The sequence below is a fragment of the Budorcas taxicolor genome, chromosome 4 (assembly GCF_023091745.1).
Source record: "Budorcas taxicolor isolate Tak-1 chromosome 4, Takin1.1, whole genome shotgun sequence".
Lineage (NCBI taxonomy): Eukaryota > Metazoa > Chordata > Mammalia > Artiodactyla > Bovidae > Budorcas > Budorcas taxicolor.
In genome coordinates this window covers 42193966-42266054 of record NC_068913.1, presented here as the reverse complement: position 1 = coordinate 42266054, position 72089 = coordinate 42193966, and the positions used below count along the sequence as shown (strand labels likewise).

At 37.4% G+C, this 72089-nt stretch overlaps 1 protein-coding gene across 1 annotated transcript; it reads left to right on the top strand.

The window, feature by feature from the left end:
- Positions 1-12559: 12559 nt before the first annotated feature.
- Positions 12560-71329, top strand: LOC128046805 (platelet glycoprotein 4-like). Its single transcript, XM_052639015.1, has 12 exons — positions 12560-12679; positions 34246-34406; positions 42827-42974; positions 43803-43982; positions 45645-45736; positions 47957-48003; positions 57736-57805; positions 60345-60532; positions 61691-61809; positions 62786-62859; positions 70288-70342; positions 71171-71329. The coding sequence occupies exons 1-12, from the start codon at positions 12560-12562 to the stop codon at positions 71327-71329; spliced, it is 1413 nt and encodes a 470-aa protein (XP_052494975.1).
- The last annotated feature ends 760 nt before the right edge of the window (positions 71330-72089 follow it).

The window sequence follows — 72089 nt, the reverse complement described above, 5'->3', positions numbered from 1 at the left end:
GATGTAGGCAGCCAGTACAGTTATTCTCTTCGACAAGAAAGGAAATCAGGAGTATAACTGTGTACTGCCAGTTTGCAAAACCTGTTACTATTAACAGAGCTGTGGTCAGAATGTGGCCATGAGAGCCTCTTACAAAGCTCTTACTATGCGTCTGTCATCTGTGTTTTGGACTTCCCTGGTGGCCCAGACAGTGAAGAATCTGTCTGCAATGTGGAAAAGCCAGGTTTGATCTGGGTTGGCAAGATACCCTTGAAAAGGGAATAGCAACCCACTCCAATATTCTTGCCTGGAGAATTTCACAGCCAGAGGAGCCTGACTAGCTGCAGTCCATGGGGTTGCAAAAGAGTCAGACACAATTGAGCAACTAACACTTACTTTTCACTTATAGTTACTACACTTTATTTTTCCTCTTTCACTTCACAAATGATAAACTCCATGAATGAGGTTCTCTAGAAGTACTTTTTAAAGGATTTTTTTGAAAATATACAAATGGTAGAAGAAAGCTTGTTTATTATTTTTCATATTCTTTGAGAAGGCCTTTCAAAGCATGACACAATACTTAAAAGGAATCACTGTGAAAGTTAATGACATAAAAGTTAAAATTTCTCAATAATTAAAAATAAAAAAAAATTTTTAAATACTCCAAACATTTTTTTAACTGTCAAATTAAGATGACTGGCTATTTCCTTACTAATTAATATGGAAGGGTAAAACCTACAGAGGGGAAAAAAGATGAACAAAATTATTATCACTAATATTTAAAACTGTAAATGCCAATACAGTTAAGAAAATAGGTTCAACTTCACTCAATTAAATACTTAACAATTAAATACATACTTGTTAAAAACAAAGTTCAGTATAAACCAGTGTGAGTTATGTATGGAGATAGGCATTTTCAAACATTGCTTTTATCTGTTTTAACTGAAATCTGGTAAAAACTCTCTATATCAAAAAATGTATATATTTTCAATCCAAAAACTTTACTTTCTGGTGTTTACTAGTGCTCAAGTACATAAACAAAACTGCATAGACACAAATTTTTAGGATTATTTTTGTAATATTAGAGAACTAGAAAAAACAAAAGTTACATTAAACATGATAATGGTCATTCAAAACACATTCTATGTTTATTATGGACTACTTTTCAATAATGGATTAAAAAAAAAAAAGAGTTAACACTATCCATGAGATGAGAATTTCTCCAAGGCACTTCATATTAAAGAAACAAGTTGCAAAAAGTGTGACTCAGTATATACTTCAATCTGTTGTTGTTTAGTCACTAATTTGTGTCTGACATCTTTGTGACCCCATGGGCTGGCTGTCCATGAGACTTTCCAGGCAAGAATACTGGAGTGGGTTGCTATTTCCTCCTTCAAAGGATCCTCCCAACCCAGGAATCAAGGCTGGTCCTCCTTCCACAATTCCTGCATTGTGGGTGAGTTCTTTTACCGCTGGGCCACATACATATATTTGTGTGTGTGTTATAAACTGACAAGTATATGTTTATAACTTTATAATACACACACACAAATATATATAGATACACACACATATATATATATTTAAAATTTATATAATTCCTAGGAGGATGTGGACATAATTAACATCGGTCACTTCTGAAGAACTGATCTGGTGATTAATTTTTTTTTTCAACTATTTTCATTTTTTTTTTTTTACTATTCCATGTCACATTAATATATTCTATAAGATAAACATTTTCCAATATCACGGTTTGTGCTAAGTCCTTCATATTACCACTCTTAATCTTTACAACTATCCTGAGAAAAACCTATTTCCACTACAACTGAGAGAGAAGCAGAGTAGTAATAATAAGTCACACACTGTAGCAAGGGATGAATTCCAAATTTCAACTTACGTCCATTTACTTCCCTAGCACAGGCCTTTCATTTCAAGCATATTTGTGATATGACCTAACATTATAATAACCTCTCATTTCTGGTCATTCTCATTACTTTCAACATATCACTGTAGTTATGATAATCATGTGGGTTTCCATGTATTCAACTGATTACCAGCTACCAGCCTGCTCTGTGCTCTGGGGCTTCAGCAGTGCACTAAGCAGACAAGTTTCCCCTTCCCCTCACAATAGAGCTAACATTCTAACAGACACAGAAATAGGACCAAAGGAAAAAAAAAAATCAATCAAATGTATGTCTGATGAAGATATGTAATCTCCATGAAACAGAGGAGAAAATGGCCAGGGGCAAAAATGAAAAGGGAAGCATTTTGCTGGCTTGTAATCAAGTGCCTGTCAAGTGCTACACACAACTTAATTAGTTCTTATTATGATTCTTTAATTGACTTTCCTCCATTTTTTGATTAAGAAAATAAGTTATTTAACTCCAAATCCCCAGTCAATAAAGCTAGTGGTGGTAACATCAGGAGTCAGTTATGTCTGATCCCAAATTCTGAGTGGTCCTTCAAAAAAAATATAAAAAAGCGTTCCCAAAGCACTGTTCATAAGCTGTCATCGGCATATAGATAATTTTAGTTTTCATTCCACTAAATTTGTCTAGCGCTCTGCAGCGGTCCCCAACCTTTTCGTCCCCTGCCACTCACCTCCTGCTGCTCACCCCATTCCTAACAGGTCCCGCACCTATAGGCGGCCCAAGGGTTGGGGACCCCTGCAGTGGATTCCATGGGGTCGCTGAGGGTCGGACATGACTGAATGACTTCACTTTCACTTTTCACTTTCATGCATGGGAGAAGGAAATGGCAACCCACTCCAGTGTTCTTGCCTAGAGAATCCCAGGGATGGGGGAGCCTGGTGGGCTGCTGTCTATGGGGTCACACAGAGTCGGACACGACTGAAGCGACTTAGTAGCAGCAGCAGCAGTGGATTAACATAAGGTTTATCCTCATATAAAACATACTGTTAGGTAGAAAGTTAGGCATGAGCAACAGAGGGGTAGCCTAGCTGATAAAGTTTCAAGCTAAACACTAAACCCCACCTCCACAGGCCGGGTGAGGCTGAGGAAGAGTTCACAGATATGCTGCAAAATAACCACAAAAACGTTTCCAACTCCACCCAGCCTATGTGCCCCTGTGGCACAGTGGACACAAACCAACCACAGGGACTTCTCCTACCCCACCACATGCTTCCTTAATGCACAGCTGTGTCCTCAAGTATGGGGAAGACATGCACAATAGAGTCTGTTATGTAACTTGCAACTGTCAATCAAAACCATCAATCCACGCCTACCTAGATGAATACACAAAAGCCCTGACTTGAAAAACCCTATCCCTCATCATTTCAGGGCAGTGCCTTTATTGGTTTGCCCACTTCTCCTTTGAGGTGTTCTTTCTGTTTTCTTCAATAAACTTATTTCTGCTATGGGTGAGACCTCAGATTCTTCTTTGCGTCTTTATCAAGAACCAAGGCCCGTGAGGATGGGTCCTCTTAGACTCTCCGTATTATCTGTGGACACATACCCTTCAAAATATTGTACGTACATAATCTTTTTAAAATGTAAACCTCAACATAAACTACTCAGAAATGATATGGTAATTTTCTGCCTTACTGTTTCAGATAAGTATTTTGCTTAAAATATAAATATATGGTTGCAGATTTTACTTAGCTCTGTATTTTCCAGGTCTTGTATGCTAAGCTATTCAAGAACGTTGTTTATGGGACTGAACACTTAAGAGCTGTCTCTGGGAATGGAAATATAACTCTTTGGGCTACTCACAGAAGTATGTGACATTTTTTTTTCCAGAGACAGAGAATTTGGATGGTGTTAGGCTACTGATTGGGCTTCCCAGGTGGCGCTTGCAGTAAAGAACCAGCCTGCCAATGCAAGAGACCTAAGAGATATCAGTTCAGTCCCTGGTTCTGGAAGATCCCCTGGAGAAGGGCCTGGCAGCCCCAGTATTCTTGCCTGGAGAAACCCTTGGACAGAGGAGCCTGATGGGCCAGAGTCCATGGGGTCATAGAGTGGGACACAACACGACTGCAGAGACTTAGCGTGCACAGGCTACTGATTAGTGATCCAAGGAACTTCAGCGTCAATTTAGGCATCTACTTACACGTATTTTTCTGAATTATCTTCCTCTATTAGTGGTCATACTTTCATTATAATTTAACTAAACTTTCAATATATCTAAGATATGCTGTTTTAAAATAGCAGCTGAAATTCTGTGTTAGTGGGCTAATATTGTCACACTGGAGGCTGTGTATGGTGTGTGTATCCGTGAGAATTAAGGCTGAGAAGGAAATGTATCAAAGCAGCTTAAATACAATAAAACAGACATTCTTAATCAAAATAATTGTTAAATTAGCTTCTATTCTACCATCTTACTAATACAACAAAGATACAAGGTCTCAATTTTAAGGAAATTATCTTTTTAAAATATGTAAACTTTCTGTAAGTTATTCTTAAATGAAAAGTATAATGAGCTTACACAGCCCACTTCTAGTTTGTCTTAATTAAGTGGTCTGACATTGGAAAAAACAATCCCAATATAATTTTTTTATAACTTACTTTTACATAAAGGTATCAGTCAAAATACCCTGGAAAAAAGAAAGAAATTCTCCAGAAAAGAAAAGTGCTTTGAGTTCCTTCCCAGCTGTGTTGCAAAGCTAGAAATTGCAAGGAGCCTACACACGGTTTAAATATTATCTAAAGAACTAAATGCATTTCTGCCTATTATTGTTAGGTTGTCTTTCAAAGCTGATTGAGAACCATTTATTCAGCTGGTTTGTCCGTCAGATGAAAGCTTAACCTCTGAAGATTTTTATTTTGCTTGTAGGATTGAGAATTTCTTTGTAAAAAAATGTATTTTTAATAGGGAGGGTCTTTTATTTCTCCCCAGTTCAATGCCTTTTCAAGTTAACTTAAGAAAATACTTTTTATATTAAAATATCATCCTAAAGAGTAATTCTATTTAAATGTTATTTAATAGTTGGTTTTTTATCTAAAAAATCTAGAGAAATAATATTTTTGGTTTTCATAGAAGAATTTTGCTGTGATCATGAAACTTTTGTAAAACTAACAGAAAGTGACAAATGGTGGAAAAAATCCAGTTAGAAAAATAGGTTTTTTCCTTTATGACTGACAGACTCCAATTATTTTCACAAGTGTTAAGCACAACATTTTAGATTAATGCTGTATAGAAAAGTGCACTTTATTTAAACTTCATGAAATGAGTTCTGGAAGCTAAATCATACAGGGAAGTGAGACTCTGCTAATTCTCCCTAATCTGTACTTCTGATCCCCTGGACCTAATTTTGTTGTGTTCAGTTGCTTAGTTGTGTCCAACTCTTTGCAACCCCATGGACTGCAGTATGCCAAGCTTCCCTATCCTTCACCATCTCCTGAAGCTTGCTCAAACTCATGTCCATTAAGTCAGTGATGCCATCCAACCATCTCGTCCTCTCCCTTCAATCTTTCCCAGCATCACGAACCCAGTTATCATCTGGAATAATGACTGTGCAGTAAAACAGAGCATACTAGAGCCCACCCAGCGTTATTTCCTTACGTCTCTCTGGCCTCTGACTTATTTGGAAAAATGGTTTAAAAAAAAAAAAAAAGTGCTGCCGAAGGATCTCAGATGGAGGTCATCACCAGAATAGAAAAACAGACCTTGAAAAACAATGTCAGTAAGAGGACGCAAGTTTCTTTCTTCTCCTTTTTAAATTTTTCTTGCAACAGATCACTCACTGGGACCTGATATATTTTTTTAAGCATATTTAAACTCACACTTTTTTTTCTTTTTTTTTTTTGTAATAAGGACTTCAGTGTAGAGTTTTTCTACAGAATAACATTTGGTCCTAAGAATAACTGTCTATTTAAATATTGGAGCATTTGTTTGAAAAATCCTTCTTAGCCTTTTTAAAAGTAAGTCATAATGATTGTTTTTAAATAAAAAGATTTATGCTTCCCAAATAATAGGAGATTATACTACTATATAAATACTCTTAATGAGTTATAGAACATAAGCAGCAAGCAGGACATGTTGTCTTGACGTTATTAGGCTTTTTTTAAAAATTAGGTTTTGTGTTTTCCAAGTTCTCAACCTTACCTTTTATGTTTAAAAATATTGAAACTTTGTCCAATAGTTAATGTCATTTTGCTTGATGTTTAAAATTGTACGTTTATCTGTAAACATTTATTTGTTAACATTTAAAATGATATAGTATCCATTTTTATTACTGGGGAATTTTCATTGTCTATTAAGCTATTTGTACATGATATTTAATTTAAATTATGAATGAAAATAACCATAATGAAAATAAACATCATTACAGCAGAATTAGTTCCTATTAAACAACTTGCCATACTTATACCAATATGGTTCACAATATGTAATGTTAACTAATTATTATTTTAGAGAGTCTATTAGTTTGTTTAATCTTCTATCATAATTGCACAGATTTTGGTGAACTTGACTTTGTTCACACAGTAATGCAATGTCTATTTTGGATATGCTCTTATTATGCATTTCTTAATGAACAAGGGCACTTTAATTTTTACCGGAGATAGTGAATTATATTAATTCAAATAATGATTCTGATTTAAATAAATTGTATAAATTATACACAATTTGGTAGAATAAAAATAAACCAAAATTTATACTTTTGGATATTTAGGAAGCTAATTACAGACAAAAGCAAATTACTTTCTTGAATGATGACACCAAGTTTAAATAAAGACAAATCATTCTATAGAAAAGTTTTAATTTACTTATAGTAAGTACATTCATATATACTGTAAATAATAAATTCTCTAGAGAAAATTTCAGACAATTTCTGGAATTGTGAAGTAACATACTGAAAGATGTTATTAAAATCTTTGCATGTACTTTTTTCAATTGTTTACTATATAAACCAGTAAATGAAACATTTGTTTTAAATACTCATCCATAAGTTAACCAACAAATACATTTTAAAAAATATTTTATGTAGAAATCCATTGGCACATGGGATAAATTATAAGATAAATTCATTATGGGACAAGCATGCACTCTTGCAATCTGAAACTGTTTTAAAGTTTCATAGCTCACATCCCAGGAAATTTTAACTCTGAGCAATGCCTTTTCTAGGTGGAGTCTCCCAGGGACTGTAGCTCTATTCACACATGGGAATAATTACAGATTCTTTGGGAACTTTCTCTGATTTTCTGAACTACTTATTGGAGACATTTCATGTAGCTCAGCCTTAGTTCCTACCACCATGTTGCCAACATTGTGCAAAGGCATAGCGCTTATATGTTCATTTTAGAAACACTCTGTAGATATGATAGCGAAGAAGAAACAGAAAAATTATGTTCTTTTTTTCAAAGAAAGCCCACATATAGATACATTTTTAATTCTACAAAAGGAATAGAATTTATGATCTATGAACTGACAGGACACAGCTGATCTCCCTATAGATTCAAGAGAAGTATGTGATTAGTGATATCTTAAAACACATTTTTTATTTTCTGTTCTTGATGTTAAGTCTCAATAATTAGTTTTCTTTCCTGCCCCTTTGTTTTCTAAACTTCAGTACTTTAAGCAATCAATAAATTACTAGAGACTACTTGTCTATTAAGATGAAAAAAGAAAGAAAAAAGTTTAATCTAAAATTAGCAAATAAAATTTTAACATGTAAGAAGCTGCAATATTCTGTTATTAACACTCTTGATATGTTTGTATGTATAAATAATAATTTCTATCTTATGAACAAGATAGGAAAAAAAACAAAAAAATTTTTGTTGTTGTTCCAGAATAGTTGTGTAATACACTGCAAACTATTATCCCTCTCAGGACCTCATTTTCCTCATTTGCTTATCTCCAAACCATCTTCAAGTATCTATGTATTTATATCTTCTTTGTCATTTTAATAATATGTAAAATAAAACAATAGGGCTTCCCTGGAAATTCAGACGGTAAAGAATCTGCCTGCAATTTGTGAGACCTGGGTTTGATCCCTGGGTTGGGAAGATTCTCTGGAGAAGAGAATGGCTACCCACTCCAGTAATTTTCCCTGGAGAATTCCATGGGCAGAAAAGCCTGGTGGGCTACAGTCCACAGGGTCACAAAGAGTTGGACAGGACTGAGCAACTAACACACAAAATAAAACATTAACAGAATAGAATATACATTTTGGCTCCTATGTTGAATATCATTCTATTTAGCAACTCTTCTTTCTTCTTTTAATAAGCCATCTTCACAAAACACCAGATATTTTCATCTACTGTAACCTCATTACTGGTAACTATGTCGTAGATACTCTAAGACATGTATCTATAAAATGATTATAAACTTTCCACAGAGGAATTATAGTAAAATTTGTATGTGAAATGATAAATATGGTTTCTAAAAAGAAACTGCATTATTAAGAAAATCAGGTAAGCAAGAAAAATTTTTTACCTGCTACAAATAGCTACATTTGAGAGAAGAGTGGGGACAAACCACATTTTTTTGAAGATGAACATAAGTGAAAGAGCTGTTTAATAGAATGTGCTGAGTAACCTGAACTTTTCTCTTATGTATCCAGTGCATGTCTGACATAATGCCTTGTTCCCGCACTGCTTGAATGAATAAAACTACAATTGACCTTTTGTGGGGGCGGAGGGGGGGAAATTTAAACTTATGGTTCCAATTTTATGCAGATTTTTTTCAATAAAAGCTAAATTACTACCCAAACCACAATGGCTGATTGGTTGAATCCATGCATACAGGACCACAGATAAGAAGGACTGATTGTATAGTTATAAACCTAGATTTTCTACTGTGCACAGGATCCGTGCCTATGACCCCTCTGTGATATTCAAGGGTCAATCAATTCTATTTCAAATTTATAGTATGAACACAAGTTTAAAGTATGACAATGACAGCAATATTTACTCATGGGGATAAGGCACTGAAGCATAATAAATGAACCCAAGTACAGTAATCCTTCCTTTACCCACGGGTGTGAGGGAAACATTCCATCACCTTCAGCTTGTGCATGAAACCATGGATAGCACCAAACTGTAAGTGGTTCCCTGTTATTCAAGATTTTGCTTTGTACAGTTTCAGTTACCCTCAGTTGACCTTATTTAAGTGTGAGTAGCTGAAACCACAGAAAGCAAAGCTGCTGATGTGATAAAGGAGAAATACACTCATGTGAAACTTACATCAAGGTGATAAGAGTGAGTCAGGTAATTCAAAATATAAAAAAGTACATAAACTCAACTTCTTTCTGTCAAAAATACCAGTACATGTATTCAGGAATATTGGGCTTCCCTGGTAGCTCACACAGTAAAGAATCTGCCTGCAATGCAGGAGACCTGGGTTCAGCTTCTGGGTTGGGAAGATCCCCTGGAGAAGGGAGTGGCAACCCACTCCAGCATTCTTGCCTGGAAAATCCCATGGACAGAGGAGCCTGGTGGACTACAGTCCACGGGGTCTCGAGTTGGACACGACTGAGTGACTAACACTATGCAGGAATATCAGAGTAACACTTAAATCTTGGCTTATATATCATCCAGACCAGTATTAGACTAGTAACTAACCATGCAATTCAAAAGAATAAATTACTGACACTTCTCTTTTCTGATGAACTTGACTGTATGGGCTATGTGTACTATCTCACTTCAATATTAAGTTCAGAGCAGACAGAATCTAGCCAGTACCCAGGTCTGCCCATGACTCGACATCTCTGGACTCAGGGTCCTTGGATATCCTAGTAATGAGTTTTTAGGTTTAGAGCAGGAGGCAATGCACAACATGTGCCCCCTGTGTCATCCAGTGGACTTTCTTGGGATGTTTTTTTCCCTTGAGACTCTTCCCTGTAGTCCATGTGCTGCGTGAAGAAAGGAGAATGATTTTAGGAATAATAGATTCTCATCTAGGTGATGGCATAAAATCTGAAAAGGGACAAATATACACACATATATCCATTTTTAGCACTGACATAATTAGAATTTTTAAATCATTTATATGCCATCCGGTAGACCTGCAAAGAACATGGAGGTTGTTTTGGGTTCCCACCACCGCTGTAATCAAAGTCACTTTGCCTGGTCTTCTGTGTAAGAATTTGAGTGAAGAACCAGTTCAGCTGCTTATATTAAAAACTGCAGATATTGTGTTAGCATCTTATGTTACACATAAGGAATTAAGAGTCATAGAGAGATTCAGTGGTGGCAATTCAAGCTCTGGTTTCATTGTCAGACCACCAGTCTCAATCACACAAAATATAAAATCCTTGTATTTTGATGACTATTTTAGGTATAACATGTATTTGAGAAACAGGGAATAGTCTATAAAATCGGTATTCAATAAAATATTATTTAATGACCCCCCCCTGCCGAATATGATCCCACTTGTATCTGTACAGAATATCTGGATGACTTTCTCTACTTAGCAATGACAATGACTGTTTAAGAGATTATGTTCCATGAACATTTTAAGTGGCTCTAAAATTAGACTTCACAAAGGAGATTCTACCTGAGAATATATAGTCATTATTATCAGGTTTACATAACTCGTCCCATTGCATTATGATAACCCTGGCCACAGTCACAGGAAGCAGCATGTTGCTCTTCATCTTTCACCCTAAAGTTAGTAAAAAGCCCACCCTACTTGCTCAGTGACACATAATTTCCACAGGAAAAAATAAGTCACTTGTTTAGGCTTGTGTGTTTTTCATTTACACTTGAAAAAAAAAATGACACTAATGAGCATTTAAGCTTCTTAGCCACCAGGACATCAGTGTGAATCAGCTTGTTCATCCTGATTTACAGTGGAAGTATCCTAAGACAAGAAGCACAAGCTGGAATCAAGATTGCCCGGGGAAATATCAATAACCTCAGATATGCAGATGACACCACCCTATGGCAGAAAGTGAAGAGGAACTCAAAAGCCTCTTGATGAAAGTGAAAGAGGAGAGTGAAAAAGTTGGCTTAAAGCTCAAGATTCAGAAAACTAAGATCATGGCATCCAGTCCCATCACTTCTTGGCAGATAGATGGGGAAACAGTGGAAACAGTGTCAGACTTTATTTTGGGGGGGCTCCAAAATCATTGCAGATGGTGACTGCAGCCATGAAGTTAAAAGACACTCCTTGGAAGGAAAGTTATGACCAACCTAGATAGCATATTCAAAAGCAGAGATATTACTTTGCCAACAAAGGTCCATCTAGTGTTTTTCCAGTGGTCATGAATGATTGCGAGAGTTGGACTGTGAAGAAAGCTGAGCGCCGAAGAATTGATGTTTTTGAACTGTGGTGTTGGAGAAGACTCTTGAGAGTCCCTTGGACTGCAAGGAGATTCAACCAGTTCACCCTAAAGGAGATCAGTCCTGGGTGTTCATTGGAAGGACTGATGCTGAGGCTGAAACTCCAATACTTTGGCTACCTCATGTGAAGAGTTGACTCATTGGAAAAGACCTTGATGCTGGGAGAGATTGGGGGCAGGAGGAGAAGGGGGCAACAGAGGATGAGATGGCTGGATGGCATCACCGACTTGATGGACATGAGTTTGAGTGAACTCCGGGAGTTGGTGATGGGCAGGGAGGCCTGGTGTGCTGTGATTCATGGGGTCGCAGAGTCAGACACGACTAAGCGACTGAACTGAACTGATCCTAAGACAGGTAAAGGGAGATCTTAATAGATAAGAGCAAAAAATTAACACATTTCCATGAAGATTTTTCTGACAGTTTTTCTGTCCACATTTTGTGAAAAGTCTAATTTCCCTTATTTTCTTACCATTATTTTCTTAGCCACATAGGTAATAATTATGAAAAAAAAAATTGATTACTAAAGTGGAAAAAATGAAGAAGTGAAGCCGCTCAGTCGTGTCCGACTATTTGCGACCCCATGGACTGTAGCCTACCAGGCTCCTCTGTCCATGGGATTTTCCAAGCAATAATACTGGAGTGGATTACCATTTCCTTCTCCAGGGGATCTTCCGACCCAGGGATCAAACCCAGGTCTCCCGCATTGTAGACAGACGCTTTACCATCTAAGCCACCAGGGAAGTCAAGATACTGAAATACTGAAGAAGTGAAGTTGCTCAGTCGTGTCCAACTCTTCGTGACCCCATGGACCTCGGCCTACCAGGCTCCTCCACCCATGGGATTTTCCAGGCAAGAGTATTGGAGTGGGTTGCCATTGCCTTCTCCGGACAAAGGGTGAGGTTACCTATAAGTGTCTCAGGCTGACAAAAGAAGGCAAAAGGTGAGAATACAGTAAACATGATTTCCTTAGGTAAGATTTCAGTATCTGAATCATTCAAAAGAAGAAAATTTTAAAAAGTAGAACTTTAAAGAAATGCTCTATGTGACAATATTTATTATTTCTATCACTGGTAGGTAGCTCAAATCAAGAAAAGAGTAAGACCTAAAAAGTTTTCTTTAAAAAAATTATTTATTTATAACTGGCAAAACGATCTGTTTCAGTTGTATGTTTTCCTTGTACTTTGATAATCGTACTGATATTTATGCTTCTGTTTTATGATCTCCTTCCAATGATAGAACCGGACCACTTGGAAAACACCTTCATCAGACCCGAGAGTTTGAAAGAAACAGCTGAATCTTAAGAAGCTGAATCTTAGCTTTTCCCCTAAACAAGAAGAATGGGCTGCGATCGAAACCGTGGGCTCATCACTGGTGCTGTCATTGGTGCAGTCCTGGCTGTGTTTGGTGGTATTCTAGTGCCAGTTGGAGACATGCTTATTGAGAAGACAGTTAAAAAGGTACAAGTGGTATCAAGAACATGTCATTGCTTTTAAGTATGCCCAAAGAATGTATTACATGCTTTTTTTGTATACAAATATACCATTTTTATTGAAAGATTCTTGAACTCTATTGTGCTTTGAAATTTTCAAGTTTCACATACATGATTTCATATGATGTCATAATAACCATTTTCCCCCTATTTCTGTATTGTCCCTCTCCTTCCTTCTCCTCACTGGTAACCACTAGTTTGTTTTCTGTATCTGTGAGTCTTTTTTTCTTTTTTGTTCCCTGGCCCCCTAGTAGTTTGCTGTGTTTTTTTTACACTTCACATAAAAGTGACATCATACAGTGTTTGTCTTTTTCTGTCTTATTTCACTTAGGTTAAGGCCCTCCAAGTCCATCTACATTGAAAATGGCTAAATTGCTTTTTTTATAATTGAGAACTATTCCTTTGTGCATATATACCATGTCTTCTTCATCCATTTATCTGTTGGACACTGAAGATGCTTCCATATCTTGGCAGCTGAAAATAATGCAATTATGAATATTAGGGTGCATGTATGTTCTCAAATTAGTGGGTTTTTCATCTATGTATCCAGGAGTGTAATTTCTGAGTCATATGATAGTTCTATTTTCAGTTTTGTAAGACAACTCCACACTTTTTCTACAGTGACTGAACCAATTTACATTATCAGCAATAATGAATTAGGGTTCCCTTTTCTTACCAACATTATGTTATTTGTTCTTTTTTACTGATTTTGCCAGGTGTGAGGTGATATATCATTGTGGTTTTGACTTGTATTTTCTTGATGATTAATAAGGTTGAGCATGTTATGTGATGTTGGCCATCTGTATTTCCTCTCCAAACAATAAATGCTGGAGAGAATGTGGAGAACAGGGAACCCTCTAGCACTGTTGGTGAGAATGTAAATTGATTCAGCTACTATGGCAAACAGTATGGACATTTCTTTAAAAAACTAGGAATAAAACTACCACACGATCCAGCAATCCCACTACTGGGCATATGTCCTGAGAAAACCATAAATAAAATAGACACATGCACCCTAGTGTTCACTGAAGCACTATTTACAATAGCCAGGACATGGAGACAACCTAGATGCTCACTGACAGATGAATAGATAAAGAAGTTGTGATACATATATACGATGAAATATTACTCAGCCATTTGAGTCAGTACTAGTGAGGTGGATGAATCTAGAGCCTGCTACACGGAGTGAAGTAAGTCAGAAAGAGAAAAACAAATATTGTATATTAACACACATATATAGAATCTAGAAAAATGGTACTGATGAACCTATTTGCAGGGCAGGAACAGAAACTCAGACATAGAGACTGGACTTATGGTCACAGCGGTGGGAGGAGAATATGGGACAAACAGAAGAGCACTGAAATATATATATATTACCATATGCAAAACAGATAGTTAATGTGAAGTCGTGGTATAATGCAGGGAGCTCCACCTGGTGCTCTGCGATAAATAGATGGGTGAAAGGTGGGAGGGAGGTTGAAGAGGGAAGAAACATATGTATATCTGTAGCTGATTCATGTTGATATATGGCAGAAACCAACCCAACACTGTAAAGCAGTTATTCTCCAATTAAAAATAAATTTAAAAAAAAAGACACAAGTACACCAAAGTTCAGTTCACTCAGTCGTGTCCGACTCTTTGTAACCCCATGAACCACAGCAAGCCAGGCCTCAGTATCCATCACCAACTCCCAAACTCATGTCCATTGAGTCGGTGAGGCCATCCAACCATCTCATCCTTTGTCATCCCCTTCTCCTCCTGCCCTCAATCTTTCCCAGCATCAGGCTCTTTTTAAATGAGTCAGCTCTTGGAATCAGGTGGCTAAAATATTGAAGCTTCAGCTTCAGTATCAGTCCTTCAAATGAATATTCAGGACTGATATCCTTTAGCATTGACTGGTTGGATCTCCTTGCAGTCCAAGGGACTCTCAACAGTCTTCTCCAACACCACAGTTCAAAAGCATCAATTCTTCGGTGTTCAGCTTTCTCTATAGTCCAACTCTCATATCCATACATGACCACTGGGAAAACAATAGCCTTGACTAGACAGACCTTTGTTGGCAGAGTAACGTCTCTGCTTTTGAATATGCTGTTTAGGTTGGTCATAACCTTCCTTCCAAGGAGTAAGCATCTTTTAATTTCATGGCTGCAATCACCATCTGCAGTGATTTTGGAGCCCCCAAAAATAAACTCAGCCACTGTTTCCCCATCTATTTCCCATGAAGTGATGGGACCGGATGCCATGATCTTCGTTTTCTGAATGTTGAGCTTTAAGCCAACTTTTTCACTCTCCTCTTTCACTTTCATCAAGAGGCTCTTTAGTTCTTCTTCACTTTCTGCCATAAGGGTGATGTCATCTGCATATCTGAGGTGATTGATATTTCTCCTGGGAATCTTGATTCCAGCTTGTGCTTCTTCCAGCCCAGCATTTCTCATGATGTACTCTGCATATAAGTTAAATAAGCAAGGTGACAATATACAACCTTGATATACTCCTTTTCCTATTTGGAACCAGTCTTTTTTACCATGTCCAGTTCTAACTGTTGCTTCCTGACCTGCATACAGATTTCTCAAGAGGCAGGTCAGGTGGTCTGGTATTCCCATCTCTTTCAGAATTTTCCACAGTTTATTGTGATCTATACAGTCAAAGGCTTTGGCATAGTCAATAAGGCAGAAATAGATGTTTTTCTGGAACTCTCTTGCTTTTTCCATGATCAAGCAGATGCTGGCAATTTGATCTCTGGTTCCTCTGCCTTTTCTAAAACCAGCTTGAACATCTGGAAGTTCACGGTTCACATATTGCTGGAGCCTGGCTTGAAGAATTTTGAGCATTACCTTGCTACCGTGTGAGATGAATGCAATTGTGCGGTAGTTTGAACATTCTTTGGCATTGCCTTTCTTTGGGATTGGAAGAAAAACTGACCTTTTCCAGTCCTGTGGCCACTGCTGAGTTTTCCAAATATGCTGTCATATTGAGTGCAGCACTTTCACAGCATCATCTTTCAGGATTTGAAATAGCTCAACTGGAATTCCAACACCTCCACTAGCTTTGTTCATAGTGGTGTTTCCTAAGGCCCACTTGACTTCACATTCCAGGATGTCTGGCACCAATGTTCACTGCAGCACTATTTACAATAGCCAGGACTTGGAAACAACCTAGATGTCCATTGAGAGATTAATGGATAAAGAAATTATAGTACACATATACCATGGAATATTACATAGCCATATAAAGAAGTGAAACTGGGTCATTTGCAGTAATGTGGATGAATCTAGAGTCTGTCATTCAGAGTGAAGTAAGTCAGAAAGAGAAAAAAAATATGAACACACATACACATATGTATATGGAATCTAGACAAATGGTACTGATGAATCTATTTGCAGGGCAGGAATAAAGATGCAGATGTAGAGGAGACTTGTGGATATAGTGGAGGAAGAAGGCAGGACAAGTTGAGAGAGTAGCATTTATATATATGTGTATATATATATATAAAATCATGTATAAAACAGATAGCTAGTGGGAAGCTGCTGTGTAACACAGGGAACTCAGTATGGTGCTCAATGATAATCTAGAGGGGTGGGATGCAGAGGGCAGCAGGAGGGAGAGAACAGATGTATATATAGCTGATTAACACTGTACAGCAAAAACTAATACAACATTCTGAGACAAGTGTCCTCCAATTTTAAAAAACATCCCATGATAAATAATAATGGAAAAGACTATTTAAAAAGAATGTATATTTAGGTATAACTGAATCACTATGCTCTATATGGAGAAGGAAATGGCAACCCACTTCGTATTCTTGCCTGGAGAATCCCATGGACAGAGGAACCTGGCAGGCTGTAGGCCACGGGGTTGCAGAGAGTCAGACATGAATGAGTGACTCATACATACATGCTCTATATAGGAATTAAGAACATTATAAATCAATCATACATCAGTAAAAATAAATAAATTTTTAAAAATATACTAAGTTATTTTGCCTATTTTTAAAATGGATTGTTCTGGTTTTTTTTTTCTATGTTGAGTTGCATGAGATATCTATATATTTTTGACATTAATCTCTTACCCGTGGTCATACCATTTTTAAACAGTTTCTCCCCTTCAGTAAGCTGTCTTCACGTTAACAATCTTTCCTTTGCTGTACCTAAGCTTTTAAGAAAACTGGGTCTCATTTGTTTATGTTCATTTTTATTCCCTTTGCTCTTGGAGACAGAGCTAAAGGGATTTATGTCACGGAGTGTCCTGTCTACCTTTCCTTCTAAAAGTTTCATGGGTATACAGCTTTAAGTTTAGGTCTTTAATCCATTTTGAGCTTATTTTTGTATATGGTATGAAGGAGTGTTCTAATTTCATTGATTTACAATGAGACTATTCAGCTTTCCCAGCACCACTTGGTGAAGAAACAGTCTTCTTTTCCTGGTGATCAGATGCTAAAGAAATTGCCTGCAAAACAGGCAACCCTGCATTGGTCCCGGGGTTAGGCAGATCCCCTGGAGAAAGGAATGGCTACCCACTCCAGTATTCTTGTCTGGGAAATCCCATGGACAGAGGCTCTTAGAGGATTACAGTCCATGGGGTCACAAAGAGTTGGACATGACTGAGTGACAAACACTTTCACTTTCATTGCAAGTTCTTGCCTCATGTGTTGAGGACTGATTGATCACAGATGTGTGGATTTATTTCTGGGTTCTCTATTCTGCTCCTTTCATCCATATGTCTGTTTTGTGACAGTACAATACTATTTTCATTGTTGCAGCTTTGTATGATTCTCTGAACTCAGGAAGCTTGATAATTCCAGCTCCATTTTTTTTTTTTTTCCTCAATACTCTTTTGGCTATTGGGGAACTTCTTGTTTCTATACAGATTTTTGAATTATTTGTTGTACTACTCTGAAAAATGCCATTGCTACTTAGTAGGGATTACACTGAGTCTTTAGTCTGCCTTGGGTAGTATGGTCATTTTAATAATGTTATTTCATCCAATCCAAGAATACAGTATCCTTGTATCTGCTTGTGTGTTCTTTATCTGTCTCACAGTTTTCCAAGTACAGGTCTGTTATCTCCTGAGGTAGATTTATTTCTAGGTATTTTATCTTTTTTGATGCAATGGTAAATAGGACTGTTTCCTTAATTTCCCTTTCTGATAGTTCACTGTTAAGTGTATAGAAATGCAACAGATTTCTGTATATTAATTTTCTATCCTGAATGTTTACTGAATTCATTGATGAACTCTAGTAGTTTTCTAGATGGCATTTTTAAGACTGTCTATGCATAATACATGTCATCTGTAAAAGTAACAGTTTTACTTCTTCCTTTCCAATTTCCTTTTCTTTCCTTTTCTTCTCTGATGGGTGCAGTTAGGACTTCCAAAACTACATTGAACAGAAGTGGAAATAGTATGCATCTTCGTCCTGTTCCTTATCTTAGAGGAAATACTGTCAGCTTCTCTTCATTGAGTATGATGTTAGCTATGATGGATCATGCCTTTATTATGTTGAGGAGGTTACCTCTATGCCTACCTCCTGGAGAATTTTTTATCATAAATGGATGTCAAATTTTATCTAAAAAGTTTCCTGCAACTATTGAGATCATACAGTTTTTATTCTTCATTAGTTAATATGGTATATCACATTGGTTGATTTGAAGATAGTGAAAAATCCTTCCATCACCGGAATAAAGGCCACTTGATCATACAGATGATCCTTTTCATGTATTGTTGCATTCCGTTACCATACTGTTATTTGTTGGGAGTCTTTAATTTGCTGATTCAATTCATTACTGGTAGTTGGTCTTTTCATATTTTTTATTTCTTCTTGGTTTTGTCTCAAGATATTGTACCTTAGAATTTGTCTGTTTCTTAGATTAGGCTGTCCATTTTATTGGCACACAGTTGTTCACAGTAGCCTCAATACCCTTTGTACTTCTATGGTGTCAGTGATAACTTCCACGTTTACATTTCTAATTTTACTGATTTAGATCATTTCTTTTTCTTGATGATCCTGGCTAAAGGATTATCAACTTTATCTTTTCAAATCATTTCTTTTTCTTGATGAGCCTGGCTAAAGGATTATTAACTTTATCTTTTCAAAGAATCAGCTTTTAGTTTCATTGATCTATATTTTTTAAGTTTCTGTTTCTGATGTTTATGATTCCTTCCCTTCTACTTTTTGTTCTTCTTTGTTTCCTTAGGTGTAATTTTAGGTTGAGATTTTTTTTCTTGTTTCCTGAGGTAAACTTGTAAACTTTCCTCTTAAAACTGCCTTTGCTGCAAACCACTGGTTTTGGATGTTTATTTGATTTTTTTTCTTTCAGTTTATTTCAAGTCTCATCACATTGTTGGGAAAGGTGCTTAAAAGTATTTAACTCTTCTTACATTTATCAAGGTTTCTTTTATAACCTAGTATGGAATTTCTCCTGGACAGTGTTCCAGATGCAACTGAAATGAAAGTATATTCTGTTTTCGAGTGGAATGTTCATATATATATATACACATATATGTACACACACATATCAAGTAAGCCCATTTGTTCTAATGTATCATTTAAGGCCAATGTTTTCAGATTGATTTTCTATATGGATGATCTATATGATGTAAGAGGGTTGTTAAAGTCCTCTATTATTATTGTGTTATTGTTGATTTCTCCTTTTATGTCCATTCATATGTGCCTTATATGTTTGTGTGCTCCTATGTTGGGCAAATATATATTTACAAATATTATATCTTCTTGGCTTGATCCCTTGATCATTATGGAGTATCTTTGTCTGTTATAACAGTCTATATTTTTAAACCCATTTTGTCTGATGTAAGTATTGCTATTCTGGCTTTCTTTTGCATTTCATTTGCATGGAATACCCTTTTCATCCCTTGTTTTAGTCTGTGTATCTTTAGATCTGAAGTGAATCTCATATCACAACATGTATATGGGTCTGTTTTTGTATCCATTCAGACATTCGATTTTTTGGTTGAAACATTAAGTCCATATATATTTAATGCAATTATTGATATCTAAGTTATTGTTGCCATTTGTTAATATTATGGATATGTTTTGGTAGGACTTTATTTTCCTCTTTCTTCTTTTGCTCTCTTCTCTTATGATTTGATGCCTATCTTTACTGTTATGGGACTTCCCTGGTGGCTCAGATGGTAAAGCATCTGCCTACAGTGCAGGAGAACTGGGTTCATTCCCTGGGTTGGGAAGATCCCCTGGAGAAGGGCATGGCAACCCACTCCAGTATTCTTCCTGGAAAATCCCACGGACGGAGGAGTCTGGTGGGCTACAGTCCATGGGGTCACAAGGAGTCGGACACGACTGAGTGACTTCACTTTCTGACTTTTTATTGTTATGATTTCTTCCTTTTTCTTTTTTATCTGTATATATGTTTTAGATCTTTGGTTTGTGATTCAGTTCAGTTCAATTCAGTCACTCAGTCATGTCCAACTCTTTGCGACCCCATGAATTGCAGCTCGCCAGGCCTCCCTGTTCATCACCAACTCCCGGAGTTCACTCAGATTCATGTCCATCGAGTCAGTGATGCCATCCAGCCATCTCATCCTCTGTTGTCCCCTTCTCCTCCTGCCCCCAATCCCTCCCAGCATCAGAGTCTTTTCCAATGAGTCAACTCTTCGTATGAGGTGGCCAAAGTACTGGAGTTGCAGCTTTAGCATCATTCCTTCCAAAGAAATCCCAGGGTTGATCTCCTTCAGAATGGATTGGTTGGATCTCCTTGCAGTCCAAGGGACTCTCAAGAGTCTTCTCAAACACCACAGTTCAAAAGCATCAATTCTTCAGCGCTCAGCCTTCTTCACAGTCAAACTCTCACATCCATACATGACTACTGGAAAAACCATAGCCTTGTGGTTATTGTATAGTAGTCTATTTACATATGCATTACTGTCTTAGGTTGTTGATATCATTTTCAAATGCATTTTCAAAATCCTGCATTTGTATTCTCCCCCTCTCACAATGACTTTTTGATATAGTTTACATCTGCTTATTTTCTGTATCTCTTAACTGATTATTAGTAAAGTGAAGTGAAGTTGCTCAGTCGTGTCCAACTCTCTGTGACCCCATGGACTGCAGCCTACCAGTCTCCTCCATCCATGGGATTCTCCAGGCAAGAATACTGGAGAGGGTTGCAATTTCTTTCTCCAGCAGATCTTCCCGACCCAGGGATCAAACCTAGGTCTCCCACACTGCAGGCAGACGCTTTAACCTCTGAGTAATTGCTTTTAATTATGTCCAAAGAATATACTGATATGTTTTTGAATAAGAAACAAGTAACTGTATTTTGTGACAGTACATTTATAAAAGTAGCTGTACTCTGGTTAATACTTAAAAAAATAAAATCACATTTCTTATATGTAACTTAAGCATAATTGTAGTTAATATTAACACATGAATATCTGGAAAACCTGGTAAAAATCTTGTACTTGCCATACTGCTTTTTAAAATTTGTGTAATATATGACTGTCTTATTTCCTTTTGATTAAGCTTTAAACTTGACTTCCAGAAAATACTTTCAGAAATGAAATGTAGAACATATCCCATTATATACTTAACAAAATGTCTATAGTTTTAACTAAAAATAGTGACTTGATATACAGACTTTGTACAACAACATTTTATTTAGAGAAAACAGAGTCAGTTCTTTTTATTTATTTATTTTTAAATTTAAATTTATTTTCATTGGAGGCTGATTACTTTACAATATTGTATTGGTTCTAACACAGAGACTATAACATATTATGGAAAAGTCTTTAGAGTAGAAAAGTCACAATAATCCTCCAGTGCATCATATTTTATATTAAGATTATTTTTCCAATATATAATTGATGATCAATATTTCAATAGTGGTAATCTATTCTTTTATTATTCAAGATAGTATAGACATAGACTCTCGTTAGATGACAAGAAAGGTGTACCTTCAATTTTCTAGCTCTACGTTAGCTGCTAAGTCATGTCTGACTCTTTGCAACCCCATGGACTATAAAGTCCATGAAATTCTCCAGGCCAGAATACTACAGTTGGTTGCCTTTCCCTACTTCAGGGGATCTTCTCAACCCAGGGATCAAACCCAAGTCCTCCGCACTGCAGGCAGATTCTTTACCTGCTGAGTCACCAGGGAAGCCCTCTGATTTTCTTACTGTTTATTTAATATTTAATATTTTCCCTCTAAATTCACAATGCTAATCCTGAGGAAATAGCAGTTTTGAGACATCAGAAATTTGCTTTTGCAAAGAGACTAAGACAGAATAAAATAAATATTTACTTCAAGAAATATCTTTCAATTGGGGAAAATGCATATTTTTTTTAAATAAAGGCGACCTGTGAAATTCTATCATTGAATTCTAAAATATATAATATGGAAACATAAATGTAATTTATTTTTTAATATTAATTAATTTATTTTAACTGGAGGCTACATAAATGTAATTTAGAAAGAGAACTTTCTCAGAGTGATAAACAACTTCAGAAAATAGGTGAGACTTGAGTTTAATTTTGAAGTATAAAACTTTGAACATCCAAAGAGGGCTGCAAATAAAGGGGTCAAAGAACAGGCTAACATAATGGATAAAGTAGTGGAAATGTAACTAAATGTTGTGACAAGGGTAGGAAAAATGTAGAAAATGTGCCAAAAATATAGGTTTAAGAAGAGAGATGATTAAAAAGAGAACAATGTGGGTAAGATTTAGGATGCTTTGAATATCAGAATAGGTGAAACTGAAACCTCAATATTTTGGCAACCTGATGCAAAGAATCGACTCACTGGAAAACACCCTGATGCTGAGAAAGATTGAAGGCAGGAGGAGAAGGGGATGTCAGAGGATGAGATGATTGGAAGGCATCACTGACATGATGGACATAAGTATAGGTAGGCTCCTGGAGTTGGTGATAGACAGGGAAGCCTGGCATGCTGCAGTCCATGGGTTTGCAAAAAGTCGGACATGACTGAGTGACTGAACTGAACTGAATATCAGGATATTTAATGATGGGACAGACAACAGTAGTTGGTGTTTATTTTCCATTAGATATTGGATATAAAAAATCTGCATTTAGAGATTGATATCAAATATACTATACTATATACTAGGTATAGTTGCCTCGAGAGAACACACTGGTCATAGCAAACACCCTTTACCAACAATACAAGAGATGACCCTACACATGGACATCTCAAAATGGTCAATACCAAAATTAGAACGATTATATTCTTTGCAGCCAAAAAGAGAGAAGCTCTATGTAGTCAGCCAAAACAAGACCTGGATCTGATTATGGCTCAGATAATTAGCTCCTTATTGCAAAATTCAGGCTTAAATGGGAGAAAGTAGGGAAAACCACTAGGCCATTCATGTACGACCTAAATCACATGCCTTATGATTACACAGTGGAGTGTGACAAATAAATTCAAGGGATTAGATTTGGTAGACAAGAGTGTCTGAGGAACTATGGATGGAGGCTCACAACATTGTACCGAAGGTGATTACCAAAACCATCCCCAAGAAAAAGAAATGTAACAAGGCAAATGATTGCAAGAGGAAGCCTTAAAATAGCTGAGAAAAGAAGAGAAGTGAAAGGCAAAGGGGAAAGAGAAAGATATACCCATCTGAATGCAGAGCTCCAGAGAACAGAAAGGAGAATAGGAAAGCCATCCTAAAGTGAACAATGCAAAGAAATAAAGGAAAACAATAGAACTGGAAAGACTAGAGATCTCTTCAACAAAAACAGAGATACCAAGGGAACATTTCATCCAAAGATGGGTACAATAAAGGACAGAAATGGCTAGGACTCAACAGAAGTAGAGGAGATTAAGAACAGGTGGCAAGAATACACAGAACTATACAAAAAATACCTTAATGACCCAGATAACCACAGAAGTGTGATCACTCATCTAAAACCAGACATCTTATAGTATGAAGTCAAGTGGACCTTAGGAACTATTACTACCAACAAAACTAATGGAGGTGATAGAATTCTAGCTAAGCTATTTCAAATCCTAAAAGATGATGCTGTTAATGTGCTGCACTTAATATGCCAGCAAATTTGGAAAACTCAACAGTGGCCACAGGATTGGGAAAGGTCAGTTTTCATTCCAATCCCAAAGAAGGGCAATGCCAAAAAATCTTCAAACTACCATACAATTGTGCTCATTTCACATGCTAGCAAGATAATGCTCAAAATCCCTCAAGCCAAGCTTCAACACTACGTGAACCAAGAACTTCCTAATGTACAAGCTGAATTTAGAAAAGGCAGAAGAACCAGAGATCAAATTGCCAGCATCCATTGAATCACAGAAAAAGCAAGAGAATTCGAAAAAAACAAAACAAAAAAACCTTCTACCTCTGCCTTCTCTGACTACGTTAAACATTTTGACTGTGGTTCACAACAAACTGGAAAATTTTTCAAGAGATGGAAATACCAGACCACCTTACCTCCCTCCTGAGAAACTCATACACAGGACAAAAAGCAATAGTTAGAACAAGACATGAAACAATTGACTGGTTCAAAATTGGGAAAGGAGTATGACAAGGCTGTATATCATCACCCTGCTTATTTAACTTCTATGCAGTGTACATCATGCAAAATGCTAGGCTGGATGAATCACAAGCTGGAATCAAGATTGCTGGGAGAAATAACAACCTGAGACAAGCAGATGATACCACTCTAATGGCAGAAAGCAAAGAGAAACTAATGGCAGAAAGGCAGAAGGAGAAGGGAATGACACAGGAGATGGTTTGATAACATTAACAACTCAATGGACATGAGTTTAAGAAAACTCTGGGAGACCTTGAAGGATAGGGAAGCCTGGCATGCTGCAGTTCATGGGGTAGCAAAGAGTTGAACAACAACAAAAGAGCTTCATTAAATAACACTAAGTTAATTTGCATTTAGTGTATTTTGTTTTTCAGTTGCTAACTCATGTCCAACTCTTTGTGACTTCATGGACTGCAGCATGCCACGGCCCTCACAGACATGGTATTTCTACTACTAACAGCTTCATCCAGGGAACAGAATGATTACTCACTCCAGTATTCTTGCCTGGAGAATTCCATTGACAGCAGAGACTGGTGGGCTACTGGCCATGGGGTCACAAAGAGTCAGACATGACTGAAGCGATTTAGCAATCAAGAAATATATATAAATATTCATCTAGTCTTCACAAATACCTATCAGAACATATTATTTTTCCCATTTTACAGTCACAAGAGCTTAAACTGACTTGCACTCTCACCTAGCCAGAAAGAGGATGAGCCAATTTCCAAACATAGGCAATCTGGAAGAGACTAGATACTTTACATAGTCTCAAACAGTATAATTCTGAAATATAAAGTGTTCGAAATTGAGGAGACTAAAAACAAGAAAACCAACAAAAGTTAGGTAGGACATGACCACTTTCAAGGAGAATTTAAGACTCCCTTTTAGAAAGATCTTTGCACAGTATGCACATAACAATGCACTCTGTCTAGAGTGGTGGATATTTTAGAACTAATGGGTGATGAGATGCAATAGGATAAAGGGGCTAAAAGGGGAGACAGACAGAAGAGTAAAAATAGCAGACTGCAACATGGCCAACTGTGTTACTGACAGAAATGTATACCTTAGGAAAAAAATGTTCCAAGGTTTTATAAGTGATCTGAATTAGGCACTCCAGTATTCTTGCCTGGAGAATCCCATGGACAAAGGAGTCTGGAGGACTACAGTCCATGGGGTCGCAAAGAGTCAGATACAACTGAGTGACAAGCACAGGACAAATACTTCCAAAGGTCAGAGCTCAGAGAGATTTAATCTCTACAATAGAGATTACAGATAAAACTAAACAGTAATTTGCTTTAGAGAGAATCTGAATGCAGAGACAAAAAAACAGGCAAATTGGTCAACAGTAGGTGTTATACCTGTGAATTCTGTATAATCCCAGAGCACGAAGTGCCTTATCCCTGCCTTAGGAACTGTTCGGTTCAGTTCAGTCACTCAGTCGTTTTCCGACTCTTTGTGACCCCATGAATTGCAGCACGCCAGGCCTCCCTGTTCATCACCATCTCTCGGAGTTCACTCAGACTCATGTCCATCGAGTCTGTGATGCCATCCAGCCATCTCATCCTGGGTCGTTCCGTTCTCCTCCTGCCCCCAATCCCTCCCAGCATCAGAGTCTTTTCCAATGAGTCAACTATTCTCATGAGGTGGTCAAAGTACTGGGGTTTCAGCTTTAGCATCATTCCTTCCAAAGAAATCCCAGGGTTGATCTCCTTCAGAATGGACTGGTTGGATCTCCTTGCAGTCCAAGGGACTCTCAAGAGTCTTCTCCAACACCACAGTTCAAAAGCATCCATTTTTTGGTGCTCAGCCTTCACAGTCCAACTCTCACATCCATACATAACTACTGGAAAAATCATAGCCTTGACTACATGGACCTTAGTTGGCTAAGTAATGTCTCTGCTTTTGAATATGCTATCTAGGTTGGTCATAACTTTTCTTCCAAGGAGTAAGTGTCTTTTAATTTCATGGCTGCAGTCACCATCTGCAGTGATTCTGGAGCCCAAAAAAATAAAGTCTGACACTATTTCCACTGTTTCCCCATCCATTTCCCATGAAGTGATGGGACCAGATGCCATGATCTTTGTTTTCTGAATGTTGAGCTTTAGGCCAACTTTTTCACTCTCCATTTTCACTTTCATCAAGAGGCTTTTTAGTTCCTCTTCACTTTCTGCCATAAGGGTGGTGTCATCTGCATGTCTGAGGTTATTGATATTTCTCCCGAAAATTTTGATTCCAGCTTGTGCTTCTTCCAGTCCAGCATTTCTCATGATGTACTCTGCACAGAAGTTAAATAAGCAGCATGACAATATACAGCCTTGACGTACTCCTTTTCCTATTTGGAACCAGTCTGTTGGTCCATGTCCAGTTCTAACTGTTGCTTCCTGACCTGCATACAGGTTTCTCAGGAGGCAGGTCAGGTGGTCTGGTATTCCCATCTCTTTCAGAATTTTCCACAGTTTATTGTGATCCACATAGTCAAAGGCTTTGGCATAGTCAATAAGGCAGAAAAAGATGTTTTTCTGGAACTCTCTTGCTTTTTCCATGATCCAGCAGATGTTGGCAATTTGATCTCTGGTTCCTCTGCCTTTTCTAAAACCAGCTTGAACATCAGGGAGTTCACGGTTCACGTATTGCTGAAGCCTGGCTTGGAGAATTTTGAGCATTACTTTACTAGCATGTGAGATGAGTGCAATTGTGCGGTAGTTCGAACATTCTTTGGCATTGCCTTTCTTTGGGATTGGAATGAAAACTGACCTTTTCCAGTCCTGTGGCCACTGCTGAGTTTTCCAAATTTGCTGGCATATTGAGTGCAGCACTTTCACAGCATCACAGCCTTAGGAACACTTAGATTAATTCTGTTATTTTAAAAATACATATAGTTTAGAACTTGTCAACTTTTATTTACTATTGAAGCCACTGCAGATTACTTGCTTCATATAATAAATACCAAATTGAAAAGTTATTACCTATATACAACAGCCATTTTTAAAAATAATTAAAGTGCTTAATTATAAAAGATCAGAAAATAATCTCATGTTGTTATCTAATTTTTAAAGTACAGAGTTGAGACTCTGTTATCTTCTGATTCTAAAAGATGGTACCCTTGAGGAGTTAATTCTTACATAGGTTGATAATGAGTCTGGGGCCCTCAAGGAGGAGAAAAAGACAGGCTTTTTTCTATATTTCTTTGTCTTAGTCACATAAAACTTTATTTTCTTTAAGCCCAGAGCTAATGATTATACAACAAAGCAACTCGTCTTGCTCAGGGTGTATTTTTCCTTAAGTTCTGTACAAATGACTATATAACAACAATGTATCTTGCTCAAAGATGTGTTTCTCCTTCTTAACAAGAACCTTCTGACTAATCCTGTTATCTTATGTGGGAATGGGTCTGGTTCAGTTCAGTTCAGGAGTTCAATCCTGTCGACTCTTTGCAACCTATGGACTGCAGCAAGCCAGGCTTCCCTGTACCTTCCCTGTCCGCTCCTGGAGCTTGCTCAAGCTCATGTCCATCAAGTCGATGATGCCATCCAACCATCTCATCCTGTGTCTTCTCCTATTTCTCCTGCCTTTAATCTTTCCCATTACGGTCTTTTCCAATGAGTCAGTTCTTTGCATCAGGTGACCAAAGTACTGGAGCTTCACCTTCAGCATTAGTATTTCCAGTGAGTATACAGGACAGACTTCCTTTAGGACTGACTGCTTTGATCTTGCTCTCCAAGGGACTCTCAAGAGTCTTCTCCAACACCACAGTTCAAAAGCATCAATTCTTTTGTGCTCAGCTTTCTTTATAGTCCAACTCTCACATCCATATTGATTACTGGAAAAATCATAGCTTTGATTATATGGACTTTTGTCAGCAAAGTAATGTCTCTGCTTTTTAATATGCTGTCTAGGTTGATCATAGCTTTTCTTCCAAGGAACAAGCATCTTTAAATTTCATAGCTGCAGTCACCATCTGCAGTGATTTTGGAGTCCAAAAAAATAAAGTCTGTCACTGTTTCCATTGTTTCCCCATCTATTTACCACAAAGTGATGGAACCAGATGCCATGATCGCTGTTTTTTGGGTGATGAGGTATTTTGTTTTCAAAGTTCAAATTTTTTTTTTTTACTTTACAATATTGTATTGGTTTTAGTTTTAAGCCAGCATTTTTGCTCTCCTCTTTCACTTTAATCAAGAGGCTCTTTAGTTCCTCCTCACTTTCTTCCATAAGGGTGGTATCATCTGCCTATCTGAGGTTATTGATATTTCTCCTGGCAATCTTGATTCCAGCTTGTGCTTCATCCAGCTCAGCATTTCTCATAATGTACTCCGTATACAAGTTAAATAAGCACAGTGTCAATATACAGCCTTGACGTACTCCTTTTCCAATTTGGAACCAGTCTGTTCTTCCGTGACCAGTTCTGTTGCTTCTTGACCTGCATACAGATTTCTTAGGAAGCAGGTAAGGTGGTCTGGTATTCTGATCCCTGGAAGAATTTTCCACATTGATGTGATCCACACAGTCAAAGGCTTTGGTGTAGTCAATAAAGCAGAAGTAGATGTTTTTCTGGAACTCTTGCTTTTTCAATGATCCAGTTGGCAATTTGATCTCTGGTTCCTCTGCCTTTTCTAAATCCAGCTTGAACATCAGGAAACTCACAGTTCACCTACTGTTGAAGCCTGGCTTGGAGAATTTTGAGCATTACTTTGCTACCATGTGAGACGACTGCAATTGTGTGGTAGTTTGAACATTCTTTGGCATTAACCTTTCTTTGGGACTGGAAAGAAAACTGATCTTGTCCAGTGCTGTGGCCACTGTTGAGTTTTTCAAATTTGCTGGCATACTGAATGCAGTACTTTAACAGCATCATCTTTTATGCTTTGAAACAGTTCAACTGAATTCCATCACCTCCACTACCTTTGTTCATAGTAATGCTTCCTAAGGCCCACTTGACTTTGCATTCCAGGATGTCTGGCTATAGGTGAGTGATCACACCATCATGGTTACCTGGGTCATGAAAATATTTTTTGTATAGTTCATCTACGTATCCTTGCCACCTCTTCTGAATATCTTCTGCTTCTGTTAGGTTTGTACTTTTCTGTCCTTTATTGTGCCCATCTTTGCATGAAACGTTCCTTGGTATCTCAAATTTTCTTGAAGAGATCTCTAGTCTTTCCCATTCTATTGTTTTCCTCTATTTCTTTGCATTGATCAATGAGGAAAGGTTTCTTATCTCTCCTAGCTATTATTTGGAACTCTGCATTTAAATGGGTATGTCTTTTCACCTTTGCCTTTAGCTTCTCTTTTCTCAGCTATTTGTAAGGCCTTCTCTGACAACCATTTTGCTTTTTTGCATTTCTTTTTCTTGGAGATGGTCTTGATCACTGCCTCCTGTACAATGTCATGAACCTCTGTCCGTAGTTCTTCAGGTACTCTATTACATCTTATCCGTTGAATCTATTTGTTACTTCCACTGTATAATCGTAATGGATTTGATTTGGGTCATTCGTGAATGGTCTAGTGGTTTCGCTACTTTCTTCAATTTAAGTCTGAATTTGGCAATAAGGAGTTCATGATCTGAGCCACAGTCAGCTCCCAGTCTTGTTTTTGCTGATTGTATAGAGCTTCTCCATCTCCAGTTGCAAAGAATATAATCAATCTGATTTTGGTGTTGGCCATCTGGTGATGTCCATGTGTAGTCTTCTCTTGTGTTGTTGCAAGAGGGTGTTTGCTATGACCAGTGAGTTCTTTTGGGAAAACACTATTAGCCTTTGCCCTGCTTCATTTTGCATCCCAAGGCCAAACTTGCCTGTTAGTCCAGTTATCTCTTGACTTCTTACTTTTGCATTCCAGTCTGTTACGATGAAAACGACATCTTCTTTGGGGTCTGGTAAGACCTTTCTCGGGAAAGGCAATGGCACCCCACTCCAGTACTATTGTTAGTCCTATTATCTTAAGATGGATATGGTGGCAGTGGGTCTGGTAAGATCATTCTATTGTTAGTAACCAACTGAAAAAGTATATAAGGCCTTGACAAGACTAGCAAGGGGGTCAGTCTCCGGCCCTCTTCTGATGTCTATGTCAGAAGCTTCCTCTGTCCTTTTTCATTGTAATAAACTTCTGCCACACAAAATTCTGAGTGCCTGAAGCCTGGTCCCCGGTTCCTAAGCTAAATCTTCTTCAGAAATCACAAATCCAACATCATTCACCATAAAGCTATCACCCTGACATGAGCATCTGAAATAGCCTAGAATAATCAATACATTTTATTTCATATATATGTATTTATTTACTCTTTATTTCTAATGTAAATTTTTAGGGACTTCATGCTTTTTATCCATTGTATCTGAAAATTTATTTAACAGTATTTTAGACCATGTTTCCTATTATGTTTCCTATTGTGTAGGTCTAGCAGGTTTATGCAATTTTGCTAGATGAAGTCAAGGATATGAGCTGCCATGAGTGTGGAAAGTATAAACCACCTAAAGGCCAGAAAGAGGAAAAATTTTTACCAATATTTTCAAACAATAATTCATCACCTTGATGTTGTTAATATCACTTAATATTTAGTGAATACTGTATAAAATAGGCAATTTAAAATAAATTTGATATTGTTGAACACCAAGAAGGGAATTAAATACTTCTCTCTTTCAGCATGCACAGTCACACATGTACATAATGCTCACACATATGAAAACATTTTTGAACATGTAAAAACTGCTTGTAACTGGTCCTAACAAAACAAATTTTAGTAGTGAGCAGAGATAATGAAAATCATTTTCTGTATGATTCTACTTTTCAAGGAAGTTTTGATTTCACTGGATGGCAAGTCAATACTAAAATGATAGCAGAAAAAAGAAGCAGATTAAATAGCAGAAAAAGAAGTTTCACAGGGGCTTTCCTGATGGCCCAGGAGTTAAGAATCTGCCTGCCAATGCAGAGGACAGGGGTTTCAGTGCCTTGTCTGGAAAGACCTACATGCCCTGGGGCAACTTAATCCATGAGCCACGACTAAGCCTGAGAGCCCTTGAGCCCTTTGCAACAAGAAAAGCCACCACAATGAGTAGCCTATACACTGCAACTAGAGAAAGCCCACAGGCAGCAACACAGACTCAGTGCAGCCAACTGCCAGGGGCAGACATCATATTTCAGGACACAAAGTTGGTGAAGAAGTTGTAGTGGTTATACCTTCATTTACTGTTACTCAGTTGGTACAGTGTGAAATGCCACATGCTTGTAAGTTCTGAGATTTTTTTTTCTGAAAAGGATACCAAATTGTTATGATTTATTCAGTAATCCTGGATAAATACTTTGGTATTTTGTAGGAACTTGGATGATCCTTTCAGTTTTATTCAGTACTGTTATTTTTTAGAGGTAATGTACATTTCAGATCATCAGCAGTAATGTAGTAGATAGGTGAATTTCTGTTTTAGAGAGGATTGCCAGGTATTATACTCTCACAGGTTCTTAGGAAATGTTGTGGAATGTTTAAGAGTTATTGAAATTCATTTATGGAATATTTTCATGGAGAAGGAAATGGCAACCCGCTCCAGTGTTCTTGCCTGGAGAATCCCAGGGACGGGGGAGCCTGGTGGGCTGCCGTCTATGGGGTCGCACAGAGTCGGACACGACTGAAGTGACTTAGCTTAGCTTAGCTTAGAAAAGAAAGAAATGTCACAGGATTTTATATGAGTTATTGTCACATGAGTGGTTTATACAGTAATGCTAAGAACAAAGTAGTTAGAGCAGTCTGGGAAGTAAATGAGATGAGAGTGCTCCCTCTAAAGGGCTGATAGGATTTCTATAATAATAGCAGCCAATGTTTATTGACTGCTTGCTATATGCTAAGACTATACTAAGTGCGAACATTTATTAATTCTTATAACAACATATGAGGATAAACATTTAATTTCACCATATTCACTGATTTTGACTTTTAAAAATGCTAGTTGTATTAGTTCAACCTAATATTAATATTATTACAGCCATTTTACAGATAAGGAAACTGAGGTACAAATAAATTAAGTAACCTGCCCAAGTTAAATGCTTAGAATGTGACCAAATCAGGGATCAAACTCATAGCATCTATTTCTTTATTAACCAGTTTAATCAAGGCTTTGAGTAATAAAGTCAATGTAATTGGTCAGGCTGAGAGTAGGCTAAGGATATCTACTCATGGATTAAAATCCACTATATATGATTCTATCCCTCATTACTGTGTAATATCTTTGAAAAATGGGACTATACATATTTTACATATGTATTCTGAATACTTCACACATAGGAAGATATCAAAGATATTTTAACAGTTACACTAAAGTTGCCTATCATGTCGATGAGTACCATTTTCCCATAAAAGCAATAATCAAGGGACCATGTGACTAGATAGAAGATACTATTCTCTCAAAAGTCAGCTTTCAATATAATGGAGCAAAAAGAAGTTTCAAGGTAAATGGCTTTCAGCTCAGCTGGAAACCATGCCATGAAAGAGCCTTCTGGCTGGAATCTACTCATTACTAGGGTCTTGTTGGTGTTGTTCAGTGGCTCAGTCATGTCCGACTCTTTGAAACACCATGGACTGCAGCATACCAGGCTTCCTTGTCCTTCACTAGCTCCTGGAGTTTGATCAAACGCATGTCTATTGAGTCGGTGATACCACCCAACCATTTTATCCTCTGTTGTCCCCTTCTCCTTCTGTGTTCAATCTTCCAGTATCAGGGTCTTTGCCAATGAGTCGGCTCTTCAAATCAAGTTGGCCAAAGTACTGGAGCTTCAGCTTCAGCATCAGTCCTTCCAGTGAATATTCAGGATTGATTTTCTTAAGGACTGACAGGTTTGATCTCCTTACTAGGCTGGGATAGTCTCAATACTTAAAGGGAAAGATACTGATGTACGTATTGGCCAAGGGAGAGGAACTTATATTACTTTTGCTGTTCACATAATTACCACCTTTGTACTTTAAAGTTAATGAAACATTCGCAAAATAGACCAGATAATCCAGGTCTAGCAATTACTCTCCAATTAACAATTTAAAAAATAAAATAAAAACACAACCTCTTAAATTCACAAAGGATGTACAAACTTTTGCTACTTTAAAATTAAAGGAACTGATGATAAAATAAGTCTTAGTATTCAAGTAAGCCAATAAAATTTTCTAGTACATACAGTAGTGTTAGGATCAGAAGGCATTCCTATTCTGACTGCTTCAAAATTTTTTCTCTTGCTCTCTGAACAAACTGTGGTGGTTCAGAAATTACTTAAGACTGGACTAAAATACCTGATTCCATTACCCACCACTAAATTGTCATACAATATTGAAGAAGACATCTGTTTCTCTAGGACTCACTTCTGCGATTCATGGGGTCACAAAGAATCAGACACGACTGAGCGACTGAACTGAAATGTAATGAATTAGACTGTTGAAATTTCTGGAAATATGTACTAACATATTGCTATAAACATACTGAGAATTAGGGAAGCCACACTGAGCAGGATTTTGAAGGGAGAAGTCAGATTTGTGTTTTACTTAATTTAACAAATGTTAATGCTTTCTTTCTCAAGTATCCAGCTTCTGAAGAAAAGTGAAAAAGCTTCAATACCATTAGATTTTTATCCTTTCCTTCCTCAGTGCAACTCAGAGGGCAAAAGAGAAGTTAATGTTTGACCTGATAAGAACTTTTTGGAAAATTTTGATAAAATTTTCTTAATAATTGTATTTTAAGCTTTCACAATACTGTCATAAGGTCACTTTAAAGCTTGCCAATGGTTGGCCTTACAATCACCAGACATGTCTACAGTATCACACGATTCTCTTTGTAAAATGTTGACTAAGAGAGCCTGTTATCTCAAGTGGTGAAAACATTTCTGTTGCAAGCATGCGGCAGGTTGCCAAGGTTCTCACGCACAAGATACTTGAGATTAGTCCTTTCACTGGATAATTAAAGGTTTGCAGCTCCCACAAATGCCCATACTGACCACAAAGAAATAACCCAAAGCTGTTTTCTGTTTCACAGGAAGCTGTCCTTGAAGAAGGTACAATTGCTTTTAAAAATTGGGTTAAAACAGACACAGATGTTTATAGACAGTTCTGGATATTCGATGTACAGAATCCAGAAGAAGTGGAAGTTCACAGCAGCAAAATTAAAGTCAAGCAAAGGGGTCCTTACACATACAGGTGAGTGAGTTCCCACAATAAGTGGCACTATTCCCTTGAGCATATATATTTCTGAAAACCCTTTCACTTGACAACTGTTGTTTTATTGAAACATACTCATTATTTTTGTGCCATTAATATACATTGAAATATTTGTTTCTGCCTATTTAAAACCCTAAAGATGTAATAATGATAAGAAATACATATTTTATTATGAGTTTACCAGCATCAATTAACTGCCATACATTTAAGAAGCTATAGGAGCTTTACTTGTAACATATTCTAAAGAACTCTAAAATCTGCATGTCAAATAGGAAAAAAATCTATCCAAAAAATGTAAAACCAGAGTATTTTTAAATCCTAAAATTGAAAGTGTGGGTTATAAGAGTGTTCTCAAAGTGTGACTGCTGGACCAGTAACATCAGCATCTCCTGGGAACTAGGAAGAAATGCAAATTCTCAGGTCCCACCTTACCAAACATATCAGATACTCTGAGTTTTGGCTGAAGTAATGAATTCAACAAATACCCTGGAGGATTTCAACACATAATCAATTTTGAGAACCTCAACATTAAACTGATTTTCAGTTCAGTTCAGTCGCCCTATCGTGTCCAACTTTCTGTGACCCTGTGAATCACAGCACGCCAGGCCTCCCTGTCCATCACCAACTCCCGGAGTTCACTCAAACTCATGTCCATCGAGTTGGTGATGCCATCCAGCCATCTCATCCTCTGCCGTCCCCTTCTCCTCCTGCCCCCAATTCCTCCCAGCATCAGGGTCTTTTCCAATGAATCAACTCTTCGCATGAGGTGGCCAAAGTATTGGAGTTTCAGCTTCAGCATCAGTCCTTCCAATGAACACCCAGGACTGATCTCCTTTAGGATGGACTGGTTGGATCTCCTTGCAGTCCAAGGGACTTCAAGAGTCTTCTCCAATACCACAGTTTTTACATAACCACAAAACCTGCTAAGGATTTCTATTCAAACTATTTTCCAGCTCTTAAGGGTGTTTTCACTTATTCAATAGTTTCATTCTTATAATTTACCCACTACTGAGACTAAATATCTTATATGCCTTAATAATTCAACATACTTCCAAACCAAACATTAGACTATTAGAACTAGGGGAAAATAATTAGCCAGGACATTTCAATTTTAAATTAAATAAACTGAAACCAGGGGATATGCTGTGACTTATACAAACTTGAGAATTAGTAACTCTTACACTGTTGAGTAAATTTCTCCTATCTAAATTATAGACTATGTTTTTTTCTAACTATCAAAGTAAGAAAAGGAGGGACAGAGGTGCCAAAAACACTAACTTTATCGTAATATTAGGAATATACTTATGGTGCCCATATGGGAACAGAGTTAAGTCCTGCTGTATCATTTGTTATAAAAATTTTTATTGTTCCTCAAGAATAATTTCAACTAGTTATACGCCACGGTCAACTACAAAATATCACATTTTCAATAGCTTCCTCAATTCATAGTGTTACTTGTTTTAGACAGCCTGTAATTACATAATTTCTCTCCTTTCCATGCATTAATATATTTCTATATCAACAACTCACACTCAGACATAATGAAGTAGAGTAGCTGGGAGGGGGTGCCTGCTGCTGCAGCACGTACTCTACGCTGTGCAGTGCCGGAGTGTGACTCTGTCCTAGCAATTATCTCCATGTGTCCTAGCTCCAGGCATATGCCTATGACTATCCACAACTCTCTCAGAGATTACCTGGTTTTCATTGTTACAGAAAAAAAATCTTACCTTCAAATAAAATTTTATCTTTTTCAGAGTCTTACAGTTCTTACGTCATTACCAAAAGCCTATGTGAATATCTGGTTTCAAAAAAAATGATGTAACTATGATGTGTGCATTTGAAAATCTAGAGTTCACATACGACCTAATAAGAATCTAAGCATAACTTTAAAAATCAGAACTCAGTGAACTGATGGCATGTAAGAAAGGAGAATAGTTGTTAGAATTTGACAACTTACCACAATTTTTGTTTAATTTTTTGTTTGTTTTGAGAGGTTATGTTTTGACTTTTAAGGATACTAATTGTGGTATAGAAAAACAAACACAATACTGACTCCTCTCCTAGTCCTGCTCTGATAGGTGGCAGTTAATATATATTTTATTTTTAGAGGAGTGGACCTCTCTCTCTAAGGGATAAAAGTGAAATGAGTAAGATGTAATTGATTTACTTGGAGAAGCAAAGAGGTGAGGGTTGGAAAGAGAAGTTAGTTTGCAACTAAAGTACACAAACAATAAATTTGTATATATATAACATGGAAAAGAAATGCAAAAAAGCAAAATGGCTGTCTGGGGAGGCCTTACAAATAGCTGTGAAACGAAGAGAAGCGAAAAGCAAAGGAGAAAAGGAAAGATATAAGCATCTGAATGCAGAGTTCCAAAGAACAGCAAGAAGAGATAAGAAAGCCTTCCTCAGCAATCAATGCAAAGAAATAGAGGAAAGCAGAATGGGAAAGACTAGAGATCTCTTCAAGAAAATTAGAGATACCAAGAGAGCATTTCACGCAAAGATGGGCTTAATAAAGGACAGAAATGGTATGGACCTAATAGAAGCAGAAGATATTAAGAAGAGGTGGCAAGAATACACAGAAGAACTGTACAAAAAAGACCTTTATGACCAAGATAATCACGATGGTGTGATCATTCACCTAGAGCCAGACATCCTGCAATGTGAAGTCAAGTGGGCCTTAGCAAGCATCACTATGAACAAAGCTATTGGAGGTGATGGAATTCCAGTTGAGCTATTTCAAATCCTGAAAGATGATGCTGTGAAAGTGCTGCACTCAGTATGCCAGCAAACTGGAAAACTCAGCAGTGGCCACAGGACTGGAAAAGGTCAGTTTTCATTCCAATCCCAAAGAAAGGCAATGCCAAAGAATGCTCAAACTACCGCACAATTGCACTCATCTCACACGCTAGTAAAGTAATGCTCAAAATTCTCCAAGCCAGGCTTCAGCAATACATGAACTGTGAACTTCCAGATGTTCCAGGTTTTAGAAAAGGCCAGAGATCAAATTGCCAGCATCCGCTGGATCATGGAAAAAGCAAGAGAGTTCCAGAAAAACATCTATTTCTACTTTATTGCCTATGCCAAATCCTTTGACTGTGTGGATCACAATAAACTGTGGAAAATTCTGAAAGAGATGGGAATGCCAGACCACCAGACCTGCCTCCTGAGAAACCTGTATGCAGGTCAGGAAGCAACAGTTAAAACTGGACATGGAACAACAGACTGGTTCCAAATAGGACAAGGAATTCATCAAGGCTGTATATTGTCACCCTGCTTATTTAACTTATATGCAGACTACGTCATGAGAAATGCTGGACTGGAGGAAGCACAAGCTGGAATCAAGATTGCCGGGAGAAATATCAATTAACCTCAGATATGCAGATGATACTACCCTTATGGCAGAAAGTGAAGAGGAACTAAAAGGCCTCTTGATGAAAGTGAAAGAGGAGAGTGAAAAAGTTGGCTTTTAGCTCAACACTCAGAAAATGAAGATCATGGCATCTGGTCCCATCACTTCATGGGAAATAGATGGGGAAACAGTGTCAGACTTTATTTTTTTGGGCTCCAAAATCACTGCAGATGGTGATTGCAGTCATGAAATTAAAAGACGCTTACTCATTAGAAGGAAAGTTATGACCAACCTAGATAGCATATTCAAAAGCAGAGACATTACTTTGCCAACAAAGGTCCATCTAGTCAAGGCTATGGTTCTTCCAGTGGTCATGTACAGATGTGAGAGTTGGACTGTGAAGAAAGCTGAGCACTGAAGAATTGATGCTTTTGAACTGTGGTGTTGGAGAAGACTCTTGAGAGTCCCTTGGACTGCAAGGAGATTCAACCAGTCCATTCTAAAGGAGATCAGTCCTCGGTGTTCCTTTGGAAAGAATTCCTTTGGAAGGAATGATGCTAAAGCTGAAACTCCAGTACTCTGGCCACATCACGTGAAGAGTTGACTCATTGGAAAAGACTCTGATGCTGGGAGGGATTGCAGGAGGCAAAGGGGATGACAGAGGATGAGATGGCTGGATGGCATCACCGACTCGATGGACATGAGCCTGAGTGAACTCTGGGAGTTGGTGATGGACAGGGAGGCCTGGCCTTTTGCAATTCATGGGGTCGCAAAGAATCGGACACGACTGAGCAACTGAACTGAACAATATTAAAGGAATTTATGACTAACTATGAGTCATTTTGTCTCAATAGGTCAATAAAACAGTTCTTAGTGTCTGTTTGCTGCTAAGTCACTTCAGTAGTGTCCGACTCTGTGAAACTCCATAGACATCAGCCCACCTGGCTCCCCCATCCCTGACATTCTCCAGGCACAACACTGGAGTGGGCTGTCCTTTCCTTCTCCAATGCATGAAAGTGAAAAGTGAAAGTGATATCACTCAGTTGTGTCCGACTCTTAGCGACCCCATGGACCGCAGCCTACCAGACTCTTCTATCCATGGGATTTTCCTGGCAAGAGTACTGGAATGGGGTGCCATTGCCTTCTCCATAGTGTGTGTTTAGATGCCTTAAATAATAGGAAAATGACGGGTTACATTTCAGGAAAAGCTAATAGCTTTTTCCATCAATTAAATCCTGAGTTCAGTTGAAACTGGAAGTGGAGGAAAAGTATTGTTTAGTCACTCAGTTATGTCCAACTCTTTGCGGCCCCATGAACTGCAGCAAGCCAGGCTTCCCCGTCCTTCACTATCTCCCAGAGTTTGCTTAAACTCCAGTCCATTGATTCAATGATGCCATCTCACCATCTCATCCTCTGTCACCCCCTTCTCCTCCTGTCCTCAAGCTTTCTCAGCTCAGGGGCTTTTCCAATGAGTCAGCTGTTCACATCAGGTGGCCAAAGCATTGGAGCTTTAGCATCAGGCCTTCCAATGAGTATTCAGGGTTGATTTACTTTAGGATTGACTGGTTTGATCTCCTTGCTGTCCAAGGGACTCTCAAGAGTCTTCCAGCACCACTGTTCAAAAGCATCAATTCCTCGGCACTTGGCCTTCTTTATGGGTCCAGCTCTCACATCCGAACATGACTACTGGTAAAACCATAGCCTTGACTAGATGGACCTTTGGTGGCAAAGTAATATGTCTGCTTTTTAATATGCTGTCTAGGTTTGTCACAGCTTTTCTTCCAAGGAGCAAGTGTCACTGTCAAGGTTGCAGTCACCTTCTGCAGTGATTTTGGAGCCCAAGAATATAGTCTGTCACTGTTTCCATTTCTTCCCCATCTATTTCACCATGAAGTGATGGGACCAGATGCCACGATCTTAGTTTTCTGAATGTTGAGTTTTAAGCCAGCTTTTTTTCACTCTCCTCCTTCACCTTCATAAACAGGCTCTTTAGCTTCAGTTTGCTTTCTGCCATTAGGGTGGTGTCGTCTGCATATCTAAGGTTATTGATATTTCTCCCAGCAATCTTAATTCTAGCTTGTGATTCATCCAGCCTAGCATTTTGCATGATGTGCTGTGATGTAAGTTAAATAAGCAAGGTGACAATATACAGCCTTGATGTACTCCTTTCCCAATTTTAAACCAGTCAGTTTTTTCATGCTGGGTTTTTACTGTTGCTTCTTGACCTGCATACAGGTTTCTCAGGAGGCAAGTAAGGTGGTTTGGTATTCCCATCTTTTAAGAATTTACCACAATTATTTGTGATCCACAGCCAAAGGCTTTAGTGTAGTCAATGAAGCAAAAGTAGATGTTTTTCTGGAATTCCCTTGCTTTTCGTATGATCCAACAGATGTTGGCAATTTGATATTTGGTTCGTCTACCTTTTCTAAATCCAGCTTGTACACCTGGAAGTTCTTGGTTTATGCACTGTTGAAGCCTAAAGCATTTTGAGAATTACCTTGGTAGAATGTGAAATGAGTGCAATTGTGTGGTAGTTTGAACATTCTCTGGCATTGCCCTTCTTTGGGATTGGAATGGAAACCAACCTTTTCCAGTGGAGAAGGATGTCTCTCCACGAACAGAAGCACAGGCTTATTTAGCTTTGGCTGCTAATGTGAAGTTGATGAAACTCTGGCAGGATGTGACATGGATCAAAGAATAAAATTATCTAGTTTGAGATCTTGCATATGTCTATTCCGATCTACACCAATTCTTTGAAGACCTGGTTAATTCCTTCAGAATATTCTCAGATCCAATATAATTTTTTTTTTAATTCCTCTGCTTTGGTAGGTGTACACAGAAACCAATCTTGGGCTAAAGTAGAGGGGAACTCCTCCCTTTGATATCATTAACCAACGCTTTCTAGAACCTGTATGTAGTCTAATTTTTAAACCAAAATTGAGTGATTATGTTTTCTTACACAATGGAGTATTACTCAGCCATTAAAAAGAATACATTTGAATCAGTTCTAATGAGGTGGATGAAAATGGAGATTATACAGAGTGAAGTAAGCCAGAAAGAAAAACACCAATACAGTATACTAACGTATATATATGGAATTTAGAAAGATGGTAATGATAACCCTGTTTGCGAGAGAGCAAAAGACACACAGATGTATAGAACAGTCTTTTGGACTCTGAGAGAGGGAGAGGGTGGGATGATTTGGGAGAATGGGATTGAAATATGTATAATATCATATAAGAAACGAATCGCCAGTCCAGGTTCGATGCATGATACAGGATGCTTGGGGCTGGTGCATTGGGATGACCCAGAGATATGGTATGTGGAAGGAGGTGGGAGGGGGGTTCAGGATGGGGAACACGTGTACCCGTGGTGGATTCATGTTGATGTATGGCAAAACCAATACAATATTGTAAAGTAATGAGCCTCCAACTAAAATAAATAAATTTATATTAAAAAAAAGAGTACATTTTAAACACAGACCTCAGTTTAAAGAATTTTTCTCTTAGTGATTGCCATCTACTGGTATAGTGTTGTAACTACAACTAAGAAAACAATCTGGGTCAAAACTATGTTGCTATTACTTCAATTATTACACATTTATAAATCTTCCTAAAAATTAAAGTATTTTAACAGTAAATTTTTAATAATATGTAATCTAAGTTTAAAATATAATTTTCTAAGAGGAAATAATAATTGAGTAGTAATAGACTATCCTGGCTGCTGTTTTAGATTTTTGTATTCTGTGTCTGCAGTACTCCAAGAATAGTGAACAAGAAAGCTTTAATGAAAGTATATTAGAAATAAGATATATATCTATATTTTTGTTAATTCACTCTTTAAAGAATATGAACCATTATTTACTCATTCTAAGATATTTACCAAGAAGTTACTATTTACCAGATACTGCTTGGGCATACAGAACACACATAATACCTATCCTACAGGAATTTACAATTTTATTATACCTGATTGAAATCAAGTCAGGTTTTCTCTGGTTTATTTTTGTTTCCACACTTCAGTTTCACGTTTTTTCAGTGTTTACCTTAGTCAGATAACAACAGATATCTACTATAACCTCACATAATAGATGTTCAGGTAAATGATAGAGCAATGAATAATGTATACCTTATTTAATCTCACTAAATATCTTTTGCTTGCAAAAGAGTTTTCCCCATAAAACCACCCTTCATCTCTTTCCTAAAGTACCAAAGATGGTACTTTGCCTAGAGGTGTTAGAGCGAGAAGCTTAGATGTAATAAGTTTAACAGTATATGGGGCAAGGATTGAGGGGAAATGATCTATAAAGTAGAAAGTATATTTCACTAGCATCTTTAATTCTCATGAAAACATTGGAGACTATGGAAGCCAATCCAGGAAAGTCTGTGCACTTTGAGCAGTCTTTCTCTTATGTGAAAACATGCTCTTACTATTCCCTTGTTTAAAACTCTTTCTTCTTCTCACCTTCAGGATAAAAGCTGAACATTTCTTTATGGGATGCAACCCTTTTAAGTCCAGATCTTGCCTATTTTAATCACTTCATTTCCACCACTCTCCTTGCTTGTTAAACCAACCATATTGAAACATCTGAATTACTAAAATAACACATTTACCTAACACATGCTATTTTCTATCTCATTTTACCTAAGCTTCTATTTGTCACTCGGAACATTTAATATGGAATTGTATCCTGTCCATTATCCCCACCATAATCCCTAGCCTGAGTTTGTACCTTTTCGATGTTTTCCCACAGAACCTGTGTAAACTCCTATAATGACACATATTCCTTCTCCTCTGCTATGCACACCTAAGATTCCTCTTCTCTAGTTTGCTGGAGGCTCAGCATTGGCTTATTTATCATTTTAATCCACTTGTTTACCCTAATTTCTGACATAATCTATGTACTCAACAATCGCTGCTTAAATGAATGGCATTTGAGAATTAATGTTTATTTGAATAACTATTTTGAATTTTAACTTCTGTTAAAATGAATGACATTCATTTGAAACAAGGGTTTTGAGTTTTAGTTCCTCCTGTTTTTCAGAGTTCGTTATCTAGCCAAGGAAAATGTAACCCAGGACCCTGAGACCCACACGGTCTCTTTCCTGCAGCCCAATGGCGCCATCTTTGAACCCTCGCTATCAGTTGGAACTGAGGATGACACGTTCACCATTCTCAACCTGGCTGTAGCAGTGAGTAGACAAACCGCAAAATTACTGGTTTTGAAATCCTCTAGAACCCAACTGTAAATAACCTCATGATTAAAACTACAATTAGATATATTTTTTTCATTTTTATAAAAATGCTTTCTTACGCTATTATTTTGAATTACGATCATTTGGAAAGATGACAAGATCATAGAATGATCAACTGAAGACTGATTAGAAGACCATTTAGAGTGTATCATTTTAAAAAGGATTTATGGGGCTTCCCTCGTGGCTCAGTGATAAAGAATCCGCCTGATAATGCAGGAGACATGAGTTCAATCCCTGGTCCAGGAAAATCCCACATGCCTCGGAGGAGCTAAGCCTGTGCACCGCAACTATTGAGCATGTGTTCTAGAGCTGGGGAGCGCAACTACTGAGCCCACATGCCTCAGCTACTGAAGTCTGCACACCCCAGAGCCCATGCTCTGCACCAAGAGAAGCCACCACCACGAGAAGCCCACACACCACAATCAGAGACTGGCCCTGTTCAAGGCAACTAGAGAGAAGCGTGCCCAGCAGTGAAGACTCAGCACAGCCAAAATAAATCACTCATGAAAAAAATAAGTAAAATTTGTCAAAAAGTCGGACTCAACTTGAAACTCTTCTTCCTGTGGCCCACACACCACAGAGAAATGTAACCATTAAGAGATGAAGAAATAATATACTTTTAGTCCTGGCTAGATTCGGCAGTCCTTTTAAAAATAGCTGGAAATTGTTTTATTCAGTTTAATTCTTGTATTTACATTTATTTGTTAAGAAAGTGATATTGCAGTTGGTGTCTTAAACCATGATTTTTTTTATTTTTTTTTGCAGGCTGTACCACATCTATATCCAAATTTATTTATTCAAGGAATACTCAATTCACTTATCAAAAAGTCCAAATCTTCTATGTTTCAAAACAGAACTTTGAAAGAACTATTGTGGGGCTATACGGATCCATTCTTGAATTTGGTTCCATATCCTGTTACTACTACAGTTGGTGTGTTTTATCCTGTGAGTAACAATTATAAATCTTGATACTGTTAAGACTTTTAACTGGATAAATATAATCACATTGACAATTCATAAGTTTATCATTTTAGTGTGTCAACTGTGTTTCTGATCTCAGAGTACATACTCTAAGTTCTTAAAAGTCATTTTTAAAAGTTTAAAAAGTGACTTGAATACTCAACTCACTTATCAAAAAGTCAAATTCTGATGTTTCAAAAGAGAACTTTAAAAAAAACTATATAGACTAGCGGGCCTATAAGGATCCATTCTTGAATTTGGTTCCATACCCTACTACTACAGTTGGTTCATTTTATCCTGTAACAATATAAATGTCAATATTATTAGACTTTAACCAGATAAATATAATGGCATTGGTAATTCACAGTTTTATTATTCAGTGTGTTAACCCTATTTCTTAACCCTATTAATGTATTAACCCTAATAAATATTCTCACTATTTCAAAGTTTATCTCACCTAGTTTTATCTTTCCTAGTTGGTAGGGTGGTGGGAGGGGAGTTCAGGGTTGGGAACGCATGTACACCTGTGGTGGATTCATATCAATGTATGGCAAAACCATACAGTACTGTAAAGTAAAAAAATTAAAAAAAAATTAAACTAACATTTAATCAAGTTTCCATTCTTTGACAAATTGTCTAAATAATTGTCTATATAAATTGTCTAAAATTAAGTTGTAGGGTGGAAAAACTTTGAACACTTTCAATTTTGGTTTTCTATCTATGCACAATCAAGTTGAATGCCCAGTTTTTATATGAAATGTATTCATCATACCATTCTTCCTTCTCTAGACCTCCTAAAAGTTTGTTTGAATGTAAATTTAAAAGTTACCTGAAATTCTACACAACAAGAAGGATAAATCAGCAATGTCATATTTTCATAGAGTTAGTTTATAAAAACATCTAAAAATGTCATGAAAGGACATATAGGAAATTTAAGAAGATGTGAACTTGGTGATGTACTTAGTTATTGTTTAATGTTTTGGGCCATGAAAAGAACCAGTTGATTACTGCATTTAAAATTGAATATGAATTCATTTGGCACTTTATTAGATATCAGTTATATTCTTTAATTATTTTAATTGAGATGATTTTTAGGATTGCAAGGTTATATATCAACTAAATTTAAGTATAGAAGCCTTAAAGGATAATAAATTCAGTTATTATTATTTACCTAAAATACTCAATTCTTTCCTTGGCTAATTCTGTTTTTCATTTTGTGTACCTAAATTTTAGTAACCACATATTAGAGATCATAACATTGAGAAAACTTCAGGAAAGCTGTCATATTTCTCATAGGTTTTGTTAACTATCCATTCACCTCAATATAATAGGACTAGTGATCAAAATGGCCTTTCTGGCTTAATTACAAGAGTACTGGAGTTGGATTATGTCAGCTTCTGATCGTTGTTTTCTTCCTTTATCTCAGCATCTAGCACGTATTTCTAGGTACTTTTTATATCTTGTTTTTATAAAATATTAGAAATCAGTAATTTTAAAAATTAATCACATATATTTCAAATCATATAAAATAATTGTGAACAGCCAGTGTCTGAGAAATGCAAAAGTGAATTAATTACATACTTTATAATTTGGAAAGCATGGCTTGTTTTAGAAGTAATTTTTTCTTGTTTGTATTTATTTCTTCAGTACAACAACACTGCAGATGGAGTTTATAAAGTTTTCAGTGGAAAAGATGACATAAGCAAAGTTGCCATAATTGACACATATAAGGGCAAAAAGTAAGTATACAGGCAAAGTGAACTGTGTGTGTGTGTGTGTGTGTGTGTGTGTGTGTGTCACTAGGATGCTTTAAGGCAGGCAAGAAACTTATTTACCGACTGGTAAGGCACAGGCACCAATCTATGGAACAAAGTTGCCTGTATCTCAGCCCTTAGAAACTCCTGGTCTACCAGGCATTAACCTTTTAGTTGTGATGACTGGTCACACCAGTACATAGCTGCTGAGTATCAGCCCTACTGGAGGGTTCACCTTTATGAACAGGTGTCTTATATATAGAAATCTAAAGGAGCTGCTTTTATCTGTGTTGCATAATCAGAGTTTTCATGCACACTTCAATTACATAACAGCAAATTAAAAGGAAGAATATCAATATGTCAACTCATCATCCAGGAGCTAGGAAAATATACTTTTTTTTTTTATACTGAGCACAAAATAAAAAAATTGTTCATTCCAGTGACATGACTAAACAGGTCTATAAAGACGGAAGCTTAATGAATCCATGCCACAACTTTTATGACTTTCCCCTTCCAAATGTTCTTAAAATAACTCAGCTTTTTAAAAAAGCCTATCGTTATAAAAATGGAATTATTATTTCCTGTTTAAAACTGACATATTGAACTTGAAAATAAAGAGCACATATTCTGTGAAGTAGTAGTAAAATGAGATATGTTCACGTGGCCACAATTTTCTACTTTTCTCTAACTCCTGCTGCTTATCTGGAGTACGTCTAATCTGTCGTATGTCTAAAATAGGATAGAACCCCAATAAATACCAAGGAAAAAAAGACTTTTCTCCTCAAAGTTAAAATGAGTTTTAGATCAGTGATTTCGTGACAAAGAATAATCAAAATCAAGAGATGAAACATTTTTATTAATTAAGCAAGCATTACCTCACACTGAGTTCCTATCTAAAATTTGTGTAAAACAGTTAAATAGTTACTCATATTCCTTGTTCATCTACAGAGTCCATAGTCACATTTTTTTTTTAACAAGAAAATCTAATAGAGGGAAAAAACACATCTAAATGCTCATTTCATGGGATATCATATCAGTGTTCATATATTGAGTACAGTGAGCATTTCTTTAATTTCAATATTACAGAGAGGTTTTGAGGAGTTACTGAGTGCTCCTAATTGGAATAAGAATTTCACATGAGTTTAAGGTTAAGATAAGGTTAATTTAACTGACCATGGCAAGACTGAGCATGATTGACAGCTTATTGTGTTTCAAATAGAAGCAACAGCTTGCCTTGACATGTTACGTATGATATGTTAGGAGGGTGAAAAACCCATTTTCTATCACCAAAAAGTGGCCGAGACTGCAGAGAAACAATCACTACCATTGTTTGTACTGTTTCCAGTTATGTGTATATGTATATTTCATGAAAATACCAGAGTATAAATTAATAAACTCCATTCTAGTTTAATGTCAATTCATGCAAAGTTAAAAGAGGGGAAAAGTATAAATTGATTATTTACATTTCCGGTTACTTCTGATCAAATATCTGCTTCTTTGCTCCTCCACACTCCCCTCTTTTCCCTCATACTGAGTTTACATCAGTTACCTACTTAATATTTTCCTCCTATTCAGTTGAACACTCAATATACTATGCAATAATCCACTTCTCCCACCAGAACACAGAAATTTAATTCTAAACAGAGATCTAAATTTCTAATAAATATTTCTCAAAAAATGTTTAAGAACTCGGTCTGCTCCAAGTTGTTCCTAACAAAATTTATTAGTTTTTAGTTTATAATCTGGCCACTTAATGGTATCAGGCACTTCATTTACCTCAGCAAGATGAAAACTTCTAACAAAACATAGACCAAATGATTTAGAATATTTCTTAAATTTAGTATCTGTCACAACTGGTCTCATCAATGTTTATTACTTTAGCAGAAGTAAGGCTTTCCCGGTGGCTCAGTCGGTAAAGAATCCACCTGCAATGTAGGAAACTCTCTGTAATGCAGGAGACCCAAGTTCAAGCCCTGGGTCAGGAAGATTGCCAGGAGAAGGATACTGGCAACTCACTCCAGTATTCCTGCCTGGAAAATCCCATAGACAAAAGAGCCTGGTGGGCTACAGACTCCTGTAAGAGTCAGACACAACTTTGCAACTAAACCACCCCCCCACCACCACTTGAACCATAAAAGACCAATTAATGTGAGATGGTGCTCTTGGAATGCGAATGTTCATTTCCTTTTTTTTTTTCCCCCTAAGGCATCTCTCCTATTGGGAAAGTTATTGTGACATGATTAATGGTACAGGTAAGGGTATTTGTTTTGTGATAATACCACAATGAAACCCCCTCCTTTCTCCCACAAATCTACCATCATACCGACGATGTTCTGGATAGGTATACTTTTACCTATCTTTGTATCCCTACAACATAATTCAGAGTCTCAATTCCTATACAGGCTTCAGTTCAGTTCAGTCACTCAGTCGTGTCCAACTCTTTGCGACCCGATGAGTCACAGCACGCCAGGCCTCCCTGTCCATCACCAACTGCCGGAGTTCACTCAGACTCACGTCCATCGAGTTGGTGATGCCATCCAGCTATCTCATCCTCTGTCATCCCCTTTTCCTCCTGCCCCCAGTCCCTCCCAGGATCAGAGTCTTTTCCAATGAGTCAACTCTTCACATGAGGTGGCCAAAGTACTGGAGTTTCAGCTTTAGCATCATTCCTTCCAAAGAAATCCCAGGGCTGATCTCCTTCAGAATGGACTGGTTGGATCTCCTTGCAGTCCAGGGGACTCTCAAGAGTCTTCTCCAACACCACAGTTCAAAAGCATCAATTCTTTGGTGCTCAGCTTTCTTCACAGTCCAACTCTCACATCCATACATGACCACTGGAAAAACCATAGCCTTGACTAGACGGACCTTTGTTGGCAAAGTAATAGTAACTACCTAATTTGATGGAATGTCTCAAGATTAACCACTAAGGATAAACCATTACTGCATTCCTAGGGAAATGTTTGCTTTGTAAAGACTAATTAACTGACTTACTGGTCACAGAAGTAAAGAGGTTAGTAGTTACTGTTCACATCTATTGTACATACTGTGTAGATAATAATTTAAGAGAGAAAGAATTTAATAATCAACATAATTATAAAAGGTAAAACATATATCCAAATGGAGGTTTCAATATGAAGAAGAATCAATAACCTTGCAAGGGGAGCCATCTATTTTGAATAAGATGATCATAATTATGGAGAAAAGAACAACAGTAGCAAAACAATAAGGTTATATATGTGTTAACCAATACATACCTGTACTGGATATTGTTACCAACCATGATAAAACATGCAAAAATGAACATTCTAAACTAGAGTTGGGAAGAAAGCAAGAAGTTAAAGGTATCTAAGAGAAAAACAGAAGTAAAAATACTAGGAGTAGAGGTATATTGGGCAGACCAAGGACTCTGATGGATTCTCTTTGAGACAGATTGTTGGTTACACACTAGGAAAAGAGTGTAAAGAAACAGAAAACATTCCAATGTTGTTAGCATGATAGAAGTACTTACTATACCTTCTCCAATAAGCTTAAAGAGGTATAAAATTGAAATATTGATTTACACTTGAATGTATTAAAAAAAAAGGGGGGTTCTGTTAGTATGCACAATCCTGGGGTTATGATACACGGTAACTGCTGGTATCATTATGACAGAATCTTTGATGATATTTAAAGCTTTCCAATGTATTATTTTCCTTTCATGTTTAAGGTGTTGGGAAGGCAGTTGTAGGCAATGCCCATTCAGAGACCCATCTGGGCATTTAAGCTAATCTTCAATAGCCCATTATCTTAAAGGCAGGATTGAGTTTACTGATTTTCTGTTATAAGTGAAATGTAAGAAGATTCCAAAGTTGGTGCTGTTACTAGAAAAAGAATGTGGTATTCATAATTGAAGGCTAGGTCATACTGTTTTGAACAAACACATTCAGCAGCGGCTCATTTTGCTGATACTCATTTGTGGAGTAAATGGAGGAAATTATCTAGTTGTTTCTTCTTATATTCAATGTGTGCCATGGATAATAACCATTGTAGGGGTTCAATAAACTCAACAAACGCTTTTTTTGTTTTGATGTATACAATTTCAAACTATTTGCATGAAATCCTGCTTAGAGAGAGAACTTCAAAAAATGATTTTAAAAATGTTAATCAGCCATAAGGGTAGGTGAATGAATCCACAATCAAAAGAAAGAACAACATTTACCAAAAGGACGTGTAAAGGAACCTCAAAGTAAGGAAATTTCCACTCTACTGATTGTTTTTCTACCCTATCATAGTTGTAACAACAGGTGATTTGGCCATTAAAAAAAAAAAAGCCTCATTTATTTTTAAACAGTGGGAAAATCTGATACAAAACTGAATACCAATGAATGTGGGCAGTATACAGACTTGTTGAATAAGGTAGCAGCTAGTCACCTGTCCATATTAAGTACCTGAAATAGGGTTAGTACAAACCAAAATGTGCCATAGGTACACATGGGATTTTGTTAATTTTTTATTATGTGTAAAATTATGTGATTTTGGATATACTGGGTTAAATATAACTGATACTTTTATCATTTTAAAATGTGGCTATTGGAGGATTTAAAAATTACATGTATACAAATTCCTGAATCAACCAGCCAGTAAGACGGCAAGGCAGAAGAGTTTGAGTTCATCCCTTCTTTCAAAAACACCCAAATCACAACTGATTGCTCAACAACCATCCACAACAACATCAGCAAAATGCTAGAATCATCTAAAAAAAAAAAAGATACTCTACATCCAAAGACAAAAGACCACAAGACAGAAAGAGGGGCAAAGTCATGATCACAATAAAACCAAATTCCATATCTGCCAGGTGGTATAATTATTTTCCACAAACTGGAAAAAAAAAAAAAACACCAGTAGTGGAAGTTCTGGTGAATACCATTTCCTCCCCAAGATCTAGCCCCACCCAACATCCTATATGCTCCAGTGCTGGGATACCTCATCCAAAACAACCAACAAGGCAGGAACACAGCCCCATCCATCAGCACACAGGCTTTCTGAGTACAGCTCTGCCCACCAAAAGGACTAGACCCAGCTCTACCTGCCAGTGGGCAGGAATAAAATCCTCCCACCAGGAAGCCTGTGCAAGCCGCTCAGACTCAGATAGTATTATCCCAGGGGACAGACAGCAGAAGCAAAAAGAACTACAATCCTACAGCCTACAGAAATCACAATCACAGAAAATTAGACAAAATGCAGAAGAATATGTCCCAGATGATGGAACAAGATAAAACTTAGAAGAACATCATATTGAAATGGAGATAGGTGATCTACCCAAAAAGGAATTCAGAGTAATGAAAGTGAAGATGATACAAGATCTCATAAAAAGAGCAAGAAGATGTAAGAAATGTTTGAGACCTAGAAAAACAAAAGAACAAAAAGGGATGAACAATTCAGTAATTGAAATGAAAAAATCACTAGAAGCAAGCAACAGTAGAGTAACTGAGGCAGAAGAATGGCTAAGTGAACTAAAAGAATGGTGGAAACCACTGCTGCAGAACAGAATAAAGAAAACAATAATAAAAAGAAATGAAGAGCATCTAAAAGTCTGGGACAAAGCTAAATCCACCAATATTCACATTTATATGAGTTTCTGAAGGAAAAGAGAGAGAAAAATGAATGCAAATTGCCAAAATTTCCCTAACATGGAAAAGAAAAGAGTGAGTGTAGTACAGGAAGTGCAGAGAGTCTCAGGCAAGATAAACCCAAGGAGGAATATGCCAAAACACACAGTAATTAAATGGACAAATATTTAAGACAAAGAAAAACATTAAAAGCAACTAGGGTAAAACAACAAATAACATACAGGGTAACTCCCATAAGATTATCATCTGATTTCTCAGCAGAAATTCAGCAGGCCAGAAGGGAGTGGCATGATATATCCAAAGTGATGAAACGGAAGGACCTACAACCAAGAATACCCTGTCCAAGAAGACTGTCGTTCAGTTGCAACAGAGAAATCAAAAGCTTTACAGAGAACTCATTACCACCAGACCAGATCTGCAACAAATCCTAAAAGAAATGCACTACTAGAAACAAAGAAATTAAGAATGGAAAAGCTTACCAGTAAAGGCAAAAAAAGTAAGAAAGGAAATCATTTGCACAAAAATATGCAAAATATGCTATCAAAACCAGTAACTGAGAATAAGGGAGCACAAATGCAAGATATTGGAAATGCACTTGAAATTAAAACATCAGCAACTTAAAACAACCTTGTTTATGTATGGACTCCTATATCAAATCCTCATGGTAACAGCAAACTGAAAATCTACAGTAGATATACACAAAAAAAAATAAAAAATTCAACACTGAAGCTAGTCATCAAATCACAACAGAAGAAAAGAGAAAGGGAAGAAAAAAAGACCTACAGAAACAAATCCAAAAAAAGAATATAGAAATAGGAAAAGACATTGCTAATTAGCTTAAATGTAAATGGATTAAATGCTCCAACCAAAGACACAGACTAGCTAAATAGATACAAAAGCAAGACTTGTATGTATACTGTCTACAGGAGATCCACTTCATATCTAAGTACACATATAAAATGAAAGTCAGAGGATGGAAAAAGGTATTCCATGCAAATGGACGTCAGAAGAAAGCTGAAGTAGCAACATTCATCAGACAAAAAAGACTTTAAATAAAGACATTCCCAATAGACAGAGAAGGACACTACATAATGATCAAGGGATCAATCCAAGAAAAAGATGTAATAGCTGCAAATGTACATGCACCCAAAATAGGAGCATCCTAATATATAAATCAAGTACTAACAGCCATAAAAAGAGAAATAAACAGTAACACAAGAATACTGGGGGACTTTAACTTCCCACTTTCAGCAATGGACAGATCATCCAGACAGAAGACCAAAGGAAACACAAGACTTAAAAGAAAGACCAGATGGACTTAATTTATAGTGCACTCCATCCAAAAGCAGCAGAATATACACTCCTTTCAAGTTCACATGGAACATTCTCCAGGATTGATCACAGGCTGGGCCACAAAGTGAGCCTTGATAAGTTTAGGAAAACTGAAATCATATCAAGAATCTTTTCTGACCACAGTGCTATGAGATTAGAATTCAACTTCAAAAAAGACACTGAAAAAACACAAACGGGTTGAAGATTAACAACATGTTATCAAGAAACCAATAGATCACTGAATAAATCAAAGAATAATAATAAAAGAAAACACCTAGAGACAAATGAAAATAAAAGCATGATGATCCAGAACTTATGGGAAGAAGCAAAAGCAGCTGTAAGAATGAAGTTTACAGCAATACAATCTTATCTCAGGAAGCAATAAAATTTTCTAATAAACCTAACCTTACACCTAAAGCAATAGAAAAAGAAGAACAAACAACACCCAAAGTTAGTAGAAGAAAACAAATCATAAAAATCAGAGCAGAATCAAAAAGAAAAAAAATAGAAAAGGTCAATAAAACTAAAAGCTTGTTCTTTAAAAAGAATCAAAATGGATAAACCTTTAGCCAGACTCATCAAGGAAAGAAAAAGGGAGAGTTCAAATTAATAAAATTAGAATGAAAAAAAACAGAAGTTACAACAAACACCACAGAAATACAAAGGATCATAAGAGACAAACACAAGCAACTATATGTCAATGAAATGGAAAACCTGGAAGAAATGTACAAATTCTTAGAAAGGTATACGCTCCCATGAATGAATTAAGAAGAAATAGAAAATATGAACGTACCAATCACAAGTACTAAAATTGAAACTGTGCTTTAAAAACTTCTAACAAAAGCTGTCCAGGACTAGATGGCTTCTTGAGAGTGCCTTGGACTGCAAGGAGATCCAACCAGTCCATTCTGAAGGAGATCAGCCCTGGGATTTCTTTGGAAGGAATGATGCTAAAGCTGAAACTCTAGTACTTTGACCACCTCATGCGAAGAGTTGACTCATTGGAAAAGACTCTGATGCTGGGAGGGATTGAGGGCAGGAGGAGAAGGGGACGACAGAGGATGAGATGGCTGGATGGCATCACCGACTCGATGGACATAAGTTTGGGTCAACTCCGGGAGTTGGTGATGGACAGGGAGGCCTGGCATGCTGCGATTCACGGGATCTCAAAGAGTTAGACACGACTGAGTGACTGAACTGAACTGAGATGGCTTCACAGGTGTATTCTACTAAAAACTTACAGAAGGGTTAAACCTGTCCTTCTGAGACTACTGAAAAATTTGCTGTAGAAGGAATATTCTCAAACTCATTCTATGAGGATACCATCACCCTGATACCAAAACCAGACAAAGATACTACAAAAAGGGAAACCATGGGTCATTATCATTGATGAATACAGATGCGAAAAATTTCAACAAACTACTAGCAAACCAAATCAAACAATACATTAAAGGATCACACAACATGATAAGGTGGGATTTATACCATGGATACAAGGATTTTGCAATATCTGGACATCAATCTGTATGATATATGACATCAAAGAATGTTAAAGAATAAAATTATATGACCATCTCAATAGATGGTAGAAAGAGCTTTTGACAAAACTCAATATCCATTGAGATTAAAAAAAAAAAAAAAAACTCTAGAAAGTGGGTACAGAGGGGACCTTTCTGAACATACTTAAAGGCCATTTATGACAAAAATATAGTTAGCATCATATTCAACAGTTAGAAGATAAAAGCATTTCCTCTAAGACCAGGAACAAGAAAGGATGTTGCCTCTTACCACTATTATTCAATATAGTTTTGGAAGTACTAGTCATGGCAATCAGAGAAGAAAAAGAAATAAAAGAAATCCACATTGGAAAAGAAGTAAAACTGTCATTGCTTGCAGATGACATGATGCTATACACAAAGAATCCTAAAGATGCTATCAGAAAACCACTGAATTCATTTTTGAAGAGCTGTAATATAGTTACTGAAGAAGGAAATGGCAACCCACTCCACTATTCTTGCCAGGAGAATCCCGTGGACAGAGAAGCTTGGTGGTCTACAGTCCATGGGGTCACATAGAGACTCAACTGAGCGTCTGAGCACAGTAAAGTTGCAGGATAAGTAAATTTGTAATTATTATTATTACAAAATTATTACACAGAAATCTATTCCATGTCTGTACACTAACAATGAATATCAGAAACACAAATATACAAAACAATCCCATTTGCCATTGTATCAGAAAGAATAAAACACCTAGAAATAAACTTGCCTAAAGAAACAAATTGCTGGGAGAAATATCAATAACCTCAGATATGCAGATGACACCACCCTTATGGCAGAAAATGAAGAGGAACTAAAAAGCTTCTTGATGAAAGTGAAAAAGGAGAGTGAAAAAGTTGGCTTACAGCTCAACATACAGAAAACTAAGATCATGGCATCTAGTCCCATCACTTCATGGGAAATAGATGGGGAAACAGTGTCAAACTTTATTTTTCTGGGCTCCAAAATCACTGCAGATGGTGACTGCAGCCATGAAATTAAAAGACGCTTCCTTCTTGGAAGGAAAGTTATGACCAACCTAGATAGCATATTCAAAAGCAGAGACATTACTTTGCCAACAAAGGTCCATCTAGTCAAGGCTATGGTTTTTGCAGTAGTCATGTATGGATGTGAGAGTTGGACTGTGAAGAAAGCTGAGTGCCGAAGAATTGATGCTTTTGAACTGTGGTGTTGGAGAAGATTCTTGAGAGTCCCTTGGACTGCAAGGAGATCCAACCAGTCCATTCTGAAGGAGATCAGTCCTGGGTGTTCATTGGAAGGACTGATGCTAAAGCTGAAACTCCAGTACTTTGGCCACCTCATGCGAAGAGTTGACTCAATGGAAAAGACTTTGATGCTGGGAGGGATTGGGGGCAGGAGAAGAAGGGGACAACAGAGGATGAGATGGCTGGATGGCATCACCGACTCAATGCACATGAGTTTGAGTGAACTCCAGGAGTTGGTGATGGACAGGGAGGCCTGGCATGCTGCAATTCATGGGGTCGCAAAGAGTTGGACACGACTGAGCGACTGAACTGAAAGAGACAAAAGACCTATGCTCTGAAACTATATGATGATGAAAGAAATCAAAGATGACACAAACAGATGGAAAGATGCATCACATTCTTGTATTCAAAGATCAACACTGTTAAAATGACTGTATTACCCAACGCAATCCAAAGACCCAATGAAATCCCTATCAAATTACCAATGGCATTTTTCACAGAATTAGAAAAAAAAATTTTAAGTGTATATGGAGACATAAAAGACCTTGAATAGCCAAAGCAATCTTGAGAAAGAAAACAAAGTTGGAGGAATCACGGCTCCCTGACTTCAGGCTGTACTGCAAAGTTACAGTCACCAAAACAGTATGGTAGTGTTACCAAAACAGAAATGTAGATCACTGGAACAGGGTAGAAAGCCAGAAACAGCTCACACACATATGGCCAATTAACGTACAGCAAAGTAGGTAAGACTGTACAATGGAGAAAAGACAGTCTCTTCAATAAATGGTGCTGAGAAAATGAGACAAGTACATCTAAAAAATGAAATTGAACATTAACACCATATACAAATAAACTCAAAATGGATTAAATAACTAAATTAAATTAAATAACTAAAGGCTGAATACTATAAAACTCCTAGAGGAATACATAGGCAGAATACTCTCTGACATAAATCACTGCAGTATCTTTTCTGAGCCACCTCTTAGAGAGGTGAAAATACTGAAATAGAAATAAGAAGAAATATAAACAAATAGGACATAATTGAACTCAAAACCTTTTGTACAGCAAAGTAAACCATAAACAAAATAAAAAGACAACTCACAATTGGAGAAAATATTTTCAAACAATGTCACCAAGTAATTTCCAAAGTTTTCAACAGCTCATACTCTCTATATATACATATTAAAAAAATAAAAAAAAAATGGGCAAAAGACCTAAGTTGACATTTCTTCAAAGACGACATACCTGTGACCAAGAAGTACATACAAATGTGCTCAGAATCACTATTTACTAGAAAAATGCAAATCAAAACTACAATGAGGTATCACTTCACAATGGTCAGACTCCATCACCCCAAAATCCACTAACAATAAATGCTGGAGAGGATGTGCAGAAAAGGAAATCTTCCTGTACTGCTGGTAGGAATTTAAACTGGTAACAGTCACAATGGAGAACAGTACGGAGGTTTCTTAAGAAACTAAAAATAGAGCTACCATAAGATATAGCAATCCCACTCCTGGGCATGTATCTGGATAAAAATGTAGTTCAAAAGGTTATATGCAGCCCAGGATTCATTGCAGTGCTGCTTACCATAGCCAAGACATGGAAGCAACCTAAATGTCCATCAACAGATAAAGAAAATAGGGCACAAATATGCAACAGAATATTACAGCTATTAAAAAGGATGAAACAGTGCCATTTGCAGCAATAGGAATGGACCTGGAGCTTATCATACTAAGTGAAGTAAATTAGACAGAGAAAGACATGGATCCTGTGATATTGTTTTTATGCAGAATCTTAAAAAAGTGATACAAATGAACTTACCAAACAGACTCACAGACTTAAGACAACGAACTACAGTGACTGAGGGAAAAAGCTGGAGGGGGAGATAGATTTGGAGTTTGGGATTGACATATATACACTATTAATGCTTAAAACAGATAACCCACAAGGACTTACTGTATAGCACAAAGAATGCTACTCAATATTCTTTTTTAACCTAGATGGGAAAAGAAATTGAAAAAGAATAGATACCTGTGTATGTACAACTGAATCATTTTGCTATACTCCTGAAACAAAAAAAATATGGTTAATCAACTGATCCAACATAAAATTTAATAAAAGAGAAAGGGATGAGAAAAATAAATTTGTTTAAAAAATTACATATACAATTGCTACAGTTCATATTATATTTCTATCAAGCATTTTGGAATCAAGATTTCTTGATTTAAGACGCAAACTGCACCTAATCCCTTGCTAAGGGCTCAACTTTTAAACAGATGCAGCTTCATTTCCACCTTTTATTGAGAAGACCCGGGTATTGCAATTCTTCTCCTCGGACATTTGCAGGTAAGACAAAGACAATAATGTATTTCTCTAAGTCAGAATTATTTCCCCAAGTGACAAAAGATAAATCAAGAAGACCACACTCAATAGTAGTATATTAGAAAAATGAAATAAATTTGAGGAAGTTTTTTGGTATATTAATAAATACAATATAGAATTCATAATGTGTTTATTACTTTCTGAAAACTGAAAGATGTAAAGGGTATTTTGCATGATGCAAATCGTTTTCTTCTTTGTCATTTCTAAGCAAGAGCTATTTGTTCCTCTCTTTTACTGAAGTAGTAGTATGCTTAGTAACAGTCAAGACAGACATGCCCAATCTTTCTTAAAATGTCTAAAATGATGATATTCCAGGCACAGATCTATGTTAATGTGCTCTACTGACACTACAGCATCCATTCAAATTGGCAGGGTGCAGTAGCTTTCACATAAGCATCAGCACCCACACTGGGCACTGGGTATGCTTGAATCCTTTAGTTGCTAAATTCTGTCTGGTTGAGAAAGCTTTGAAGATCTCTGAAACTCTTCTTATCTGTAAAATTGAAGAAAGCAGAATTTCTTCAAATAAGGTCAGTTCAGTTCAGTTCAGTTCAGTCACTCAATCGTGTCCGACTCTTTGCGACCCCATGAATCACAGCACGCCAGGCCTCCCTGTCCATCACCAACTCCTGGAGTTCACTCAGACTCGCGTCCATCGAGTCAGTGATGCCATCCAGCCATCTCATCCTTGGTCGTCCCCTTCTCCTCCTGCCCCCAATCCCTCCCAGCATCAGAGTCTTTTCCAATGAGTCAACTCTTCGCATGAGGTGGCCAAAGGACTGGAGTTTCAGCTTTAGCATCATTCCTTCCAAAGAAATCCCAGGGTTGATCTCCTTCAGAATAGACTGGTTGGATCTCCTTGCAGTCCAAGCGACTCTCAAGAGTCTTCTCCAACACCACAGTTCAAAACCATCCATTCTTCAGTGCTCAGCCTTCTTCACAGTCCAACTCTCACATCCATACATGACCACTGGAAAAACCATAGCCTTGACTAGATGGACCTTTGTTGGCAAAGTAATGTCTCTGCTTTTGAATATGATATCTATGTTGGTCATAACTTTTCTTCCAAGGAGTAAGCGTCTTTTAATTTCATGGCTGCAGTCACCATCTGCAGTGATTTTGGAGCCTAAAAACATAAAGTCTGACACTGTTTCCCCATCTATTTGCCATGAAGTGATGAGACTGGATGCCATGATCTTCATTTTCTGAATGTTGAGCTTTAAGCCAACTTTTTCACTCTTCTCGTTCACTGTCATCAAGAGGCTTTTGAGTTCCTCTTCACTTTCTGCGATAAGGGTGGTGTCATCTGCGTATCTGAGGTGATTGATATTTCTCCTGGCAATCTTGATTCCAGCTTGTGTTTCTTCCAGTCCAGCGTTTCTCATGATGTACTCTGCATATAAGTTAAATAAGCAGAGTGACAATATACAGCCTTGATGTACTCCTTTTCCTATTGGGAACCAGTCTGTTGTTCCATGTCCAGTTCTAACTGTTGCTTCCTGACCTGAATACAGACTTCTCAAGAGGCGGGTCAGGTGGTCTGGTATTTCCATCTCTTTCAGAATTTTCCACAGTTTATTGTGATCCACACAGTCAAAGGCTTTGGCATAGTCAATAAAGCAGAAATAGATGTTTTTCTGGAACTCTCTTGCTTTTTCCATGATCCAGCGGATGTTGGCAATTTGATCTCTGGTTCCTCTGCCTTTTCTAAAACCAGCTTGAACATCAGGAAGTTCACGGTTCATGTATTGCTGAAGCCTGGCTTGGAGAATTTTGAGCATTACTTTACTAGCATGTGAGATGAGTGCAATTGTGCAGTAGTTTGAGCTAAGGTCATCTGGGTATCAAAAAAAAAAAGTATATAGTGGGATTCAGTGCATTGCCAAGTTTATGGTGGATAGCTGTAAATGATGGGAGTGTAGAAGGCAGATATTAAACACCAGCATGCACACACTCAAGCAGAACTTCTCTCCATGATTAAGTTTTGGGACATTGAAACTTCATTTTTATCTCATTGAAACTGGGCACAAATTAGGGATTTGAGAGTCATCGATAATTAATCCACAGAAGAAATGAACCATGAGAAATGTGCGCTGTATACTCTATGTGGTTACTTGCTCAGTCATGTCCAGCTCTTGGCGACTCTGTGGACTGTAACTGTGGCCCACCAGGCTCCGCTATCTGTGAGATTCTCCAGGCAACAAAACTAGAGTGGTTGCCATTCCCATCTCAAGGGATGAATACTCTATTGCAGTTCACAAACAAAAATTAATCTCAGAAGCTTTTGAAAACAAAGGTAAGAATAGCTCATATCCTAGTATTGAGTTCTGGCATACCTTAAAATCTCTCAATATTTTTTTCCTAAGAATTAAACAGGAATTCTAATAAGATTACATAATTTTCCTAAGTTAATGCAATAATGTAAATTTAAAAATAGGAGAAAATGGATCTCCAGAACGAAGTTCGGTTTTCCAGAATGAACCTCTTTTGTATCTGTGTTTAGGTCATTTTATGCTGTGTTTGGAGCCGAAATTAATCTAAAAGGAACCCCTGTGTATAGATTTGTTCTTCCATCCAGGATTTTTGCATCTCCACTTCAAAATCCAGACAACCACTGTTTCTGCACAGAAAAACTTCTCTCAAAAAATTGTACCTTATATGGTGTGCTAGACATTAGCAAATGCAAAGAAGGTGAGTTTACAGGTTCTTAATGTCACAATCCATGGCATAATTTGCATTATTCTTTAAACTGGGTAAACTTAAGCCAGGATTGTTTTCCACAAGAAATTTAAAGTGAGAAAGCAACAATGGCAGAAGGTGGTAGGCTGTTTTTGTTCTGATTTTCACTGTTGCAAAATTTAGTTGTTATTAGGTAAAACCACCCTGATATTTTTCTGTGCTACTTTGGAAAATAAATTTTAAGGTTCTTTGCTCATTTTTTAACTGATTATTTTTTTGAGTTGTGTGAATTCCTCATATATTTTGGATGTTACTTACTGATGGGATACAAGTTCTGAAAATATTTTTCCCATCCCATAGGTGGCCTTTTCATTTTTGATGGTGTTCTGTGCTGTGCAGAATCTCTGTGCTCTTTTTAGATTTAGGATAAAATTAGTTACCAGAATACTTTAAACATCCCAACTTATCTAACATTTTTCTAACTTTTCTATCCTAGAAAATGGTGAATAAAAATGAGTGTATTTCAGGAAGTCTCCAAAACAAGAATTGACTCAAAATTTGGAGTTTATCATATTTTGCTCACCTATTTCATATTGGTGTAGGTGTGAAGAAAGAAAGAAGAATCTCTTTTAAAAATTATCAGTCCATAGACATATTACTACCTGAAACATGTAGGTATATGGTTGTAACTTTGTGTTCGGCAGCTAAGCTTTGCCATTGTTGCTTAGTTGCTAAGTCCTATCTGACTCTTTTCGACCTCATGGACTGTAGCCTGCCAGACTCCTCTTTTCATGGAATTTCCCAGTCAAGAAAATGGAGTGGTTGCCATTTCCTCCTCCAGAGGATCTTCCTGACCCAGCGATCAAACCTGCATCTCCTGTATTGGCAGGCGGATTCTTTACCACTGAGCTAGCAGAGAAGGCCAGCTAAGCCTTACTTATAGGAAATAAACACCTAAGGGATGACTGGTTACATTTCTTTTTTGTTATTGTTCAAAAGTGATTACATGCTATAATCATCTCTAACCCTCACCATCCAATTAGTAGTCAAAGCAAACTTTGCATTTCATTTTTAACTTAAAAAGCTTTATCTTCAAGGAAATCTTTTCTGAGAAGGATGTATAATAAGAAAAAGTATTTATATCATTTGTCTTTTAAAACTTGCTTTCAGGAAAACCTGTGTACATTTCACTTCCTCATTTTCTACATGCAAGTCCAGAAATTGCAGAACCTGTTGAAGGCTTAAGTCCAAATGAAGAAGAACATAGCACATACTTAGATATTGAACCTGTAAGCAACTACATTATTGACCTGTTTGGTTTAACATTATTTTTTTAATGAAAGAAGAATTAAATTCTCTCCATTTTCTCAATCACATTTATTGGTTATATTTACTGCATCACAATCTTGATAAATTACTTACTTTTATATCAAGGAAAATTACATTTATTTTCCTGTTGTTGCTTATGAGATGAAGTAATTCTGTTTTAGTTTTTTTAGCATGTGGAATTTTATAGACTTTTTAAATTGTTCATAGGTCAGAGAAAGCTATGACAAAAATGATTTTACTTAAAACAATTTGGTATAAAGTACAATTTTATGCTCATTTTATAACTTAACTGCAAGTACTGCTCACATGAAGGAACACTGTAGATTACAAGCAATTAAAAGATTTTACAGATATATATGCATTTGAGGTAAGATTCATTATACTCAGTGTAGGGAAAAATCTATTAAATTTCCTATAGAGTAACAATTTTCAACTTTCCATTTAATATTCTCCTTTTCAAATTTTAAATGATATGCCAGAATTTTAGGAGTCACATTTCAGTTTAAAGAATAATAAGTAGTATTATAATTATATGCATGATATATGGGTTTTGACTGATATATCCTTAATCATGCAAAGTTCAGGATTTCTTTACAGTATATGAGTTCTGGGTTTCAGTACTATTGTTGTGAATCCCTCAAAACCAGTTCAAATAAATATCATAAATTTACATAAAGCCTAGGCATTAGGATGGGCAAAGGAATTTTGTGTGCCTGTATATGCATGGGCATATACATCTGTATACACCCATTCGTGTACACACAAAATTTAACTATGGAGAATTATGTGTGCATGATGCAATATGTCCAATTATTATTTAATAAATTTCAAGTAGTAGAGCTTCACCTTCAGTTCTATGTAACAGTAAGAATAAATTTTGGATTAATGCTTTTTTTTAAGGAAGTGGATAATTAATTTAGTTTGTTCTGTCTTTAGGTAACTGGATTCACTCTACAGTTTGCAAAACGGCTGCAGATCAATATATTGGTTAAACCAGCAAGAAAAATTGAGTGAGTCTCTTGAACACGTTTCATTATGATTTTTAGTATTTTCTTGTAAGAATGAGAATATATCTATGAAAAGAAGGGGAAAGAATATAAAATTCAAGTACTCTAAGTCAGAAAAATATCATACATTAACACATATATATGCAATCTAGAAAAGGGACACCGATGAACCTATCGGCAGGGCTGGAGTAGAGATGAGGATGTAAAAATGGATGTGTGGACACAGCGAGGGAAGGAGAGGGTAGAATGGATTGAGAGAGCAGCCCTGACGTAAACACACGACCATGTGTAAAACAGGCAGTGGGAAGCTGCTGTATCGCACAGGGAGTTCGGCTCAGTGCTTTGTGATGATGTAGAGGGGTGGCAGGCAGGCTGATTATGCAGGGGGTTTATGTATACTTATAACTGATTCATGCTGTTGTACAGAAGAAATTAACACAACACTGTAAAGCAATTATACTCCAATGTAAAAAAAAATCTGTTTTTTAAAGTAATGTAGATGATCAGAGTTATTTAGCCCAAGGCATTGACCAAACACAGATAATAATAGGAGTCATGAAAGTAAAACTCTACCTGAACCTCTATAAAACAAAATGTTGGTAAATAGAAATAAAAGAAAGTCTACTGAAATTTAGGTAGCTGGACTAGGAAGACAGGCAGTGAATGGCCTGCATAAACAAATTTGTATGAAGAAAATATATATGCACAGAAAAAATGTAAAAGGAAATATGAAAAATTGTATCAGTTCAGATCAGTTGCTCAGTCATGTCCAACTCTTTGCGACCCCATGAATCACAGCACGCCAGGCCTCCCTGTCCATCATCAACTCCCAGAGTGCACTCAGACTCATGTTCATCGAGTCAGTGATGCCATCCAGCCATCTCATCCTTGGTCGTCCCCTTCTCCTGCCCTGAATCCCTTGCAGCATCAGAGTCTTTTCCAATGAGTCAACTCTTCACATGAGATGGCCAAAGTACTGGAGTTTCAGCTTTAGCATGATTCCTTCCAAAGAAATCCCAGGGCTGATCTCCTTCACAATGGATTGATTGGATCTCCTTGCAGCCCAAGGGACTCTCAAGAGTATTTTCCAACATCACAGTTCAAAAGCATCAATCCTTTGGTGCTCAGCTTTCTTCACAGTCCAACTCTCACATCCATACATGATCACAGGTAAAAACAGGGCCTTGACTAGATGGACGTTTGTTAGCAAAGTAATGTCTCTGCTTTTCAATATGCTATCTAGGTTGGTCATAACTTTCCTTCCAAGGAGTAAGCGTCTTTTAATTTCATGGCTGCAATCACCATCTGCAGTGATTTGGGAGCCCCCCAAAATAAAGTCTGACACTGTTTCCACTGTTTCCCCATCTATTTCCCATGAAGTGATGGGACTGGATGCCATGATCTTCGTTTTCTGAATGTTGAGCTTTAAGCCAACTTTTTCACTCTCCACTTTCACTTTCATCAAGAGGCCTTTTAGTTCCTCTTCACTTTCTGCGATAAGGGTGGTGTCATCTGCATATCTGAGGTAATTGATATTTCTCCCGGCAATCTTGATTCCAGCTTGTGCTTCTTCCAGCCCATTGTTTTTCATGATGTACTCTGCAGAGAAGTTAAATAAGCAGGGTGACAATATACAGCCTTGACATACTCCTTTCCTATTTGGAACCAGTCTGTTGTTCTATGTCCAATTCTAACTGTTGCTTCCTGACCTGCATACAGATTTCTCAAGAGGCAGGTCAGGTGGTCTGGTATTCCCATCTCTTTCAGAATTTTCCACAGTTTATTGTGATCCACACGGTCAGCGGCTTTGGCATAGTCAATAAAGCAGAATTAATGTTTTTCTGGAACTCTATTGCTTTTTTGATGATCAAGCAGATGTTGGCAATTTGATCTCTGGTTCCTCTGCCTTTTCTAAAACCAGCTTGAACATCAGGAAATTCATGGTTCACGTATTGCTGAAGCCTGACTTGGAGACATTTTAGCATTACTTTACTAGTGTGTGAGATGAGTGCAATTGTGCAGTAGTTTGAGCATTCTTTGGCATTGCCTTTCTTTGGGATTGGAATGAAAACTGACCTTTTCCAGTCCTGTGGCCACTGCTGAGTTTTCCAATTTGCTGCCATATTGAGTGCAGCACTTTCACAGCATCATCTTTCAGGATATGAAATAGCTCAACTGGAATTCTATCACCTCCATTAGCTTTGTTCATAGTGGTGCTTGCTAAGGCCCACTTGACTTCACATTCCAGGATGTCTGGCTCTAGGTGAGTGATCACACCATCGTGATTACCTGGGTCGTGAAGATCTTTTTTGTACAGTTATTCCGTGTATTCTTGCCACCTCTTCTTTATATCTTCTGCTTCTGTTAGGTCCAGACCATTTCTGTCCTTTATCGAGCCCATCTTTGCATGAAATGTTCCCTTGGTATCTCTAATTTTCTTGAAGAGATCTCTAGTCTTTCCCATTCTGTTGTTTTCCTCTATTTCTTTGCATTGATCACTGAGTAAGGCTTTCTTATCTCTCCTTGCTATTCTTTGGAACTCTGCATTCAGATGCTTGTATCTTTCCTTTTCTCCTTTGCTTTTCGTGTCTCTTCTTTTCACAGCTATTTGTAAGGCCTAGCCAGACAGCCATTTTGCTTTTTTGCATTTACTTCCATGGGGATGGTCTTGATCCCTGTCTCCTGTACTATGTCATGAACCCCAGTCCATAGTTCATCAGGCATTCTATCTATCAGATCTAGTCCTTTAAATCTATTTCTCACTTCCACTGTATAATCATAATGGATTTGATTTAGGTCATACCTGAATGGTCTCGTGGTTTTCCCTACTTTCTTCAATTTAAGTCTGACTGTGGCAATAAGGAGTTTATGATCTGAGCCACAGTCAGCTCCTGGGCTTGTTTTTGTTGACTGCATAGAGTTTCTGCAAAGAACATAATCAATCTGATTTCGGTGTTGACCAACTGGTGATGTCCATGTGTAGAGTCTTCTCGTGTGTTATTGGAAGAGGGTGTTTGCTATGACCAGTGCATTCTCTTGGCAAAACTCTATTAGTCTTTGCCCTGCTACATTCCACATTCCAAGGCCAAATTTGCCTGTTACTCCAGGTGTTTCTTGACTTCCTACCTTTGCATTCCAGTCCCCTATAATGAAAAGGACATCTTTTTTGGGTGTTAGTTCTAAAAGGTCTTGTATGTCTTCACAGAACTGTTCAACTTCAGCTTCTTCAGCATTACTGGTTGGGGCATAGACTTGGATTACTGTGATATTGAATGGTTTGCCTTGGAAATGAACAGAGATCATTCTGTCATGTTTGAGATTGCATCCAAGTACTGCATTTCGGATTCTTTTGTTGACCATGATGGCTAGTCCATTTCTTCTAAGGGATTCCTGCCCACAGTAGTAGATATAATGGTCTTCTGATTTAAATTCACCCATTCCAGTCCATTTTAGTTCGCTGATTCCTAGAATGTCAATGTTCACTCTTGCCATCTCCTGTTTGACCACTTCCAATTTGCCTTGATTCATTGACCTGACATTCCAGGTTCCTATACAATATTGCTCTTTACAGCATCAGATCTTGCTTCTATCACCAGTCACATCCACAACTGGGTATTGTTTTTGCTTTGGCTCCATCTCTTCATTCTTTCTGGAGTTATTTCTCCATTGATCTCTAGTAGCATATTGGGCACCTAATGAACTGGGGAGTTCCTCTTTCAGTATGCTAATATTTTGCCTTTTCATACTGTTCATGGGATTCTCAAGGCAAGAATACTGAAGTGGTTTGCCATTCCCTTCTCCAGTGGACCACATTCTGTCAGACCTCTCCACCATGACCCACCCATCTTGGGTGGCCCCACGGGCATGGCTTAGTTTTTTGAGTTAGACAAGGCTGTGGTCTAGTGTGATTAGACTGACTAGTTTTCTGTGAGTATGGTTTCAGTGTGTCTGTCCTCTGATGCCCTCTTGCAACACCTACCGTCTTACTTGGGTTTCTCTTACCTTGGACGTGGGATATCTCTTCATGGCTGATCCAACAAAGAACAACCACTGGTCATTACCTTGGAGGCCCTCTGCCTGCGCAGCCACTGCTCCTTGGAGTTGGGGTTGCTCCTCCTGGCCACCGCCCCTGGCCTCGGGCGTGGGGTAGCTCCTCTCGGCTGCCGCCCCTGACCTCAGACTGGGGTAGCTCCTCTCTGCCGTTCCTGCACCATCGCAGCCTGGCACTCTCAGCCGCTGCCCCTGACCTCGGACATGGGGTAACTCCTCTTGGCCACCACCCCTCTAGCATGGGGTCCTCCTAGCTTCTGCCCCTGACCTCAGACTGGGGTAGCTCCTCTCGGCCGGGCTAAATGCGCCTGTCACAGCCGCCCACGCTAAGTGTATCAGCATGGTTATATCCTTCCATGTTGGCACCTAAAAGGTTTGCATCTCAACTCTTGCTACCAGGTTTATTACTGATACTCTTAAAGATTTAGAGATAATTTTTTTTCTAATTTCTACATAAATTTAGAATATCTGCCCCTTTAGGAATGTCAAAACAGGCTACTAAAGAAAACTATGACCATTAAATGATTTGAAGGCCTATGTCCAAGAATTTCTGACTGAAGAAACTCTAAGCTGTGGATTAATGTATTCTTTGTCACCATCAGTTCAGTTCAGTTCAGTTGCTCAGTCGTGTCTGACTCTTTGAAACTCCATGGACTACAGCCCGCCAGGCCTCCCTGTCAATCACCAACTCCTGGAGTTTAATCAAACTCATGTCCATTGAGTCAGTGATGCCATCCAGCCTACTCATCCTCTGTCTTCCCCTTCTCCTACCTTCAGTCTTTCCCACCAGCAGGGATTTTCCAAATGAGTCAGTTCTTCGCATCAGGTTGCAAAAGTATTGGAGTTTCAGCTTCAGAATCAGTCCTTCCAATTAATATTCAGGACTGATTTCCTTGAGGATGGAAAGGTTTGAACTTCTTGCAGTCCAAGGGACTCTCAACACCACAGTCTTCTCCAACACCACAGTTCAAAAGCATTGGCGCTCAGCTTTCTTTATAGTCCTATTCTCACATCTATACATGACTACTGGAAAAACCATAGCTTTGATTAGATGGACCTTTGTTGGCAAAGTAATGTCTCTGCTTTTAATTTTTTTTTAATTTTTATTTTTACTGTATTTTACTTTACAATACTGTATTGGTTTTGCCATACATTGACATGAATCCACCACGGGTGTACATGCGTTCCCAAACATGAACCCCCCTCCCGTCTCTGCTTTTTAATATGCTGTCTAGGTTGGTCATAATTTTTCTTCCAAGGAGCAAGTGTCTTTTAATCTCATGGCTGCAGTCACCATCTGCAGGGATTTTGGAACCTAAAAAAATAAAGTCTGTCACTATTTCCACAGTTCACCCATCAATTTGCCATGAAGTGATGGGACCAGATGCCATGATATTAGTTTTCTGAATGTTGAGCTTTAAGCCAACTTTCACTCTCCTCTTTCACTTTCATCAAGAGGCTCTTTAGTTCTTCTTTGCTTTCTGCCATAAGAGTGTCATCTGCATATTGAGGTTATGGATATTTCTCCCGGAAATCTTGATTCCAGCTTGTGCTTCCTCCAGCCCAGTGTTTCTCATGATGTACTCTGCAGAGAAGTTAAATAAGCAGGGTGACAATATACAGCCTTGACGTACTCGTTTTCCAGTTTGGAACCAGTCTGTTGTTCCATGTCCAGTTCTAACTGTTGCTTCTTGACCTGCATACAGGTTTCTCAGGAGGAAAGTCAGGTGGTCTGGTATTCCCATCTCTTTCAGAATTTTCCACAGTTTATTGTGTCAACACAGTCAAAGGCTTTGGTTTAGTCAATAATGCAGAAATTTTTGTGGAACTTTCTTGCATTTTTGATGATCCAAAGGATGCTGGCAATTTGGTCTCTGGTTCCTCTGCCTTTTCTAAAATCAGCTTGAACATCTGGAAGTTCACAGTTCATGTATTGCTGAAGCCTGGCTTGGAGAATTTTGAGCATTACTTTACTAGCATGTGAGATGAGTGCAATTGTGAGGTAGTTTGAGCATTCTTTGGCATTGCCTTTCTTTGGGATTGGAATGAAAACTAACCTTTTCCAGTCCTGTGGCCACTGCCGAGTTTTCCAATTTGCTGGTATATTGAGTGCAGCACTTTCACAGCATCATCTTTTAGGACTTGAAATAGCTCAACTGGAATTCCATCACCTCCACTAGCTTTGTTCATAGTGATGCTTCTTAAGGCCTACTTGATTTCACATTCCAGGATGTCTGCCTCTAGGTGAGTGATCATACCATCACGATTATCTGGGTTGTGAAGATCTTTTTTGTATAGTTCTGTGTATTCTTGCCACTTCTTAGCTTTCTTGAATAAACTCATGCAGTAATAATCCAATATGATGAAAAAACACATATAAAATAAAATTTCAACTTCTTTGGCTTAATTCATTAAATTGTTAAATGCTAATATCTTTCATTTGCAATTTAGAATTGTATCTAGTTTGTATTGAAATGGTATTTACACACATTTTGGAATGAGTGTGTGGTGGTATTGCTCATTCCACTAGCTGTCCAAATATTTCTATGACAGTAGGTTCCAGAATTCGAAGTTTAGTTTTGAAAGGTTGTTGCCAAACCACAAAAGACACTGGTATTCTTGGCCTCTGGAGGAGAAGAATTCAATCCAGGGCCAGAGACGCAGCTTAATTGCTCAGAACTTTTGTGTAATAAAGTTTTTTTCAAAGTATAAAAGAGGTAGAGAAAGCTTCTGACATAGACATCAGAAGAGGGCAGAAAGAGTACCCCATCACTAGTGTTAGCAATGGAGTTATATACTTTTAATCAGTTATTACAGTGAATCAAAACAATGTCTGGAGGTTGTAAAGACCTTACTAGACCCACTCCCATAATTTACATTTTATGATAACAGGATTAGCCAGAACGTTTTTTTTTTTTTTTTCCAGAAACTGTCCTCAAGCAGGTTACATTATTGTTATATAATCCTAAGGAATATAGAGGATAAAAAAGTTTGTCTTTTCTTCCTCCTTGAGAATTCCGGACCCCACTCTCCTTGGGGACCCCGGACTTCTTAGCAACCTGCCTAGGAATTGACTCTTTCAGTTTCCTGGGCATCACTTGTTGAAAGGGAAAATAAATGATTAGCAAAAGTGAATCTAATTAGAAATATATATTAGAAAGATTCATAAGAGTGATTATAAAACTCAGAAACAGACATTAAAATTTAAATTATTCATCACATGGAACAAAAATCAAGGAATTTAACCAAGACACAACAGCAACTAGCTTCTGAACATTCATGTATAGAGATAATTACTAACATTTCTGTTATGCATGTATAATATATAATTATTTCCATAATTATTTAATATTTTATACTTATTTTCAATGTATATTACAGAGCATTAAAACACCTAAAGCAGAACTATTTGGTGCCTATTCTTTGGCTTAATGAGGTTAGTATTTTTATCTATTAGTCACTGAAATAGTAAACATCTTTGTATATAGAAAAAACCTTGGATGATTGAAAATTGAGTAAGTGTGCATAGTATTTGAAGTTGTATGAGTTTCCATTACTCATGTGGGCAAGTTTATACTTTATTAATTATATAATTAATTATTGTGAGAGAACCAAGCCATGCAGAAATATCAGGATTATGTTAGATTTCAGTGTTTTTATTTTAGAAAGTACTTCCTATCATTCAAGATTATTTCCATAGTGCATTTATTAAACACTATCTCTTGTCATAGTGCTTGTCATGCAAAAATGACATTCCAAATAACTCAGTGTGAATACTGTAGTGTTAATAAAAACCAACCAAGTTTATAAAGATGAGATTATAGTAAATGTAGGCAGTTTATCTCCTGCCAAGACATTTTTAGTGTAAAAATCATGGAATGGATTAGCCACAGAATTAGGAAATGCATTTTATAAGCCTTTAGAGGAAGAAAACTGCTGACCCCTGATATTTCCCTGTGTCACTAGAAACATTCTTTGGGAAACTGGAAAATATTTCTGTAAGACCAGTGTATTGAAAAAGAAGTCAGTGTATTGAAGAATGCTATATAACATGTTTAAGGGAAATGATTGTATTTCTCTAAATATTCCACCTGGGCATTTATTACCTTCTTTGACATGCAAAGAGACTTCCATTAGCTTGTTTTGCAGAAAAAAGTAACTAAAATTTATGTAGTGTTTTGAAAAAAAACTGATACATAAATTGAAGGTTTTGAGTATTTTGCTTCACTAAACTACCCCCAAAACACTATTAACTTTATTACAGACTGCCACCATTGCTGATAAGAAGGCAGCAATGTTCATAGATCAAGTAACTGGAAAAATAAACCTCCTTCACCTGGTACAAATAATCTTACGGAGTATTGGTACAGTGATGTTTGTTGCTTTTATGATTTCATACTGTGCATGCCGAGTGGGGTGTTAAATAAGTAAGTATATAATAAAAATTATATACAGCTTCTATAACATTAGTTTATATATTACTTGTTTTCATTTTATCAAAAAGAGGTTATAAATTAGGCTACAAATATTCCTGGATCTGTCTAGTCAACAATTGTTTTTAATTTATCTTTGAAGTTTTGAGATGTTTTTCCAGTGGTCATGTATGGATGTGAGAGTTGGACTGTGAAGAAAGCTGAGCGCCAAAGAATTGATGCTTTTGAACTGCGCTGCTGGAGAAGACTCTTGAGAGTCCCTTGGACTGCAAGGAGATCCAACCAGTCCATTCTAAAGGAGATCAGTCCTGGATATGCTTTGGAAGGACTGATGCTAAAGCTGAAACTCCAGTGCTTTGGCCATGTCGTGTGAAGATTTGACTCATTGGAAAAGACCCTGATGCTGGGAGGGATTGGGGGCAGGAAGAAAAGGGGACGACAGAGGATGAGATGGCTGGATGGCATCACCGACTCGATGCACATGAGTTTGGGTGAACTCTTGGAGTTGGTGATGGACAGGGAGGCCTGGCGTGCTGGCTGCAATTCATGGGGTCGAAAAGAGTCGGACACGACTGAGCTGAACTGAATGTAAACTAAAACATAAATGAAGGCTGAATGAATAATAAGCCCTAGTAATACCAACCAGATGGCTACATTACATCTTTCTTCTGAAAGGAATAGGCTAACGTATGAAATCATCACTTTTGAAAAGTTAAAATGTTGCACAAAAGCTAAATGTGTTCTAACTTT

What these genes read in the sequence shown, in the direction of transcription:
- LOC128046805 (XM_052639015.1), top strand. Translation starts at nt 12,560, where the DNA reads ATGGGCTGCGATCGAAACCGTGGGCTCATCACTGGTGCTGTCATTGGT. An exon ending in TTCTCCTCGGACATTTGCAG is followed by an intron (nt 57,806 to 60,344) that starts GTAAGACAAAGA and finishes ATCTGTGTTTAG; the next exon opens with GTCATTTTATGCTGTGTTTG. An exon ending in CTATTCTTTGGCTTAATGAG is followed by an intron (nt 70,343 to 71,170) that starts GTTAGTATTTTT and finishes ACTTTATTACAG; the next exon opens with ACTGCCACCATTGCTGATAA.